This window comes from Onychomys torridus, chromosome 8, assembly GCF_903995425.1.
Source record: "Onychomys torridus chromosome 8, mOncTor1.1, whole genome shotgun sequence".
In the NCBI taxonomy this organism is placed as follows: Eukaryota; Metazoa; Chordata; class Mammalia; order Rodentia; family Cricetidae; genus Onychomys; species Onychomys torridus.
Genome location: NC_050450.1, coordinates 49,831,435 through 49,892,382, shown reverse-complemented (window position 1 = coordinate 49,892,382; position 60,948 = coordinate 49,831,435). Strand labels below are relative to the sequence as shown.

The window sequence follows — 60,948 nt, the reverse complement described above, 5'->3', positions numbered from 1 at the left end:
TTTCACAGCGGTTAGGCTAGGCTCTCCGACCACCACACCTCTCTGCTCATCCGTATCTCCATACTTGTGTCCATTCTTCCACTCCTGCACCCCCAGCCCCCACACACACCTTACACCCCTGGGCGGGCGGGCCACTCCCACAGTCTCAACCGAACTCTCGGTCACAGTGCCCCGCCCCTCAAGTCCGGCCACGCCCACACCACATCCCCCCTCCCACTCCAACGGGCCACGCCCACAGCCTCGGAGGCAGCGCCCTCTCCCCACACCTCCTGCCCTCTCTGGTCCGCGCCCCGTGACCACGCCCACGCCAGCCAGCTGCCCTCAGGCCCCGCCCCCGGCCTCGCAGTCTCGAACGCCGTTCTCGCGCTGGGGTCGCCATTTTGCTGTAAGACGCCGTGCGGAGCGCTGTGCTCTCCTCCTCCGGCAGCCGAGGCTGCGGCGGGCCGGGCTGGGGTCGGGACCAGGTAGGCGGGCGGGAGCCGCGGCGGGCGGACTGCGGCCCGGCGAGCCTGCGCGGTGCCGTGCGGGAGCCGCGGTCCTTGCTGCTCCTGGGCGAGCCCGGAGCGCCGCGTTCGGCTCGACCGACCTTAGTGGCTGGGAAAGGAATAGATTGCACTCCACTCAGACGTAGGAGGAGCGGTGTAAGAGACTCTACCCAAAAATGCCCTTTCGTTGTTGATAAGGACTCATTTTTCTTATTTTGATATTGGCGCAGTTGGGGTGTTCAGCTTTTGTGAGGGATACGAAAACACTGAACCGGGCTTTGAGGCCTGAGGAAGTGTGAGTTCTAGTGTCTTACGGTTTCTTTCCTTTTTTTTTTTTTTTTTGGCCATGCGGTGCTGGGGCCGAACGCAAGGTGCTGCAGGCTATGCAAGAGGCCTGCCTGTGAGCCAACCCTGCCCCAGTGCTTCAGAATTTAAATGCACAAATAAAAATGATGCATGCTATTGAGCCCCACTATAGGACACCCTTCTTGTCTTTATCCTTTTAACTGCACTGGTTTGTACCATTATCACCCAATATTTGCAGAGATAGGAACACTGTAGCTATTACCTACCCTGAGATTTAACATAGAGCCAGTGTTTAGTCCCTTAAATAATCTTGCGGTTTGTGGAGCAGGTGGAAAAAAATCTCGAGTTCGAGGCTGGCCAGCCTGGTCTGCATAGCGATTTCCAGGCCAGACAGGGCTAAAAAGTCTTAAGGAAAAAAAAAAAAATCTTGCAGTTCCCATTATTGACCATAAAGCTCTTTACTTGGGATAAATTCCAAAAACTGACAACATCCAAAAATAGTTCTGTGTTCTTTCTTTGGCACTTAAAATGTATCTTTTTCTGGGTAAGGTATGTTTGTAATAGACATTTCAAAATCTGGGTATTTGTGTGATTCTCTCTCTTTTTTTTTTTTCTAAGACTTATTTATCATGTATGCAGTGTTCTGTTTGCATGTATCCCTCCCTGTAAGCCAGAAGAGGGAGCCAGGTCTTGCTTGTATTCCTGTAAACCAGAAGAGGGAGCCAGGTTTTGGATGTATTCCTGTAAGCCAGAAGAGGGAGCCAGGTCTTATTACAGATGGTTGTGAGCCACCATGTGGTTGCTGGGAATTGAACTCAGGACCTCTGGAAGAACAGCCAGTATTCTTAACCTCTGAGCCACCTCTCCAGCCCCTTGTCTGATTCTCTTGATTGTGGAGTTTCATCAGGTTGCCAAGTCTTTTGTGTGTGTGTATGTGTAATGGAGAGTCATGCAACCTTTTTTTTTTTTTTTTTTGGTTTTTTGAGACAGGATTTCTCTGTGTAGCTTTGCGCCTTTCCTAGAACTCACTTGGTAGCTCAGGCTGGCCTCGAACGCACAGAGATCTGCCTGGCTCTGCCTCCCGAGTGCTGGGATTAAAGGCGTATGCCACCACCACCCAGCTATTTTTTTTTTTTAACAATTTATTTATTACATATACAGTGTTCTGCCTGCATGTATGCCTTTATGCCAGAAGAGGGCACCAGATCTCATTACAGATGGTTGTAAACCACCATGTGGTTGCTGGGAATTGAACTCAGGACCTCTGGAAGAACAGCCAGTGCTCTTAACCTCTGAGCCATCTCTCCAGCCCCCAGTGCAACCTATTATTGTATGCAAGGAACTGTATTACAAGTCAGACTGCAGCTAAGCTCAGTCCTGTAGGGGCCACTGTCCTGAGGAAGAGGCCGAAAGTTGCAGAAGCTTTTATCTAGTATGATTTTGTTTAAGTCTAGAAAGTAATGACAACCTGTCTTATTAAAACTACTTTCCCAGGTGTGGGGCTAGGTTTGAGTCCTAGCACCCCACCCACGTGGCAGCCCACAACCACCTCTAATGCCAGGCCCACAACCATCTCTAATGCCAGGCCCACAACCACCTCTAATGCCAGGCCTACAGAATCTGATCCCCTCTGCTGGCCTCCAACGCTACCAGGCTCACATTCGTGCAGACAAACATGCAGAGGAAACACCCACACACATTAAATAAGATTAAAAGTATTACTTCCCCAGGTTTAAAATAATCTTAAATCTGTTTCCTGCTTCTCCAAGTTGTCACAAAAAAAAAAAAAAAAAAAAAAGGAAACTCGGCAAACAGCATTAGCCAATGAAAGCATTCTGATGATAGATGTGCAAAGTGCCGGGCACCACAGAGGATGGAAGAGTGTTGCAGTTTCGGCTCTGCCCTACAGTTTCTTGATGGTTATTTTTATTTTGTCCTTTTTGTTTTTGGTGTTGGTTGAATCCAGGCCTGCAGCACAAAGCACCCACTTTTCACAAAGGTACACCACCAATCCAGTGTCAGCTTTTTTTCCATGCTGCAGTTGGAACCCAGGCCTGTGCATGGGCAGACGCTGTACCACGGAAGCAGATTTTCTTGGAGTGAGGGACATCACTAATAAAAGTAACTCCTGTACGCTTTTTGTCAACACATGAATTTCAGTTCTGTTTGCTAGTTAGTGTACCTGAAGTGAGGCTTTGTTCAGCATACGCTGGTTGAGCCTCTGCTGCCCAGACCTTCAGTTTTGGTGGAGAGGCTGTCTTTGTTGTGTGTGTGTGTGTGTGTGTGTTACACCCTGGATGCCTCAGAGGGGACACAACACACACTGAGGCTTCTAGTCTCTAGTATGAATGTTGAAGTCTGATGGTGATTTTGAAATAGTGAATCCATCTAAAACAAGTGATCTCCTTCAGTGTGGAGACCTGACAGATTATCTCATTCAGAGAGATGATTGGCTTCATAAAAGGTGCTAGGATTCTTCTGGAATTTCATCTATGCATAAATAATTTTTGCACATTCTAGAGAAAGTTTAGGTTAAACAACAAAGTAATTATAGCACATGGGAGGGCGGAGGGGGAACATTCTCTGTACTCTATTTCACATTGAAACTTTGTGCCAATGGGTACCTGCTAGCCCTCTGCTAGTGATCCTGAGCCTGATAAAAAAGCATATCACAGTTGGAGGCTGGTCTTGGTGCTGGTGCTGGTGGTGCATGCACACCTTTAATCCCAGCATTTGGAGGCCATGGCAGGAGGGTATTTGTGAGTCTGTGGTAAGCCTTCATAGTGAGTTCCAGGCCAGCCAGGGCTACATAGAGAGACCCTATCTCAAAAACAAAATACAGAATTTCTAACAGGGTGAGGGAGAATGGAACCAGTAACTGTCCTTAGAGGTGAAGAGCTTGTGAGTTGGGCAGTCACAGTGATTCTTCTGATGCCCTTTATTCTGCCAGCCCTCTGCTGTTCAAGGGTGGGCATACATTAGGATTTGAATGGAACCCAAGGCCTGCCTCATGGTAGGCAAGCCTTCTACCATTGAGCTTCTACCATTAAGCTACACCCCAGCTCTTATGTCAAAGTTTGACTTTAGAAGCTGTTGCTCTGGAGTCACCTTTGGAGAACAGGCTGTGTGCATTTGAACCACAAAAGGAAAGGCTTCAGGAGATGCCCTAGAGGGACACATGGCTGAGAAAGACTGGGCTGTTGTGTGAATGAAGAGTAGTATGTTTCCTTTAAAGAACCAGAGGCTACAAGGAGAGGAAGAATCGGAGTGATAGGCCTCAGAGGTGTGGGCTCCAGGCCCAGGGACTGGAGTCCTGTAGACCTAGCAGAGAGAGGCTGAAGTTCCTCTGAGAGTCCTTCCAGGTCCTCTCAGGATCTTTGTGTTGTTATTTAGGACTTCTTATTCAAAGTTGAGGTAGTGTGGAAAGGTGACCATCCCTTGCATATTACTGAATTTAGTAGATAACCAAAGCTGCCACGTGACTTTTGGGAGCCTGCTAACCCTCAGCCATCACTCCAGCCCTGCCAGTCTTAGTGTTTATTTTCTACCCCACCCTATTTTCTGAAGCTGAGCTGCATTCTCTGAAAGCCAGGATTGAAATACTTTTTACAGAAGGGACAAGAGAATTCAGGCCTTGTGGCTGTGCTCAGCATATCTAGGAACAGTTGGTAAGCAAATGAATTGGCTTGTTTATGAAAGCAGGCTTTGGGAGGACTGGGCTTGACTGGGTAGTATCCGTGGAGCAGTGGACTCAGCCACATTCCACAGTGTTCACCAGTGGACTCTTAACTAGCATTAGTTGGTGGGCTGTACAGACATTTCTGTTAGTGACTTGTAAGTTTAAGGGAACTTGCCCTGTAGCCTGTGTTGGAACCTTAGGCTTTCTCCTTTGGAATGTCTCTTAAAGGGTGCTCTGCTGCAGATGTGCTCTCCTAGCCTGCTGGTGACTGCACTGAACTACCCCGGACCAGGTGGTCCCACTGCCGCATGCGTGCGTGCCTGCGTGCATGTAGCCTGTCCCAGATGATGGCGGACTGACAGCAGCAGAGCCACACTATGGAAGTCCAGGTGGCAGTTCGGGAGAACAGAATAGGTTGCTTGACTCAAGTTGTTTGGTGAAAAGCAAATTACAGATATTCACAAGGATACTCCACCCACCCACCCCCAACAGAATTTCTCTGTGTAGCTTTGGTACCTGTCCTGGATCTCACTTTGTAGACCAGGCTGGACTCGAACTCACAGAGATTTGCCTGACTCTGCCTCCTGAGTGCTGGGATTAAAGGTGTGTGTCACCACTGCCCGGCAGGGATACTTTTTTGAACTAGAAACATTGAATGTGTTTTTCCATATGTGTATGGAGTTCATGTGTCTGAATGTGTGGAAAGTGCCTGAGGCATGTGTTTGTTGTGCTGAAATAACCCTCCCTGCTGGGGAGGAGTCCTGGAAGAGCCTTAGTTGTGATGGCTCAGGTTTTTACTAGGAAGATGTATTTCTAGGTTTTTGCATAATAAATGTTTTAATTTGAGTAATAAAAATTAAAACGCAGCTGTACCAGCACACCCCCCAAGAGCTGGCTAAGCTGAGTAAACCAGGGAAGACAGGGAGAGGAAAGATGGATATGTGGGCTTGGCTCCTCATAGCTTCCACCCAGTCTGGCACTCACTGTGAGAGGACTCTTAACCCAGAGGATGGTGACCTTTAGGCTAGGCCCTGCTCTTGTCCTGCTGTCTGTCATTTGGGGGCCACTTAACATTCCCTACAGCATTATTATCTTGTCAGCCTTGTTGTAGTTGAGAAGGAACATGACAAGGCAGATCACTTATTTATTTATTTGTCTTTTGAGGCAGTTTCTATGTCAACCCTGCTGTTCTGGAACTTGCTCTGTAGACTAGGCTGGTCTTGAATTCACAGAGATTCTCCTGCCTCTGCCTCCCAAGTGCTAAGATTAAAGGTGTGTCCTGCCATGCCCAGTGAGTCTTTTACTCATTATTGTTATTAAATTTTTATTTATGTCTGCACGTTATGCTTGCCTGGTGCTGAGGGCAGATGAGGGTGTTGGATTCCCAGAACTGGAGTTACAGACATTTGTAAGCCATTTTGTGGGTGCTAGGAATTGAACCTAGGTCCTCTGAGGAACAGCCAGTGCTCTTAAGCCCAGAACCACCTCCAGCACCAACAGGATGAATTGTAGATGTGATACAGAGCAGCCTCAGGGTGGGGGTGTGGGGATCTGGGCCATTTATTCTTTGTTTAAGGATCAGCTAGTCTATGTTCTTGCTAATGGCTCTGCCATTTTTCTGTGTTAATCCAGGAGGAATTTTGTTGGCAGAGAATAACAGGAGGTTGTCCATAATTGACTTTAAGCAGCAAACAGTAAAACACTGAGCTCTTCAGCTCCGCCTTTCTTGTAAGTTTATCATTTATTCCCAGTGGGTATGAAAAGTAATGAAGTTGTGTGGTACCATTTGCAACCTTAAACTCCAAGGGTTCTGCTTGCCCGTAGTGTATCTCCCTTAAGGTAAAAGTGGCAACTATTTTCCATTATGGTGGCAGCTAGTTTCCTTCTGCTGAAGTCATTTTTTGTTTAACTGCTCAGGTGAATTGTATATATGTACTCTTTTCTTCTAGGCTCTGAGAAGTGGAAAACCAAGAAGGTTTTGATGTTTTGTGTGGCGCCTCCTGAATTAGAAACCAAGATGAACATAACCAAAGGAGGTCTGGTGTTGTTTTCAGCAAATTCCAATTCATCGTGTATGGAGCTTTCAAGGAAAATTGCTGAGTGAGTTCCAGTTTTACCAGTCAAATCCGTATGCACTATGTGATATTTTAAATTTGATAATCAGATTATCGCTGATTATCAGGCTCAAAAGCATAGCTAACCTGCATATCATCTGAATATACTCGGGGCTACTATATGTGAGTGACCATAACTCCCAGGCATGGTAGGCACCACTGTAGATAAAGTATTGGAGTCTAGCAAACAGAGATGCGTGCAGAATATGAGAATGGTTTTTACTGATTATAGTTTAGTGTGGTTTTTAGAAACTGATTAAACACTTACCAAATCTCTGCTATACATAAAACCTTGATCTGGATGCTGTGAGTTAACCATGAGCAGGCCAGTCAAAAGCTTTCCTTTCATGTAGTTTACATTTTAGTATGGGAGACAGACAAGCAAGCTAAGACAACCAACTAGGTAATTTCAGGTGGTAACAAATGCCAGGAAGAAGGCAGTGAGGGCATACAGATGGGTAGAATAGTCTTCCTTAGCTTAGGTGCTCAGGTACCTTCTAAACCTAGGGGTGTCTAGGAATTGAGAGACCCAAGTAAAGCATCAGATGAAGGTTGAGGCGGAGCTCACCCCTTTATGCAGAGAGAACAACAGGTTCCAAGGCCTGTGTTGGTGTTGGTGCCTGTGGGGAATGTGGGCTATGGACCATGGAGCACTAGGAAGATGGCCTGTGAAGGAGGAGAGCCAGATTGCATAGGCCATGGGTGGTCATGGGGTGAGGTCAGGGGTAGGCAACAACAGATAGGCTATGATATTTACTTTATCTTATAATTAGAATAACTTACTTTTGTCAACTTAGAAGTCATCTTTAATAGTAAAGATGTTGGGTCTATTCTGTTGTCTTCTCAGCTTTTCCCCTTTCTCTTCTCTAGGCGGCTGGGGGTGGAGATGGGCAAAGTGCAGGTTTACCAGGAACCTAACAGAGGTGAGCTTCCTTGGACATATGTATTGTGGGTCTACTTGCAGAATGTTGTCTAATGGGTCATCAAGTAATCCTTGACTGCCAGACAGTTAGATTCAGTTATCTAGTTAGTTCTGACAGCAGGAAGTCAGGCAGGCAAGGTGGAGGATGTGATTTTTATTCCTTACTAATACCGTATAGAAGTAACCTTGGTACAATTCACATGTAGGGTTTAAATGCTGCTTCTTGGGTCTCATTCAGTAATTACCACATAAGTATGTAACTAGCTGGTCAGCTAGTTGGAATGTTAGTTACTTGTTGGTTGAAGTTATTTTGCTGTAGGTAACATGATTAAGTACTGTGTGCCTAATCTTTTAGTTTGTAGGTATGTGGCCATGTGCAGGATTACATGTAAACCCATGCTCATATGTGCTGTATTATCAAACCCAGGACCTTATGCATGCCTACCTACTGAGCTGTACCTCTGACCTCAACTGGTTATTTATTTTCTCTAAGGCCAAGGGTTAATGCCTTAAAGTATTGCTAGGAAATAGTTCTAAGAAATATTATTTAATCTTTGGCATTTCTTTAGAATTGTGGAAATTCTTAGTGAACTTATTCTAGCAGGGGTAATGGACAGCTTATGTGGACATGAGAATCTTACTCCTTATCCTTGGCCAGTAATAAATGGGGCAATCTCTGTACTTGACATATAGTAGGTGCTCAGTAAACACTCATTCTCTCTGTTTTCACTATAGGATTTTGTCTGGTATTTACATCTTAAAAAGCTCTCACCAGCACTGCTGCTCCTCTAAGTTTTCCTTTTTTTTTTTTGAGCTGAGGATCAAACCCAGGGCCTTGCACTTGCTAGGCAAGCGCTCTACCACTGAACTAAATCCCCAACCCTAAGTTTTCCTAAGATGGTGGCTACAGGGCAGAGCATGATTGAAGTCGGGGAGGTTCTCTTGATGAGGGAGAGCTGTGGGAGGATGGGGCTGTGGGACAAGGCAGGTGGCTTCAGTCCCCAGGCTTAGGAGTAATGGGATGGACATTCCCTGGTTTAGGGAAGGGAAACTAGCTTCGGTATTCCTTACTGTCCTAGATGCTGAAAACCTGGGTCAGGGATAGATATGAGGTCCCACAAGTAGCAGTACCAGAATTTAGATCCAAATTTCTTGGCTCTAAAGCTCATTTGTAGCATCATACCACATTCTTTTGTAAGCACACACTTTTTTTTCTAATGATTTTGTTGGTTTTGAATCAGTGCCTTACTATGTAGCCCAAGCTGGCCTTGAATTCATCATGTAGCCCAGGTTAGCTTCAAACTAGAGATCCTCTTGCCTTAGCCTCCTGAATACTGATATTTCAAGTGGGCATCACCACATCCCCCTCCCGCCCCCCATTACTGAGATGGAACACAGAGCCTTGAGCAAAGCATTCTACCACTGAGCTACATCTTCAGCTTGACAACTTTTTTTGTTTGTTTGTTTGTTTGTTTTTCTGAGACTGGGTTTCTCTGTGTATTTTTGAAGCCTTTCCTGGAACTCACTCGGTAGCCCAGGCTGGCCTCGAACTCACAGAGATCTGCCTGGCTCTGTTCCCCAGCACTCGGGAGGCAGAACCAGGCAGATCTCTGTGAGTTCGAGGCCAGCCTGGGCTACCCTACCGAGTGAGTTCCAGGAAAGGTGCAAAGCTACACAGAGAAACCCTGTCTCAAAAAAGCAAACAAACAAAACAAAACAAAAACAAACAACAAAAAAAAGGTGTGTGCACCACCACTGCCCAGCGTACTTTTTTAATGAAAGCCAATATTTCTAATGAAAACTTTCAAACATATGAGATAATTGAAAAAACAGTACTGTGACTGGCCATATTGATGTCTGCCATGTAGCTTTGATGTTTTCCTATCTGAATACATTACTTAATCCCTAGACACCTGGCCACATCGCCTACATCTAAGTTCTTGCACATAAATAGAATTCTTTTGTCACATTTCAAGATGCTAGCTATAATTATGGTTTTTGTTGTTGTTGTTGTTGCTAGTTTTGTGTGAACCCTGGCTTCAAGTGATTGGATTTTTTTCATGTTTAAAATTTTTATATTTGTTTTTGTTTGTTGTGTTCGTGAATCAGGGTCTTACTTTGTGGCCTGGGCTAGCTTCCAACTCTTGTATCCTCTTGTCTCAGCTTCCTGAGTGCTGGAATTCTAGACAAGTGCCACCATGCCCAGAAAGTGATGTGCTTTCCCTTCATATAGAGCTGGACCACACCTTGCCTTTTTCCTACCCCTGTGGAGTGTTCGGTCCTGGATTTATTCCTTGTTGCTAACAATAGGTGTTTAAGAGCAGGGCTATTCCCTGGTCCTCTTTTATTCCACAATACACTACATTTATGCTTCAGTTCTCAGTTGATGCTGGCTGGATGACTGAGTACATCATTTCTTGGCAGGGACTGTCCTCAGTGTGACATGGCAGACACTGCTTACATGTGAGGGAGAAATGTAGATTTGATTTGAAAGTATGGCTAATGGGGAAACGCTTAATGTCAGTGAGTTTTGTTGTCTGGTAGTAGTCCTGGTTTCTGTATTTATAAGGCTGGGAATTGATGCAGACTTAGCATATGTCTTAAAAATTTGAACTATACCTTTCTCTCCTTTTCCCTTTAGAAACAAGAGTCCAAATCCAAGAGTCTGTGAGAGGAAAAGATGTATTTATCATCCAGACCATCTCAAAGTAAGTGGTTTCTCAATGCCTCTTGGGTATCCCTCTTAGAGTCTGAAGACCTGGCCACACAGGGGAAGTTAGTTATAAAACTGGTGTGCTTTTGCTAGTCTTTTGTTTTATTTATTTATTTATGAGTGTCTTGCCTGCATGTTTATCTGTGCACTATATGTGTGCCAAGTACCTGCAGAGGTCAGAAGAGGGCATCAGATCCCCTGGGACTGGCGTTAAAGATGGGCGTGAGCTTCAATTTGGAAGCTTCCAGATCCAGTGGAACCTGAGCCAGAGCAGTACCACAATACTCATGAACACTAGGAGAGCCTGTGCTCTTCACCAGTGAGCCGTCTCTGCAGCCCCCTTTTGCTAGTTTTTCTAGTGAAACTGCCAACTTTTACCCTCTTCCTTGATCCCTTCTTCATTTTGTTTTAAACTCTTGCTTTATTTCCAGGCCAGCCCCAGACTCTTGTTCTCCAGAGATCCTCCTGGCTCTGCCTCCTGGGTGCTGGGATTAAAGGCGTGCGCCACCACAGCCCGACGAGTAGAGGCTCCTAATGACAGAACATATATAGTTTTTCTAGAAATCAAGAATCAAGGTGACTTGGAGGTGGTGGTGCACACCTATAATCCCAGCTCTTGGGAAGCAGAGGCAGGCAGATCTCCATGAGTTCAAAGCCAGCCTGGTCTACAAAGTGAGTTCCAGGACAGCCTACGGCAGATACACAGAGAAACCCTGTCTCAAGAAACTTAAAAAAAAAAAAAAAAAAAAAAAAGGATCAAGTTGGCACTTAGGTTCTGTGACAGGACTGTTATCAGCTCTTTGTCAGGTCCTTATTCTTCTAATCAAATCTTTCCCTCTCCATGTGCTCCATTGAGTTCTCAGTCTTAACTGGGCTGCGGAAAGCCTGCTCATCAGGATCTTCTCTCTGAGATGCCAAGAAATAGACAGACTGAGGATTTGATAGTGTCATGTTCAGCTGCTGCCACCTTGTGTTGGTTGGCTAACTTGCTGGATGGAAAATGGCAGAAGGGGCCTCAGACTAAGAGCCTCCTATTGCTGGGCAAGCACTGTCCCACTAACTTATACTGCATCCCTTGCTTCATTTAGTACAGACTAGTGTGAGCTACTAAAATCCTAAGACAGATTTGAAATGAAGGAGATTCTGCCCAGGAACTGACATCTTCCGGTCATCCATTTGCTTATCTGAGTTTGTGGTGGTAAGCTTGTTGGTTCTCCTGATTGTTGGCCTTAGGGTGACTACTTGTTGGCGTTCCTCTACTTACTATTCCCCACAGAATGCTTTTCTGACAGTATTTTAATTCATCTGGGATCAGATTTGTTCAGTTATTAACAATATTTGGTAAATATTTTCAATAATTGGGTTCCTGTTACATGTGCAAAGTGCTTTCGTGCTCAGAACAGTTAATGATCTAATGAGGAAGACACACAGAGAACATGATAAACAAGACAAGGTAATACATACCTGTAGTCCCAGCACTCAGAGGCTAAGGCAGGAAGATCGTTAGTTCTAGAGTAGCATCATATACAAGGTGTATTTGTCTTGTAGCCCATAGCTTGTGTACATCTGTGGCCCAACACATTTGTAGATGTCAGTATCCTGTCACAGTGCCAAAAGGTTGGCAATCCCTGCATACTGAGACTTTCTCTCAAAGAAAACAAAACAAAAATTAGAATTGGGGGCTGGAGAGATGGCTCAGAGGTTAAGAGCACTGCTTGCTCTTCCAAAGGTCCTGAGTTCAATTACCAGCAACCACATGGTGGCTCACAACCATCTTTAATGAGATCTGGTGCCCTCTTCTGGCCTGCAGTGATATGTACAGCCAGAACACTGTATACATAATAAATAAATAAATTATAAAAAAAAATTAAGCCGGGCAGTGGTGGCGCACACCTTTAATCCCAGCACTCGGGAGGCAGAGGCAGGCAGATCTTTGTGAGTTCGAGGCCAGCCTGGGCTACAAAGCGAGTTCCAGGACAGGCTCCAAAGCTACACAGAGAAACCCTGTCTCAAAAACAAAAACCAGAATTGGATAGATTATCATGGAGACTGTAAACTAGTAAGTGCTATGTGACATTACCATGAAATGGGGAATACTAAGACTAACTGACTGGTGGAGGAATTGTCTTGATTAAGAGCCTCTAAGTTCGCTGGGCAGTCATGGTGCACGCCTTTAATCCCAGCACTCGGATGATGGTAGTAAGAGGGTGGAGGGACAGACAGGGCAGGCCTCAGTGAAGGGGAGAGCAGGGGTGTCTAAGGAAGGCATGTGGAGCCAAGTGTCAAGGTGAAGAGTGAGAACAGATCATAGAGGGACCTGGGAGGCGCAGCCCTTAATGCTGGGCCCTGGCTGTGGGTAGAGTGGGGACCATTTCAGGACCTTGACCCTTTAAAGACAAGCTGCTCTGTTTGGAGTGTGAACTGAGGGCTGCAGGGGAGCAGCAGCAGGCCCTGCAACCCAGGGGGTAGCACTGGAGTGGTCGTGAAGAGAGGAATGCAGCCACCTTGAACTCTGTCCAGAGTAGCCTGAGGAACAGTGGCCAGTGAGGTAGTGGTGCCGGTTTTCTGGTGAGGCAGGCGTTTAGTATAGGTTAGATTTTCACAGTCAGGTGGAACTGCCTTCAGCGAGTGCATTGCCTTGGGAAGTGATCTTGGGCGAGGGATAGGTCTGGGTCCTGTTGAGCATTGTCAGAGTGAAGGGAGGAGGAGACAGACGCTGCAGGAGGTGTGGGACCAAGGAAAGGAGCACAGGAAGCAGCAGTGGTGTCTAGTTGGGGTTCCCATGGCTGTGAAGAGACACCATGACCACAGCAACTCTTCTAAAGGACAGCATTTAATTGGGGCTGGCTTACAGTTCAGAGGTTTAGTCCATTACCATCATGGCTCGGGACGCACAGTGGCACACAGGCAGACATGGTGCTGGAGAAGGAGCAGAAAGTTCTACATCTGGATCTGCAGGCAGCACAAAGAGAATGAGACCTCAAAGCCCACCCCCAGTGCCATGCTTCCTGCAACAGTGCCACACCTACTCCAGCTAGGCCACACCTCCCAATAGTGCCAGGCCCTATGAGCCTATGGGGCCATTTTCATTCAGATTGCCACAAGGAGGCAGAGAGACAGTGTCTACTGCAGGCACAGGTGAGCAGCTGCCTTAGAGGCAGCAGAAAGGCTGGGAAAGAGAAAGACTAATTAGCTGGTGGATTTAGGCAAATGTCAGAGGCTTTGATGAGAGTTGGAGAGCTGTTTGGAGACTGAAGCTTCTTTGGCTGTGCATGAGAGAGAGAGTGGAGAGTGGGATTACACTGTCTCTCTCAAGGGAGGAGGAATAAAAGATGGTGGCACTGGTGCTCTGCAGAGCATGTTGGGAGGGATTGCCCCTGGAGTGTAATTTTAGAGTGATCTAGGAAGTTCCTCTCTACTGCCCAGTAGCTGAGTGCATGTGGTATGGAAAGCTGTCTTCTGATAGTCTCTTTCAGTGAGAAAGTGGAGCTCTTCGAGAAGAGGGATTTGTCCATTTTGTGTCTAATGCTTTAAGTCTTTTATTATGGTCCTAACTACGATACTCAGTGTCTAACACTGTCCACGGGTTTCAGGGATGTGAACACCACCATCATGGAGCTCCTGATCATGGTGTATGCATGTAAGACCTCATGTGCCAAGAGCATCATCGGCGTGATCCCCTACTTTCCTTACAGCAAGCAGTGCAAGATGAGGAAAAGGGGCTCCATTGTCTCAAAGCTGCTGGCTTCCATGATGTGCAAAGCTGGTAAGAATGGCGGGTCGAGGGCCTCTGTCTGCCTGTCTGTCTGTTTGTTTGAGACAGAGTCTCTTCATATAGTCCTGGCTGTCCTGGAACTCACTATGTAGACCAGGCTGGCCTCAAACTCAGGGATTTGCCTGTCTCTACCTCTAGAGGAGGAGACGAAAGGTGTGTACCACTATGGCAGATTTACTTTTTGCCTTAGAAATTTCAAAGCATTCTCTTGAACCGAGTTCTGAACCGAGTGCAAACAGTGAAACAGCTTTTAAAGACGGGGAGTTTATGCGGGGGGACCTCTTCCCCAGGAGCTGTGCTGGCCCTGCAGTACTGCAATTGTACGTTTCTCATCCCAGCTGAGTGGCACATACAGCACCATACCCTGTCCTGGGGGAAGAGAAGGACATCACAAGACTGGTCACCTATTCCTGGTGGCATGAGCTTTAAAATTATCAGTTGTTCTCCAAGAGGCAGTATCGAATGCCTTTTAATCCCAGCACTCGGGAGGCAGAGGCAGGGGCATCTCTGTGAGTTCGAGGCCAGCCTGGTCTACAGAGTGAGCTCCAGGACAAGCACCAAAACTACACAGAGAAACCTTGTTTCGAAAAACCAAAAGAAAAAAATGAATTGTTTCTTTCTGGCACTTCTCATTAAGTGTTTTGAACCATGGGTACCTGAAGTCATGGAAAGCACACTACAGGTAAACCAGTGTCTGGTTTCATTAGAAAACCGCAGAGAGTTCTGCTTCCAGCTCCTAAGACACAGAAGTAATGCAAACAAGTTCTGTTTCATTTTTTTCCTGAATTACTTGTTTAACATTTGTGTTGGCATGGCAGTTTGAGTCGTAGTCAAGTTTAGAAAGGGAAAGGGCTGTCATGTCTGCAGCCTCTGATGGTTCTGTTTTTAATTTTGTGAGAAATCTCCACATTTGAACCTAGACTCTAGTACAGGAACCATCTTCATTTTATAAATAATTGTATTTTGTAAACCACATTTGTTGCTTTCTGTTAAACATTCTCAGGTAACAGCCTAAGTATTTTTAAAAACATTTTTATATTTTTTAAAATTAGTGTACAGGTTATTAGGTTTCATCATGCATTTTAAAGGTGTGTGTGTGTGTGCATGAGGGCAGCTTTGGCTGTTGTTCCTCGGGAGACGTTTACCTTTTTTCTGAGACAGGATTTCTCACTGGCTTGGAGCTGTCCAAGCAGGCTCTGCTGTGTTACTGTTCCTTCTTTCTCAATACTCACTTCCTTCTCCCGGTGCAAACCTTTCTAGTTTCCTAATCCATACGACATGTTGATGTGTACATCTACATCTGCCGTGTGTGTGTGTGTGTGTGTGTGTGTGTGTGTGTGTGTGTGTGTGTGTGCGCGCGCGCGCGCGCGCGCCACCTGTGAGAGAGGACATGCATATTTGTCTCTCTGAGCTGGATTACTTTGTTCAATATAATTTTCAGATCCATTTTCCCACAAATTTAATTTTTCTTTACAGCTGAATAAAATTCCATTGTGTATATGTGACAGTTACATTATCTATTCACCTTTTGGACTTCTCGGCCGATTCTGTTCTCTTATGATTGTGAATAGAGCAGCATTATATATGAATATGCAAGTATTTGTGTGGTAGAACATACCTGCCAAGAAGTGGTTCAACGGGGTAGATGATGGTTCTTTCTTTTTTTAAATATTTACCCATGTTTTAACTACATGTTACATCCGTGTACCACATGTTTGCAGTGCCCTTGGATCCATTGGATCCTCTGGAACTGGAGTTCCAGACTGCTATGTGGGTGCTGGAACTGAACCAAGTCCTTAGAAGAGCAGCCAGTGCCCTTAACACTACATCTCCACGGTGGTTTCTTGGTGGCCGAATCAGTTTGTATTCCCAGGATCAGTGAATGGTGTTTCTCTTTCCCATGTCCTTGGCAGCAATTGCTGTTACTCGTTTCCTTGGTGATTTCTATTCCAACTGGGGTCAGATTGAATCACAAAGTAGTTTTGGGGAGATCTCACTAATTAAACAAGAGTTCAAGGGATTAAAGGCATGCTTACCACACCCAGCTCAAAGTAGTTTTAATTTCTGTTCCCCTGATAGCTCAAGGTATCAAACACTAGAATATCTGTTGTCCATCTACATGACTTTTTTTTTTGGAGACAGGATTTCACTGTCTAGCCCTGGCTGTACTGGAACTCTTTCTGTAGACCAGGGTGGCCTCGAACTCAGAGATCCACCTGCCTCTGCCTCTGAGTGCTGGGATTCAAGGTGTGTGCCACCACCGCCCGACCTTCATGACTTCTTTTGAGAACTGTCTGTTCAGTTCATTAGCTTTCTGTTTGATTGGCAGCTTGGGGGCTTGTTGTCTTGGGATTTTGATTGGTTTTTGGTGTTTAATTTGTACATTTCTTTATATTCTAGATAACACCTCCCCTGTCTGACATAGATGGCAAAGATTTTCTCCTATTCTATAGGTTATCTGTTCATTACACAGTCTAAGTATTTTATGTTTGTAAAGACTTACACCGTTCTCATTGTATGTGTCGGGCCTCTGGGCCTGTGTGTTCTTGTGTGTGGGTATATATGATTATAGCAGGTACTATGACAGAAATTTGTGCACACAAAGGAATGACCCTTCCCCAAGCCGCTGCTTCTTACACTTACTATAGAATACATTTTCCAGTGTAGCTTTGCAAAGAAAGCAAAAACAAAACACAGCTTTAAAAAAAAACGTAAACTCCAGCAACTTTAGCCATGTAGAGCCTGTTATCACTGCTGTGACAGGTAGCTGACAGAAGCCACTTAAGGAAGGGACAGGCCATCACAGCATAAAAGTTAAAGTAGCCGGACCTTGATGCAAAGTGTTATACTGTGTATGCAGTCGGGAAGGAACGTGATGAGTGCTGGACTCAGCTAGCTTCCCCCTTGGGCAGCCCCAGACGCCAGCCCAGAGTATGCTGTCACCCCATTTATGTAATCAAAATAACCCTCACAGGCATGTCCGAGGCTGATCCCTCACATGTGTGTCTCCACAGCTTATCTCCCCGGTGATTGTAAATCCTCTCAAGTTGACAGTATTAACCACTGAACCCTACAAAACACTGACACAGTGTGTGTGAGGGCTCCTGGACTTGGTAGTTCATATTGGGTTTTGTCATCTGGAAACTTCTGGGAGATGCCATCTGCCGTGACAGCACTTTCAGAAACACTGCTTTGTTATGATTCCAATTTTAGCACTGCTTCTTTGTTGTTGTTATTATTATGACTATTTAAGGGCTTATTTTTATTTATGTGTATGTGCACATATGTGTAGGCTGCTAGAGACCAAAAGAGTATCTCAGCCTCTGGAACTGAAATTACAGGTGGTTGTAAGTCTCCTAATGTGTGCTGGGAACCAAACTCACATCCTCTGCAAGAATTATTTGCTGAGTCTCTCTAGCCACTACCTCTGTTTTTCAGTGGAAGTGAAAATCATGCATCTCGTGTTACTGAAATGATGAGCCGTGGAGGTGCCGTATTTCCCTGTAGGAGAGAGTTTGCTCAGTCACTGTTACAGTAGTCCCATACTGTTGACATGTTTGGCTTATGTTTGAAGGTCTGACTCACCTCATCACTATGGATTTACACCAGAAGGAAATTCAGGGCTTCTTCAACATTCCAGTGGATAATTTAAGAGCATCCCCCTTCCTCTTACAGTATATTCAAGAAGAGGTAAGCTAGATCTAATTTTTTATGTTAATATTCTGGGATGATATAGTTCTGTAGTATGTCTCATATCAGTATTGTTTTGTTTTTTTTTTTTTTTTTTTTTTTTGCACTTAGCTCTTTTGTTTTGTTTTTTGAGACAGGGTTTCTCTGTGTAGTTTTGGTGCCTGTCCTAGAACTCACTTTGGAGACCAGGCTAGCCTTGAACTCACAGAGATCCACCTGCTTCTGCCTCCTGAGTGCTAGGATTAAAGGCGTGTGCCACCACTGCCCGGCTAGCTCTTTTTTTTTTTAAATCAAATTTTTATATTTGATTACCCAGGCTGATCTTGAACTCTGGGGATTAAGTAATCCTTCTGTCTCAACCTCTTAAGTATTCACATTGTACCTGGCCATAACTTCCTAATTTTGTCAGGTTGGCACTTATGTGTAGGCCAGGTTGGGGTTACTGCACTTGTTGGCCTAACATTTGCATACAGCATTCTGGGGGAATTGGCGCTCTCCTCCCAGACTTGTTCCTCATTAGCTTCTTTCTCCCGGTTAGCCAGCTCCTGGGCTGTTGATTTGGACTAGTAGTTCTTCCTCCTAGGTTTCTTCTTGGTTCTTTCTAGGTTCTTTCTCATCAAACCTTGATCTTTCTTTATAAGATTTCCTGTTTTGCCTTCTGAAGAGACAATCAGTCTTTTTATTAGAGTCCTTTGGTTTTACTAATGACTTTGTTGGCTGTTATACTGTCTCTTGGAAGGGTATGATGGTATTTAATGAGGCAAGGAAGTACATGAGACAGTTCGGAAAGCCTTCTGGCTAAAATAGTGCTTAAATGAATACGTTTCTCTGCTTTCTTGCCTGAGAATGGTGGGTGGGTGAGTCTTTCCTCTAATGCCAATCCAGTCAGCATTTTTGTTCATTTACTGTGTACTTGCTGTTTAGCAAGGCTTTGGATGTGTTAAGATTCACGGTGTTGGAGTAAGAGAGATGGTTTAGCTGGTAAGAGCACTGGATGCTCTTCCAGAGAACCAGTTCTCAGCATCCATAAAGGTGGTTCACAACAGTACCTCCAGTTCCAAGGCATCCAGTTCTTTTCTGGCCTCTGCAGTACCAGGCATAACAGTTCATAGACATATATGTAGGGGGAAAATTGCCATGTTATTGTGAGGAAACAGCATTGGGAATGGTCTTCAGCAGAACAGTGGCACTTAATGAGTTGGTTTGTGTTTTAAGAATATAGTTAGAAAATACTACCAAGATGAAATCAGAAACAGCAAACTGATGCTCAGCTTAAAATTGATTCCATTCTGTGTATATGAATACATTTGTTTGTTTGCTGACAAATCTTACTATGTTGACCAAGCTGTTCTCAACTCACAGAGGTCATCCTGGCTCTGCCCACTGAACACTAGGATTAAAGGTGCCACCACACCTGTCTGTTGCTTTGTTTGTTTGTTTAAAGATGATCTTATCGTTTGTTTGTTTGTTTGTTTTCGAGACGGGGTTTCTCTGTAGCTTTGGAGCCTGTCCTGGACTATCTCTGTAGACCAGGCTGGCCTCGAACTCACAGAGAGCCACCTGTCTCTGCCTCCTGAGTGCTGGGATTACAGGCGTGTGCCGCCGCCGCCACCACCGCCACCACCACCACCACCACCACCACCACCACCACCCCCGGCTCATTTTTTTAAAGTATCACTCGGCTGACTGTCCTTGGCTTTCCTCAGCATGGAGTGGCTACAGTGTGTTTATCACTGTTTAAACCACAATATTTTAGAATATGACATGAGCTTGGATTCGGGCTCAGTGAATATCATCCTTGCATTGTGAAATTACATTCAATGTGGGATTCATGAGAAGACTATTTATTGAGGCAGGATCACACCATGTAGCTCTTAAACCAGCCTCCTAGGTAATTGGGACTACAGGCACATACCACCACACCTAGTTTGCTTCTGTTAATCTTTTATTTTGTTTTGTTTTAGGGTATGTGTGTGAAGTATGCAATAGTGTATATGCACATCTTGGTGTGGATGCACATGTGTGGAGGCCAGAGGTCAGTGTTCAGTGCCTTCCTCAATTCACCTTGCTTTTTGAGGGCCTCTCACTGAACACGGACTTGATTGATTAGCTAGATTGGCTGGCCAGGGTGCTTTAGAGATCTGCCTGACTCCACTCTTTATTCCCCGACTCCCAGTGCTTGGGTTATAAACACAGGCTGCCATTCCCAGCTTTTCTCTGGGTGCTGGGGTGCCAAGCTCGACTCATCATGCTTGTATAACGTTTACTGACTGAGCCACTTCTCCATTCTCTGTTAACTTTTTTTTTTTTTTTTAATTTTATTTATTTATATTTTCTTATGTATGAGTGTTCTGCATGTATACCTGCACACCAGAAGAGGGCATCAGATCTTATTGTAGATGGTTGTGAGCCACCATGTGGGTGCTGGGAATTGAACTCAGGACCTCTGGAAGAACAGCCAGTGTTCTTAACCCCTGAACCATCTCTCTAGCCCCTTCTGTTAACTTTTTAAGAGCACATGTTACTACATTACTGGGTTTTTATATATAGGTAAATTCATATTGAGAACATTTTCACCTTTGTTTCCCAAAGGGAGATTTTACTTTTAACTTTTTCTTTTTTGGTGAAACTTCTATATGACCAGATGACAATTTCAGGTCTCTTGGAATGTTCATGTTTGTTGCTTGTTGGAATAGCCTCTTTGAGACAAGGTAGTGATCCCTGGCTTCTTGTCTGCCACAGATCCCGGATTATAGGAACGCAGTCATCGTGGCCAAGTCTCCAGCCTCAGCCAAAAGGTAGGTGGGACTGCATGGTCTCTTGCCATGGCTTTAGGGTGTTCATTGACCCCCATTGTCTAAGTTAGGCTGCAGTGGTTCTCCTGACCCCTTGTTTTTCTTTCCATGGGTTAATTTAGTATTATCCTGCCGCCTCTACCTGTTAAGTAGGTATTTTACTGTCTGTCAGTCATATTTCTTAACCAAAGTCATCCCATCTGAGGAGTCCTGACCTAGTGCTTCTACTCTTAATCTCTAGATCTGTCATCAGTCCTGTTTGAGGGATTTGGTAAGATGTCTCAGAAGGGAAAGGCATTTGCTGCCAAGTCTGATACTGAACCTGAGTTCAGTCCCTGGTGCCATATGGTGTGAAGAGAGAACCAACTCCCATTGGTTGTTCTCTGACCTTCATTCACCCTCAACTCATTTTAAATAAATAAATGTTTTGTTTTGTTTTTTTCTGAGAGGGTAACAGCTCTGGCTGTCCCGGCACTCACAGAGATCCACCTGCCTCTGCCTCCCTAATGCTGAGATTAAAGGCGTGTAACACCATGCCTGGCAATAAATGTAATTTTTAAAAATCTTACTTAACCTACCTTGTTTAATGCCTCATCTTCAAAGAACTCAGTGGCTTGTAAGCAGACTTGTATCCAGCTGACGGGCCACATGTTTATGTGTGTGGAAAAGTGACATTTACAAGATAGAAGCACCCTAAGGCAGCTGGGAATCTATAGCGCAAGCTAGGTTTTGCTAAAAGTATCTAGTTTGGTGATAAACTACTGCAAACTGATTTTAGTTGAAAGGTTTTCCACATACTAACCACTGATACTTTCTAGAAAAACCCCTGCACCAGAGAGGGAAAGCACAGAATCACGCAGGGTTCAGACTCTTTAATCATTATTCTCCAAGAAGAAGAAACTAAAGTCATTTCTAGTCAAATACTGTGGTTTGCTGGATCTCTAAAGTATGAAGGACCAGGGACTCTCATTGGGATGGAAGGATGACACTTTTTTCCATGGAACTTATGCACATCCACCTATCTTTTTTGAGACAGGAACTCACTTTGTAGACAAGGCTGGCCTCAAACTCACAGAGTTCCTTCTTCCTCTGTGTAGATGAACAGTCTTATTAAATAAGAAACACAGCCAATTGCAGAGTTAAAAGCCCAAGAGATCAGAGTAATAACTAAGAGCTAAAAACCTTTTCTTACCCTCACTGCTGTTGCTGTCCTTCCCCTCAGCAAAGAGGCCTATTTCCTGTGTGTCTGTCCTTTTATTGACTTTCTGTTCTGCCTTCTCATTGGTTGTAAACCCAACCACTTGACCTCATCACTGCCTGTCTATCCAGGCCTCCAGGTCTTCTATGGTTGGTATTGAGATTAAAGGCGTGTATCTCCATGTTGGCTGTATCCTGGAACACACAGAGATCCACCTAGCTCTGCCTCCCAAGTGCCAGGATTAAAGGTGTGCACCACTGCCCAGCTTTTGTTATGGTTTGCTATTAGCTCTGACCCCCAGGCAACTTTATTTATTAACATACAAATAAAATCACATTTCAGTACAAATAAAATATCACCATACCTCTGTCTCCAAGTGCTAGGACTAAAGATATGTGCTACCACACCCAGCTCTCCACCTATTTTTTTTTTTTTAAGATTTATTTTATTTTATGTATATGAATGTTTTGTCTGCATGTGTCTGTGTCTACCACCACATGCATGTCTGATGTCCATGAAGGCCAGAAGAGGCTATCTGATCCCCTGGAACTGGGGTTGTAGCTGATTGTGAACCTCTCTGTTTGCTGGCAACTGAAGCTGGATCCTCTGCAAAGGCAGCAAGTGCCATTTATTGATGAACCATTTCTCCAGCCCTGCTCCATGATCTTTAAATCATCTCTATATAGTTCCTGATACAGTGTGATAAATAGGTCTTTTTGCTGAAACAAGGCAAGAACCAAAGTGTATCCATATTCAGTGCAGAGGCAAGCAGTTTTCTGTATGCTTGCAATTTCTGAATTTCAAAAAGTTGAATCCATAATGCACACGCTGAGAGTCTGGAAGGACTGAAGTCTTTTCACAGTTCATAGCTTTTAGAGTGCATTTACAGTTATGTACACCTGTCACCTGTCACTGCTTGGAAGACTTTATCATAGAAAAATCACCCTGTGGTCATTAAGTAATCACCCCATCCTTCTCGTACTGCCCCTGGGCACACACTCACATCTGTCTGCTTTTGTGGATTTGCAGTCACAAGTAAATGACCTATGGCATGCTTTCTTCATCCAGCACCATATCCTGGAGGTTCATCCATGTATGTTGTGTGGTGTTTATGACAGCCTAAACCCTTGTTCAGGCGGGTATGTTGTGTGGTGTTTATGACAGCCTAAACCCTTGTTCAGGCGGGTCTGCCGGGCCTCTCCAGTGGCTGCTGGGACAGTGGCTACCAGCTGAAGTGATGTCAAACAGCTTTTTAATTAATTATTGCTACTGTTATTTAGTGTTGGGAATGGAACTCATTGTCAGACATGTCAAAAAATGATCTGCCACTGAGCCACATCCTAGTCCTAATACCAAATCATAAAATGGGGGTATTTGGTAATTCTTAATAAAATATGCTCTCCTTTTTTCTGAGCTCTGACAGACAGACACATACAGATCACCTTTTATATTTAACTGTGTTGTACAGCCCTGCTCCTATGAAAGTTTTTCCTAAGAAATGTGAATTCATTTCTTGATAGGACCAAGCCAGTAGATGGCTTACTTAGTGTCCTGACCAGCGGGATCTTCAGCAGAGACCCTAGAAGGGGGAATGGTGAATGAAAGGGACAAGAGACACAAAGAATTGACAGTAAGACAGTATTCTGATCAACTGCAAAATTTTATTTTTCTCAGGTGGGTTTTATAGTAAGCAGACCAGGAAACTATCTTTGGGAAAAGATCAGGGGACTGTTGAGTTGCCAAGCAACCCAACCAAGCAACCTAACCACAAAACATTGTTACTAATGGTCACTGTAGCAGAAAGATAAGGAAATGTTGTTATTTTCTAATAACTCAAGACTTGTCCAGGCATGTCAAAAGTTTCTGGTTAGTAGCTCAATATTGAACAACAGAAACTTAACTCAGGCAGGCAATATGTCGTGGCTCTTAAAATTGTCCTTGGCAACTTAGGTGCGTTTAAGAAGTGTTAGTGTCACAGGACAGTTAAGGTGCACGTGCTATAGTAATGTCAACTTCCTACTGAAAGAGGCATTGTGTCTATAAAAATGCACCTTGACGGTGGCTGAGCGTGAGTAGGTTTCCTGGAGTGATTCCTCACATTCTGACAGCACTTCCTCAGTTGTGGAGCAGGTGAGAATGCTGCACTGGTGAGGTCTCTGCCACCCCACCCCACCCGCAGGAAACTTTTCCTGGCCTTGCTCTCCAGTGTCTGAGATGGTTCTGATGAGTCAGTAGAGTCTCTCCTCCGCCTTGCTTCTTCTAGCTATTTTGAGCTTGTCGATAAAGCCTGTTTTCAGTTGTTATTGGTGCTGGAAAAGCAAGACTAGAAGAAGTGTTGGGTCCTATGCACTTGATAAAATGGAAGACCAAGGTCCCACATAGGAGTCTGGCCCAGTGCGGGGTGGGTAGGTTGTGTGGCCAGGGACCTACCAAGGCAAGGTTCATAGGTGAGTGGAAGTGGGTGGGATTTGAAGGTAAAAGATAATGTGACTGTGCGGGTAATTTTTGTTTATTTGACATAAACTATAGACAGATGAGAAAAGGGAACCTCAGTTGAGGAATTCCCCCCATTAAATTGGCCTGTGGGGTTATCTGTGGGGCATTTTCTTGATTAATGTGAGAGAGTTTAGTCGATTGTGGGTGGTGTCTCTACTATGTGAATAGTCCTGAGTTGTATAAGCAAGTGGGCTAAGCAAGCTACAAGGAGCAAGCTAGTAAAGAGCACTCCTCTGAGGTCTCTGCTCCAGTTCCTGTCTTGGCTTCCCTCAGTGGTGGACTGTGATCAGGAAGTGTTAGCCAAATAAATCCTTTCCTCCCCAAGTTGCTTCACTCATGGACTTTATCTCCACAGAAAGCAAAGGAGGACAGTGACATACCATGGAACTGATTAGTTAGAAGAAAGCCGAAGTGGCTGTGTTAACACCTGACAAACCAGAGCAGTGAACTTCCCAGGAATAAAGAAGGGAGGCAGAGGCAGGTAGATCTCAGTAAGTTCGAGACCAGCCTGGTCTATAAAGAGAGTTCCAGGACAGCCAGGACTGTTTCACAGAGAAACCCTGTCTTGAAAAACCAAAAGAAAAGAAAAGGGGGCTGGAGAGATGGCTCTGTGGTTAAGAGCACTGGCTGTTCTTCCAGAGTTCCTGAGTTCAATTCCCAGCAACCAACCACAAGTTGGCTCACAACCATCTGTAATGAGATCTGGCTCCCTCTTCTGGCCTACCGGCATACATGCAGGCAGAACACTGTACCCATAATAAACAAAATAAATCTTTAAGAAAAGGTCACTTCGGGGTTGGGGATTTAGCTCAGTGGTAGAGCGCTTGCTAGGTCCTGGCGGTCCTCAGCCCTAGAAAATAAAAATAAAAAAAGAAAAGGTCACTCCCCCCCCCCCAATGTGTTTCTTGGAATGGTTCCCACTCATCTTGAATCAGGTGTTTCCAGTGCTGTTTCCTCCTGGAGGAGCATCCTTCGTCAGCCGTGCTTTTCTACCTGTGGGCCGACAGGATATTGAAGTAGCCAACACACAAGACTACCTTTGTACGTGGCTAAAGACTGGTGATTTTACAGCGTCCATGGAATAGGAATTGGGGCTCAGCACCAGATGCTTTTACTTGTGTTTCCTCTTCTCCTCTTCTGGAGAGGGATGAAGGAAACCTTTTGTAAGAGGCATGTTCTCGTAGGGAGGTTGTCACCATCAGAAAGGAAAAAGGCCACTTCTTCAGGAAGGTGTGGTAATTATGAACTAAGTAGCAGGGTTTCTTGTCAAAATACAGTAACTGTAAGGAGAAATCGGTATGTCCTCTGGGGTGGCTGGCAGTCTCACCCCTCCTTTGTCAGCAGTCAGTAGAACAGACAGAGCATCAGGAAGGCTGCTAAGCACCCGCTCAGCCAGGGACTCCACCTGGACATTGTGTGCGGTAAAGCAAGTCTGAGTTTAAAGTTATTTAAGCTGGAACCAGAGAGATGGCTCAGCAGTAAAGAGCACTGGCTGCTCTTCCAGAGGACCTGGTTTTTATTCACAGCACCACGTGAAAGCTCCCAACAATCCTCTGCTGGCCTTTGTGAGCACCGAGCACACATGTGTACATGCATACTTGTAGACAAAATGGGCATACATGTAAAATTAAATAAATGAAGAAGTGGCTAAGAACCGTCCCTAACTCCAGTTCCAGGAATCCAACGCCCTCTTCTGGCCTCTCAGGCACTGCATACACATAGTGTACAGACATACGTGCAGGCAGAAACAAAACGTGTTTTTGTTAATGATTAAGTCATACAAACTATCCATTCTTTTTTTTTTTTTTGGACAGGGTCTTTTTCTGTAGCCCACACTGGCCTTGAATTTAAAGCCTTCCTCCTCCTCTAGCCTCCAGGCTGAGATTATGCCCATGAGCCACCACACCCAGTGGGGTCCAGATTTTAATGGTGAATTTTGTCACACATTTATAGACATTTCCAGAAAAGTAATCAATGTTCAGTAGATGTTTTCACCTCATTTTGAGGCTTTGTCACTGATAGCTGATCCCAGTGACCATAGAGGGAAAGTTCTAAAACACTGAATTAACAGTGTACAAAAGATGAACACATCATGCTCTTGGAGCTTGTCCCAGGATCCTGAGGTTTGGTGTGGCAGCTTTTAAAGGTCTGTAAATGTCAGTCACCATGTTAAAAGAACAAAAAAAAAGAGAAGCCACATAATTATCTCAGACTTGAAGATTTGACAATCTAGCTTAAGCAAACTAAGAAAAGAAGGGAACTTTTTCATCAGAGAACGATCTGTAAAAACGTAGAGCTGACACCTCAGTGGTGAAAATTGATGGTGCCCCCAAGTTCTAGAAGAAGACAGCAGTGTCTGTTCTTGCACTTACACACATCTGGCACTGAGGTTCTGTATTGCAGAGTTAAGAACAGTGAGAATGTGTGTATGGATGCAAGGGTGACTTGATCACTTATATTAGAGATCTGATGGACTTTGGAAAAATGCTGTTAGAACTAACACAGTCACTTAGTAAACTTGTAAGATTAAAGGTCCATATGTACTGGGACACACCTTTCATCTCAGCACTTGGGAGACAGAGGCAGGAGGATCTCTCTTGAGTTTCAGAATAGCCTGGTCTACATAGTGAGACAGTGTCTCAAATCTAGCACCCATGTCAAGTGGCTCACAACCAGGTACTCAAAGAGAATAGTTCCAGGGGTCCAGCACTCTTCCAACCTCCATAGGCAACTGCACTCATGTGCATATACCCACAATATACACATCTGAATATATACACATCTGTACATATAATTAAAAGTAAAATAAAAATCCTTAATAAAAAATTTAAATGAGGGAATGGAAGTAACTCAATTTCCCAATAATAAGTAAATAGATAAGCAGCAATATAAAGGTCTCTCAGAGGTTGTGAAGTTGTGTGCTTGGAGTATGTAGTTTCTTGTGTTCTCATTGCGCCTTCATAAACTTTCAAAAATTAATGTGTAATACTTTGATGGGTGTTTAATGGACCTTGTTTCATATGATTGATTCTCAGAGAAGTCTGGCAGATAGTATTAGCAGTTGCAAAAGAGGAAACTTGAGGCTGCAAAAAGGTTCCTTAACACTAGGTTCTCATTGGCTGGTGGCAGCAGCTCATTTGTGGGCTCTACACTCAGTCTTCCTGAGTCTTAAGTGGTCATTCTCTTTTGGGTTTTTGTTTGTTTGGTTTGGGTTTTTGTTTTGTTTTGTTGTTGTTGCTGTTATTTTTCGAGACAGGGTTTCTCTATGTAGCTTTGCACCTTTTCTCACAGAGATCTGCCTGCCTCTGCCTCCCAGGTGCTGGGATTAAAGGCGTGCGCCACCACCACCTGGCTTTTCTTTTGTAATTACTCCTTTGGGAGAAACATTTTGCTTATGTCCTTTGCCCAGACATTAGCAGGCCAAGGTCCTGTGTGGTTTTTTATTTCTGTCTGCTGTTCTTTGCAGGGCACAATCTTTCGCAGAGCGTCTGCGACTGGGAATTGCAGTGATCCATGGAGAAGCACAGGATGCTGAGTCTGACTTGGTGGATGGTCGGCACTCCCCACCCATGGTCAGGAGTGTAGCTGCTATCCACCCCAGCCTAGAGATCCCAAGTAAGTGTCCACAGGGATCTTTTTGCCACTTTTCTCTGAGCTGCTTGAATTTGTGGAGGGAATATTTTAGTATAAATTCTTTTTTTAATTACTATTAGTTTTTGTTTTGTTTTGTTTTGTTTTGTGGTTTTTCGAGACAGGCTTTCTCTGTAGTTTTGGAGGTTGTCCTGGAACTCGCTTTGTAGACCAGGCTGGCCTCCAACTCACAGAGATCCACCTGCCTCTGCCTCCCAAGTGCTGGGATTACAGGCGTGCGCCACCACTGCCAGGCCCTCTTAACTCTTTGAGTTGGCAAAAACTGATAATACTCTTCCTGGTTGAATTATGGTAGCCAATAGCCTTTGATTGAGGGAGCCCAAATTTCGAGAAGACTAGGAAAAGATTCAGCTCTTCAGACTCAGGTGCGGTACATCAGGGAGCTGCACTGGTCTGTTCAGGGCATGCTGGCATAGGCAGGAGGCTTCTTTATTCACAGAACTGTTCAATCTTACTTTATATCACATGCAAAGTGCTGGCCAGGTTTATGTGTTTAGCATAGGATAGGGCCTGGCCAATTATTAGTAATTATTTCTAAGTATTTTTTCTTTCGAATGCATGTCTGCACAACTACCTGCAGCCCTCTAAATACTCAAAACTGCTTAGAACAAAAGAAAACCTAGAATGTCAGTAAATAAAGTCAGAACAAGACCTGTCTGTCTTGCTAAGTAGTCTGCTGTAATAAGATGCATTGCTCAAGGCTCAGGAGGCTGGGACATCCTCGATGAAGATGCCATCAGCTCCTCACGGATCCAGCCTTCCACAGTAGAAGTCTCTCTCAAGCTTTTGCCAGGACACTAAACCCATCACCATGACAGAACTTTAAACACCATCTCATACAGAGATGGGTGAGACTCAGAGTGTCATTCTGAAGCAGTTTTTCCTCTAGCTTTAACCTGCCCCCTTTGGCCTGTTGATTAAGTATGTGCTTCCAGAATACAAAGTGGAATAGACACAAGAATAGACAGACAAGCAGTGACAGGTCCTGGCCTGGTCCAAAGCCTCACAGCAGTACCAGTCTGTGGTCTTGGATCCTAACCCCACAGCTCATTAGGCATTATCCTAGTGGGACCCTTGCGACCATCCTTTGAGATTTAAGAGGAGAGTGCCGCTGTCCAGAGATACTATTGTGACTTATCATCTGTGCCTTCTGGAGAACAGGGGCAGTGAGGGAGCCCTGACCGGAATGGAGGAGCAAAGCCAGGAAGCCTCCAGTCCTGGTGTGTCACTGTCACAGAGTAGATGTCTGTTCGGTAGAAATTTAGGCTGTGCCTGTCATTTTTGTGTGTGCTGCTGTTGTGTGCATTCATGGCTGAGTTCCCCTATGGACATAAGGTTGCCTTTTTTTTTTTTTTTTTTTTCCTGAGACAGGGTTTCTCCGTGTAGCTTTGTGCTTTTCCTGGAACTCACTCTGTAGACCAGGCTGGCCTTGAACTCACAGAGGTCCACCTGGCTCTGCCTCCCAAGTGCTGGGATTAAAGGCATGTGCCATCACTGCCCACCTAAGGTTGCCTTTCTTTTGGCTGTATACCTAGGAGCTGCTTGCCCACCTGGTGATCCTGTTTAACTTTTGAAACACTGCCTGTTTTGCACAGCAGATGTACCGGTGCATCGCTTTTTAAAAAGACTCATTTATCTTTACGTGCATGAATATTTTGCATGTGTGTATGTATGTGTACCACATGCAGGCCTGTTAACCACAAAGGCCAGAAGAGGGCATCTGATTTCCTGGAACTGGAGTTAACAGGAGATTGTGAACTGCCATGTAGATGCTGGGAACAGAAACCATGTCTTCTGGAAAACAGCCAGTGCTGTTAACTGCAGCCACCAGTTGTACCGTTCAGAACATTCAGAATCAGAAATACAGAAGGGCTCCAATCTCTCCAAAATTAAAATTTCTTAAAAAGTTAGCCATCCTGTGGGTGTGAATGGCATTTTGCTATGGTTGTGTGTCTTTCTTTTTTTTCTGGAGCTGAGGACCTAATAATGTCAGGTAGTGTTTGTGTGGTTGTAGGCTGTTTGAGAAATGTCTATTCACATCTTTTGCCAATTTTTTAATTGGTTTATCTTTTGTTGTCAAGTTAAAGGATACCAGGCTTTCACCAGAGAGACAGTATTTACATACTATGTCATCCTGGGAGTTCTCTCTTCTGTCTTGATAGTGTCCTTTGGTATATAAAGAATTTAATGAAGTCTAATTTATATTTTCATTTGTTGTTTGGTATTTGATTTTTGTTTTGTTTGTTTTTTCGAGACAGGGTTTCTCTGTGTAGTTTCGGTGCCTGTCTTGGATGTCGCTCTGTAGACCAGGCTGGCCTTGAACTCACAAAGATCCACCTGGCTCTGCCTTCCTGTAGTGCTGGGATTAAAGGCTTGTGCCACCACTGCCTGGCTTGTTTTTGTTTTTTGAGATAAGGTTCTCTGTGTAGCCAGCCCCTGGCCGTCCTGGAACTCTCTCTGTAGACCAGGCTGTCCTCGAACTCAGAGATATACCTGCCTCTGCCTCCTGAGTGCTGGGATCAAAGGCGTGTGTCACCATGACCAGTGACATTAACTATTTAAAATCTTTTAAGTCTTTGTTCTACCTTTGAGCATAGGCACTGAGGTGTGTGTTTCATTCTGATCAGTGCTGATTCCTAAAGAAAAACCCCCAATCACGGTTGTTGGTGATGTCGGAGGAAGGATTGCCATCATTGTGGTACGTGGTTCTCTTTTATTGTTACTACCATCTCTCTGTAGACTTACTTGTAATAGTGTCCATAAGACCAGGGGAGGGGGGCCCCCCGCGGTGGGTTGGCCAGGTAAGTATCATGTCTGTCAGTATTTTGTGCTATATTTTAATTTTGGCCCCAAACAGAAAAATGGTAATAGTTTAGGAAAAAAACACAGGAGCTGGGTTGTGGTGGTGCACATCTTTAATTCCAGCACTTGGGAGGCTAAGGCAGGAGGATCTCTTGAGTTCAAGGCCAGCCTAGTCTACAGAGTGAGTTCCAGGACATCCAGAGCTACACAGAGAAACCCTGTCAAGAAAGAAGTGGGGAGGGGGCAGTATCTATGGTAGAGCTGTTTATTTCCATGTTTTAGGAAGTTGTTATTTTTATGGTTAAAGTAAGGGACCGGGTTGATTAAAGTTTTAAACACGGATGGGCAGTAAGGGTTGTGGTTCATAGGCCTTGGGTTTGGTCCCTAACCCCAAACTCACACGCATTATTCCATACATGCGTACTAAATGGTACACTGCAGAATGGCTCAGACAGCTGCAGCTCACTGCTCCCCTGAGCAGAGAGCATGGGGCCAGGGGCCAAGAGCCTTCCTAGGCTTTCCCCGGTCTCCTCTCCCACCAGAGGCTCTCATTAGCCTGAGAGACTTCCATTCGTGGCATTGCTGAATTTACAGTCTACCAAGAGTGCTGTTTCTACATGTAAACAACGTGGGCACTAGGGCTGGAGAGATTGATCAGTGATTAAAAGCATTTACTATTCCTACAGAGGACCTGGGTTTGGTTCCCAGCACCCACAGCAGCTTACAGTTGTCTGTAACTCTAGTTCTAGGGGATCCAATACACACAGGCAAAACACTCATATACATTTTAAGAAACAAAGACTTGAGTGTTTATATAAATAGTATATGTGTGCACGTGGAGACTTTTGATCCATGCTGTGGTTGATCTACCTAGTGGTGCTCTAGTCTTCACTGCTAGGTGGTGTATTACAGTACAACACAGCTAATGCGTCTGTTCTCCACGTTGGACAGTTTTCTTTTTTCCCTTATATTTATCCATGAGTGTGTGTATGTAGACATATGTGCATGTAGACCAGGCTGGCCTCCAGCTCACAGAGATCCACCTGCCTCTGCCTCCCCAGTGCTGGGATTTATTTATTTATTATGGATACAATATTCTGCCTGCATGTGTCCCTGCAGGGCACCAGATCTCATTACAAGTGGTTTTGAGCCACCATGTGGTTGCTGGGAATTGAACTCAAGACTTCTGGAAGAGCAGTCAATACTCTTAACCACTGAGCCATCTCTCCAGCCCCACATTTTCTTACTTAGTGATTGATGGATGAGGCCCAGCCCATGGTGGGTGGTGCCATCCCTGGGCTAGTGGTCCTTCGTTCTATAAGAAAGCAGGCTGAGCAGACCATGAGGAGCAAGCCAGTAAGCACTACCCCTCCATGGCCTCTGCATCAGCTTTTGCCTCCAGGTTTCTACCTTGACTCCCTCAGTGATGGACTGTGTTGTGGAATTGTAAATTGAAATAAACCCTTTCCTTCTCAAGTTGCTTTTGATCATGGTGTTTTATCACAATAGTAGAAACCCTCACTAACACACACTATCTTGCTGAACTATAGTTCAGTAATACATGCATGCTATGGCTTACACACCCACACAGTATACACACAAATACAGGAGTAAATAAACGAAGAAATGTAATACAAAAGAACTGTCAAGCAGACTGACATCCATTTCACTTTTTAAAATATTTTTTCTAAAGACAGGGTCCTGAAACTCACTCTGTAGATCAGGCTAGCTTTGAAAATTGAGATTTGATCTGCCTACCTCTGCCTCTGAGTGCTGGGATTAAAGGTATGCCAGCATGCCCGGCTTTCATTATACTATTTTTTGGTTTTACGAGACAGGGTTTCTCTGTGTAGCTTTACGCCTTTCTTGGAACTCGCTTTGGAGACCAGGCTGGCCTTGAACTCACAGAGATCCGCCTGCCTCTGCCTCCTGAGTGCTGGGGTTACAGGCGTGTGCCACCACCACCTGGCTTTCATTATACTATTTTTAATCTCCAACCTCCCCACATGATGTGGTACTCATGCACCCATGCACACACAAATAAGTAAATATAATTGAGAAGTTTTTCAAAGACATTTCTTAGCTGGGCACAGACAGTGGTATGTATGGGCTTGTATGTACTCCCAGCTACTCAGGAGACTAAGGTCCCTTGAGCCCAGGCATTCAGGACACCCTGGACAACATAATAAGATCCAGTCTCCAGACAAGCCCACCATGTCATGTTTTCCTATACAGGAAGTAAGAAAGTATAAGAAAATGCTTTAGGGAAGCCTTAGTTCCATAACTCAGAGTTGAAAGCATCCAAGAAAGCTTTCCTGTGTATTTCAAAGTCATCCCACAGGCCTCCCCACCTCCCAAAGCCTTGGGCCCGCCAGGACCAATCCTGCAAGTGGTAGGTGCTGTGCAGGTGACTTGTGTGAGAAACCTGGAAGGTCTGTGGAGGTTCAAGGCAGGAACATGCCATCTTGATGTTGAGACTAAACTGTAGGTGCCTTAGTATGTCCTGGCTGTTCCTGTCTTTTTCCTGGTTGTCCAGTCTGTCTTTGCAAGTGTTGATGTGCCCTGTGTCCTGATTTGATTTGACAGGATGACATCATTGATGACGTGGACAGCTTTCTTGCTGCAGCAGAGACCCTGAAGGAAAGAGGCGCATATAAGATCTTTGTGATGGCAACTCACGGCTTGTTATCCTCTGATGCCCCCCGGCTGATTGAAGAGTCTGCCATTGATGAGGTAGTAGGCTGGCAGTCAGGGTAGCTGCCTGAGCCCTTAGCAAGAGAGCAGAACAAGTACAAGATCGTACTTGGTAGAAGGTGCAAGCCCAGGGTAGCCTGTGACTTAAATCTCAACAGGAGGCTTGCCGTGAGTTCAGCATCAGTCAAATGCAAAATTTGTGTTTGCATTTCACTGACACTGGAGCTTTCCCATTTGAATGAGGTATGCCCTGATTCAGTTATGATTTGCCTCCCGTAAGATTCACCACTTCAGGTGAGTGAGTGGTACAGGGATGTTTAGAATCCTCCAGTTGTATGTTGTGCGCCCAGCTGGTTTAAGAAGAAACATCCCCTGTGAACCATTACTGCGATGCCCTCTTAGTTCCCCATTGCTTTATTTCTCTACGGGTGTGCCCATGTGCCCATTTCACACTGTGGTCATCTGTGACGGTCATAGTATTTTCAAGGTGTAGTAAGTCTCCATGCCTGAAAAATGCTCTAATGGGATGTGCTACATGTTGTCTCTTCAAGTTGTTTACATATTTTACAATTAATTTTTATCTACTTTGTGTGTGTGATATATGTATGTGAATGTAGGTTCTCATGTAGAGGTCAGAGGACAACTTTGAGGAGTCAGGTCTCTCCACAGTTGTGCAGGAGAGACCCAACTCCAGCTCCACCAGCAGTGAGCAGGAGTTCCAGTTTCTCCACATATCCCCAACATTTGTCAGTGCCTTTTGGGCTGTAATTGCTCTGATGGGATTGAGGTCATCAGATCTTAAAGCTTGAGCAGCTTGTACTGATAGAAGCAGGAGCTGTAGGAAGGGACGGGTCCCCCATGGGGTAAACCCCAGAAGTTGAAGGGGACAACAGGCCCCCCTACAGGGTGACCCTCAGATGAAGCCATGACACTGGCTGGCTTTGCTCTCCATTTTCCAGGTTGGCTTTGTTCTGTGCTGTTCTTTTTGTTTTGTTTGCCATACCCAGACCTTCACACACCAAGCATACACTCCACTATGAGTCATACCCCAGCCCTGAAGCTGCTTGGCGTCTGATGCACTTGTTTCTTGTGACTCACAGGTGGTGGTCACTAACACCATCCCACATGAAATCCAGAAGCTGCAGTGCCCCAAGATCAAAACCGTGGACATCAGCATGATCCTCTCGGAAGCCATCCGCCGCATCCACAATGGAGAGTCCATGTCCTACCTTTTCAGAAACATAGGCTTAGATGACTGAACATTTCTCCTGTGGCAGAGGTGCCACGGATCAAGTGGGAAGCCCAGCATGCATGCTGGGAGGGCCATGGCTGGCCAGGTACTCCTTCCCTTTCCCTACATCCTCCTGAGTGATTCCTGTGAAGGTACCAGGACCAACTTTTTATTGTCGGTTTAGGTTTTTGTGAGTTTGGGGGGGTAATTTTTATAACAGAAAGACTTCCTCTTAAATAAAATAAGTTAAAACCTGATCATTTTTAGTGTAACCATTTTAAAAGATACACTTGAGTGAGGTTTTTAAGCTCAGCCTTTTTTTAAAGTTGCTTGATCCAAGTGTTCAAAGTTACATAATATGTATGACCTGCTATCTACTATCTACAGTCAAAAAGCTACTGTTGGTTCCCGTACATGACATTTTTAGAAGTGCTTTTATAAATGGGCATATAGAGTATGTGGCTATTTATTCTCTGCAACAAAAGAAAGAATAAAACCTCATGTTTGTTTTTTAAGCCTCTGTATGTGGACAGTTTTCTGTTTCTGGAGTAGACAGCCACTGAAGACCCCAGGCACACAGCTACTCGTGTCTCCAGCGTATAGCACTGTGTGTGGTGATGCAGCCCTCGTTCTTATGGGTCCTCAGAAGCCTGGGAATCCGACACAGAGGTGCTTAGTTGAAGCAGAAGTGGGACACAAGCTTCATCCCTGTGGCTCTGCCTTCTTCAGAGTCCAGCCAGTCCTCAAACCAAGATGCAGTAACTTATGCTGAGTGAGAGGCTTTGTGGGTGGGGCTAGTCAGTGTCAAGAACCAAGGATCATCTGTCTGTCTTAAGAATTTCAAATTGAAATTTCTCTTTTTTTTTTCCCCCAAGACAGGGTTTCTGTGTGTAGCTTTGCGCCTTTCCTGGAACTCACTTTGTAGCCCAGGCTGGCCTCGAACTCACAGAGATCGCCTGCCTCTGCCTCCCGAGTGCTGGAATTAAAGGCCTGAGCCACCACCACCCGGCCAAGATTTCTCTTTTTAAGGTTTCTTTATTTTGTGTGTGTGTGTGTGTGTGTGTGTGTGTGTGTTCATGGTTAGAAAGGGCTATGGTGCTGAGGGCCATGGGATTGCCAGAAAGGAGGACATATGCAGCGTGAGCTCCTACCCACTTCCCTCAGTAAACCTCTGCAACAGGTTTGAAATTTCAGTTTCCCAGACTTGTGCTCAGCCAGAGGCACCCTAAGCAGACTGCCTTCTCCACTTGGCAGTCAGAGGCGATGTGGACTTGAATCCTAATCCCATAACAGAAAAAAAACCAAAAACTATAGGTTGGGCATGGTGGCACATGCTAGCAGTCTCAGCACTCAGGAGTTTGAGGCAGGAGTGTTGAGAGTTGAAGGCCAGCCTGGACTACATAGTGAGATCCATACCTGCCTAGGGTGGGCCGGGGGTAGGGGAGTTATAGTTTATACTGCCTGTGCCGCCTTTTGACCAATGTGTTAAAAACAATGTATTTGTGACATGAAGAACACAGGGTAGTAAGTATTGAGCAACTAAAACACCAGTTCAGCCATCGCTGTGCAGGAGTGGTCACCATTTGGCTCGCAATTTCTTCTTTGCTCCAAGACCAGTCAAGCTAGTGAGAGGGTGGGGCCCTAATGAATCTTGAGAATATATCCACGGAAGTAACTCTCCAGTTGGCTGCTTAGGCCAGGAAAGAGCATAAGGCGTGTTGACCACTCACTACCTCTATTTGCTCAGAATGACCAATCTCAATGAAGATTTCGGTGTTCTTCCAGGTTCCATGATGTTCTAGGTCCCCCACCGTAAGGTCCAGAGAGGCTGGGCTCTGTCCCTTGGGACCTGTTCTGTTCTTGGGAGTTCTCTCACATTTACTCGGCTTGCACGTCTGAATTCCTTTCTTGGTGTGAGTCAGTGAACTCAGAACCCAGTGACTCAGGTGGCTTTGGTGACCGTTGGTCATCAGTACCTTAGCTCTCCAGTCCACCACTCTTAAAGAGCCCCACTGAGACTGCTATGGGGTGTGCTGGGTGGATCTACCTCTAAGTTACACTTTCTGTCTCTAAAATTGCTTCCAAGCACCCCACCTTCTCAGCCCATGGCCAGACCCACTTGCGATGGCCTCGGCTGCAGCCTCATTCCAGGGTACGTATCTGGCAGTGGTGTCATTCTGTCCAGGCCCAGACGGTGGTGCCCTGCTCTTCCCCTCTGTCCTGACTGGGCCTTGTAGAACCCACTTGGAACTGTATAGCTGTTAGGGTGAAAGACCTGGCCCGTGAGTAGGGCATGTGTTTATTGTGACTTTACCTGCTGAGCCGCCTCTCCCGTTCTCTTAGCCCTGCTCCTTTACCGGCTCACTGCTCCATCTTCCATACTTCCTCAGCCTGGGGATCTTGGAGTGTGATTTGACTTCAAGTTTTAGCTTGTGGGTTTTCTGGTTGATTCGCTCTGTCTTTGATCTGCTGGCTCCTGGCTCCTTCCAATGCTGGGATTTCTCCTTTCATAAAAATAGGACAATGACTTCCTAGTTGATTGTTCACACATCACAGCTCCATGCCCAAGTGTGATCAGGAAAAAGCCTCTGGCCGGATTTCCCACAGCTCTTCACTTTCCTAGGCCCTGGCTAACTGCTATCACCCCTGTTTCTTACTGTGAGCAACCTGACAATTCGCTTTAGCTCTTCTCGATTTAAACCAAGTCAGCTCCAGATGGTTTCTAAATGGAACCCACTATGGAAATACCTCCCAGTTTCTGTGTGAGTTCCTAGTTTGTCCCCCTGGGCTCTAGGGCCTAGAGGGTCTTCCCACCTGCCAGCCCTTCCTATCACCCCCAGCTACCCCTGCCCACCCCCCTAATGGCAGTAAAGGATTCCTCTCTGGAGGAAGGATGAAGCAGTGGGTAAGCTTCCCTTAGGCACAAATGTGGGGCTCATGGTGGTTGGAAACTAATCAGTGGTAAATGGAACACTCCTCTTGAATGGTCCAGTAACTCTCCAGCTGGATTAAGGAAGCACAAGGCAAGTGGTTTCCTTTGTGGTTAGTCCACTGTGTGTTTAAGAATGACCAGTCCTGGGCCAGCAAGATGGCTCAGTGGGTAAAGGTGCTTGCTGCCAAAGCTGAGTTTGCTCCCGGGACCTCCACATGATGGAGAGAACTAACTTCCACAAACTGTCCTCTAACCTCTGCATGCATGCCATGGCACACATACATGCACACAATACAGATACATAAGTCAAGGTAAATTTTCTTGTAAGTGACCTCAGTCTCCATCCAGTTCCCACCATGAGATCTGTAAAATACTAATGGCTCTGAATGTTAATTATCCAACACTCAAAGTCCCCAAGATAAACACACAGATCTGCCTGCTTAACCACACATGCGGCAGGCAGAGCTGGAGTGTACCCAGCAGTCCCTCTTGGCCTCACTTTGCTTTGATCTGAATCTGAATCTTGTTGAGCAGCTGACTGCCTACCTAGCCTTTGGGTGGTAATTAATGTTTATACTTAAAAGTTCAAAAAAAAGTTGCTAACTTGTAGCATGAATCTTAAAGAGTCTTATTAATAAAAACAAACCTGAAGTCAGGTATTGGGGTTAATGTTGGAAGATCAGAGAAGCAGAACAAATCACAGCTTCCTCACCTTGCCAATTCCTCAACTGATTTTGTTTCCTCAAACTGGAAGCCTCTGAGTCCTCATCCAGAATGAATCTCAGCTGAACTGTTGCTCAAAAGCCTAAAAGCTTAACCAGGCAAAAGCTTCTAGTTTCTGGTTCTCACGCCTTAATATACCTTTCTGCTTCCTGCCATCACTTCCTGGGATTAAAGGAGTGAGTCACCATGCCTGGCTGTTTCCAGTGTGGCCTTGAACTCAGAGATACGGGTGGATCTCTGCCTCCCAAGTGATAGGATTAAAGGTGTTAGTGCCACCATTTTCAGGCCTCTATGTCTGTCTAGTGGCTGTTCTGTTCTCTGCCCCCAGATAAGTTTATTAAGGTGCACAATATTTTGGGGAACACAATATCACCACACTAACTTCTGTGATAAGTGTAATGGAAATTACTACCCTTATTGACCACCACTGTATGTGTATGTCAGACATTGTCCCAACCCATTAGCCTTATCAGCACTCCCTGTCTGAGGTACAGGGCAGCTGCCTCAGAGGGCATTAACCAAACACCCACGGTTCCTGCTTGTGTGTGAAGGTGGTATTGAGGCTGTTAGGGTCAGAGCAGGGTGGTGGTAGCCCCAGCAACTTAGGCTGTGCCCCTACCCACAACAGGACAATTAGAAAAACAGAAAGGAGGTATATTCAACATGGCCACTGGGGAAGAGGAGCCAAAAGGTCCAGTGAGGAGGCCCCCCCCGACCCTAGACCTCTTCAGGCACAGCAGTCCTGGTCCGAGTGTCTCACTGTCTCAGCTCTAGTCTTTCCTCCAGGGAGGTCTGACAAGTTGTAGATCTTTCTGGGGACAACTTGCCCAGCCCAGGCTTCAGCCTTTTCCTTCTCTCAGTGTGAGATTTCTGGGGGAAATTGCAGTTTCTTGGAGCCCATTGTTCAATAGACTGACAAGGCATGGGGTGCCTTATGGGTCGGGGGAGCCTCAGAGGCTCCCAAACAATGCAAGCTCTTGGTTGCCCACCTGGATTTGCTAGTAAGATGCTGCGGTGAAGTCACCAACCACATGGTTACAGAACATAGAAAACAAGCTAGAGCTGAGCTGGAAGCTTCCTCCCTACCAGCTAGCTTTTGTAGCAGAAGATGCCACTGAGGAGGAAGAGGTGATGGTTCTGGGGGAGGGGTGTCCGTCTCTTTGTAGAGTTCTCACTGGTAAGTTGCCCATGTTCCAGTAGATAACCTGCCACCCTCATCCCTGCAGGCAGTCCCGACTAAATTAAGTGGGACACGAGGAAGACTGGACATTGGTGGACATTTCTTGGGAAGAGAAGGGGCTTCGGGAAGAAGAGGCAGTGAACGGTAGCAGTGGAGGCGGTGATGACCATGTACCATACACACGTGACAGAGTGACTGAGAGCAGCCCTTGTGGACTCGCCTATCTAAATGCTTAGTCCCCAGTTGGTAGAACTGTTGAGGAATGATTAGGACACACACAGGACCTTGGAGAAAGTGTGTCACCTAGGGAAGGCACTGAGGTTTCAAAAGCCCATGCCAGGACCCATTAGTGCCCCCCACTGCCTGTGCCTATCGATCAGATGCAAGCTGGCAGCTACTGGTCCTGCTGTGCCTGCTGCACATGATGCCCTGCCCTGCCATGATGGCCATGGACTCTTAACATCTGGAATCATGAATCCCAAATTAAATGCTTTCTTTTATAGGTTGCCTTGATCATGTATTTTCATGGCAGTAGAAAACCAAGGCAACGTGCTGTGAGATGGTGTTTCTGTGTGCTGTGAATATGTGTTGCTACCATTGGTTAATAAAGAAGCTACTCTGGCCTATGGCAAGACAGATTATAGGCAGGCAGGAAATCCAAGAGATGGAGCAGGGCAGAGTCAGGGCAGATGCCATCCAACCACCAAAGGAACAAGATGCCAGCAGATGGGTAATGCCACAGCCAAGTGGCAAAATATAGATTAATAGAAATGGGTTAATTTAAGATGTAATAGCTAGCTAGCGATAAGCCTGAGCCATAGACCAGTTTATAAGTAGTGTAAACTTCTGTGTTTATTTGGGACTGAGCAGCTGCAGGACACAAGAAAATTTCCACTACAAACATATGAAAACAGTCAACAATAAATACATACGTAATCACTAGTAACTAAAGGAAAGTTAACAGAAGAGTGAGGACTGGTGAGGTGATGGTGGGTAAGAGCACTTGCCAGGTGTCTTAGAGTTTCTGTTGCTGTGAAGACACTGGGACTGCAGCAACGCCTTTTTTTTTTTTTTTTTTGGTTTTTTTTTTTTTTTTTTTTTTTGGTTTTTCGAGACAGGGTTTCTCTGTGTAGTTTTGCGCCTGTCCTGGACTAGCTCTGTAGACCAGGCTGGCCTCGAACTCACAGAGATCCACCTGCCTCTGCCTCCCGAGTGCTGGGATTACAGGCATGCGCCACCACTGCCCAGCTGCAGCAACTCTTATAAAGGAAAATATTTAATTGGGGGTACTCACTTACAGTTGAGAGGGTCAGTCCACTATCAACATGGTAGGAAACATGGCAGCATGCAGGCAGGCATGGCGCTGGAGAAGGAGCCCCGAGTCCTACCTACATCTTTGATCTGAGAAGTGGTCTGTCTCACTGGGAGTAGCTTCCGCATACATGAGACCTCAAAGCTCACCTCCGCAGTGACAGGCTTCCTCCAACAAGGCCACACCTAATAATGTCATTCCCTTTGGGAGCCATTTGCTTTCAAACCACCACTCCAGGCAAGCCTGATGACTTGAATTTGGTCCCTAGAACTCATGTAAAGGAGAGAACCAACTCCACAAAGTTGTCCTCTGACCCCCATATGTGTGCTGCGACATGCCCACACCCCCCATCATGTACACACATGTAATAATACATTTTTAACAACCCATCAAGATTAGCCTGTCCTCAGATATGGAGCCCACACAAATGGCCTGTGAGATGACTAGCTAACAGCCCCTCAGCCGCCATAGATGACTAGTTACTGCCAGGCTCTCTGCTACACAGCCCCTCACCTCGGCTGGACCAGTGCAGTTAATAAACACCCTCGGGCTGGGGAATCTAGCTCAGTGGTAGAGCACTTGCCTGCAAGCTCAAGGCCCTGGGTTCAGTCCTCAGCTCAAAAAGATAAAAAATCAACACCCTCCTATCTTTTCTAGCATCCTGTAAATTCACTTAGAGCATGCATGTCCTCACCAACCTGTCCTATAGTCCACACAGCACTTAGCTGAGGTTATAACATTCTTATTTGAAACATCTCCATGGAAAAAAAGATGGTTGTTTCCAGGCAATCTTCCATGGGGTCTCTCTATGTGGCCCTCACTGGCCTGGAGCTGGCTTTGTAGACAAGGCTAGCCTTGAATTCACACAGATCCTCCTGCCTCTATCTTCCAGCTCACAAGTGCTGAGATTAAGGCATGTGCCATCATGCATAAATTTGTGTTGACATTCTTGATTCTGGGCAGACCTAGCAAGCTAGGCTTAGCCACTCATTTAATTGTGCTAATTAAACAGAGAAAGAGAAAGTGTATTTAACGTGGCCACACTGGGAGGAAGAACAAAAGGATCTGTGACGCTTCCTGGCCCAAGTCCATTTCCCAGAAGCCTGACAGAGGTTTGGGTTTAAAAAGAGAATGAGAGATATACATAACTAAATGATCCTGATCAAGGTGTGGTCACGTCCATCACTGACCCATTGTCTGGGCTGTGATGAGTTGTCAGGATGGTGTGGTGTCTCTCCGCGCCTGTTTGGCATCAGGCTTCAACCTTTTCCTTTACTCAGCATGAGACTCCTTGGGAAATTCCGGGGTGCAGCATTACAACAAGATCCTTTGTTGGTACCTACACTGAAAGCTTATGATGATCCATAGCAGGCTCTGGAGGAAACCTGGGTGGGTAGACAGTTGGGTCCTTCCCGTTTAGTTACTGTGTGACCCTCAGTGGGTTCCTTAATGTCTCTCTGCCTTGAGTAATTGATGCTGTGGCTTTTAAATGTGAGACGTCCTCACAGGCTCATGTGTTAGCTGGTGGTGCCACCTTGGGAGATTGTGGAACCTTAAAGAGGTGAGGCCTGACTGGTGGGCAGAGGGTTAGGCTTAGATGACACACTGTTTGCCATCTACCACTACAGTGTGATCAGCCTTGAACTGCCATGCCAAAGCTAAAGGCACCATGCCTCCCCTACCATAAACCTAAGCCGAAGTAAGTCCTTCCTTTATGCTCCTGCTCGTCAGGTGTCTTAGTCACACGGTTCTATTGCTGTGAAGAGACACCATGGGAAAGGCAACTCACAAAGGAAAACATCTAATTGGGTGGCTTACAGTTTCAGGGGTTCAGCTCATTATCATCATGATGGGACGTGCAGGCAGACATGGTGCTGGAGCAGTAGCTGAGAGTCCTACATCTTGCAGGCAACAGGAAGTGGTCTGTGACAATGAGCAAAGCTTGAGACCTCAAAGCCCACCCCTGCAGTGACACACTTCTCAACAAGGCCACACCTACTCCAACAAAGCCACACCTCCTAATAGTGCCACTAGCTATGAGCCTATGGGGGTCAGTTGCATTCAAACTGCCACATCAGGTATTTGGTTACAGTGACATCCATCAGAGAATTGGGAACATTGAGGCAGACAGTGGCTGGTATACAGTGAGCACTCACTAAGTATTCGTGATGGTGAGCAGGATGACAGAGACCTGAGCTGGTCCCCGGGGTTTCCTGCTGAGCCCATGCAGCTTTGGAGAAGAGGCAGGGATAATGAGGGCTGGATTGTTCAGTGGGGTGCTTGAGAGGAGCTGTGAAGTGGCCGCCTGGATTTACACACCCAAAGGCTCAGCCACCAGGTCAGCAAACAGAAGGGAAGGGAAGCCAGGCAGGAAGGGCTGCCAGGAGGTTATGGCCCAGCAGATGCAGGTGCCGCACACAGGTGGGCAGTGGCATCTAGGAAGTGTCACCTGTTTGGGATTGATGAGTGAATGAAAGGGATGGGTTCATCTCCACTACCTTTCATAAAGCCCGTACAAGACTCTCCTTGGCTTCTAAGAAGTTAAAACCAGCCTGAACCGGCTCCCAGAGGGGCTCCAGCATGAGCCAGGGTTTCCCAGCTGGGCTAAGGCAAAGGCTGCAGTCTTTTTGTTTTTTTAATATTTATGTATATGAGTGCTCTGTCTGCATGTGCACCTGCATGCCATCCAATCCCATTATAGGTAATTGTGAGTCACTGTGTGGTTGCTGGGAATTGAACTCAGGACCTCTGAAAGAGTAGCCAGTGCTCTTAACCACTGAGCCATCTCTCCAGCCCCAAAGCTGCAGTCTCAAAACATGCTCAAGCCATGTTGGAGTATAAAAAGTGATAATTACCCTTTGTCTTCCCCCTTCTTGTACAAGCTTGCTTTGAGTCCTAAACATTTCAGCAGTTCAGATATATAATTTTTGTGTATAATGAGAGGATCTGTCTACCATCTACTCTGTTGTCTTCTATCACCTAATATCTGCCTATTTATTATTAATCGATCCATCTACCATTCATTACCTATCATCTACCCACCTATCATCCACCTATCTTTAGCCTATTAATTATTAACCTATCCATCTACCATCCATTATTATCTATCTATTGTCTTTCCATTTTCAGTCATCTGTCTGCCTGTCTGTCTGTCATGTAGCCATCTACCATTCACATGTTTGTCAGAATTCATACCAGACTGCTGCTCAGGCCAAGCTCACCTGCAGCAGCCTCTTTGTTCTGGAAATATCGACCCTCTCAGGAGCCTGTTTGTGACTCCCTAACAGACACCACAGGTGCTCTGATTTCAGGAGAATAACATCACCAGGGAAGTTTACAAACCTCAGGTTGCCAGGCTTTAGGACATTGGAGGGCTTCAGGCAGATCTCCCACACCTCCACTAGATGGGCACTCGCCCTCATTTTCTACATTCTTTCCTTCTTGTCCATTCTCCATACATTCCTTCTTGTCCATTCTCCATTCATTCCTTCTTGTCCATTCTACATTCATTCCTTCTTGTCCATTCTACATTCATTCCTTCTTGTCCATTCTACATTCATTCCTTCTTGTCCATTCTACATTCATTCCTTCTTGTCCATTCTCCATACATTCCTTCTTGTCCATTCTACATTCATTCCTTCTTGTCCATTCTACATACATTCCTTCTTGTCCATTCTACATTCATTCCTTCTTGTCTATTCTCCATACATTCCTTCTTGTCCATTCTCCATTCTTTCCTTCTTGTCCATTCTACATTCTTTCCTTCTTGTCCATTCTACATTCATTCCTTCTTGTCCATTCTCCATACATTCCTTCTTGTCCATTCTACATTCATTCCTTCTTGTCCATTCTACATTCATTCCTTCTTGTCTATTCTCCATACATTTCCTTCTTGTCCATTCTCCATACATTCCTTCTTGTCCATTCTCCATACATTCCTTCTTGTCCATTCTCCATACATTCCTTCTTGTCCATTCTACATTCATTCCTTCTTGTCCATTCTACATTCATTCCTTCTTGTCCATTCTACATTCATTCCTTCTTGTCCATTCTCCATACATTCCTTCTTGTCCATTCTACATTCATTCCTTCTTGTCCATTCTACATTCATTCCTTCTTGTCCATTCTACATACATCCCTTCTTGGCAATTCAATACCTCTCTCTCCCTCTCCTCTGCCACCCACAAGGGAATCAGAAACAGCCTGGCTACATGAAACCTCCCTCTTCCTCGGAGACTTGTAAGAAGGGACCCATAGTGTAGATGTAACCGTCTTGTTAAATAAGAAACACAGAGCCAATTGCAGAGTTAAAAGCCAAGAGGTCAGAGCAATAGCTGAGAGCTGAAAACCTTACCCTTCACTGCTGCTCTGTCTTTCCTCTCTGCAAGAGACCTACTTCCTGTGTCCTGTCTTTTATATAGACTTTCTGTTCTGCCTTCTCATTGGTTGTAAACCCAGCCACATGACCTCCTTGTCACTGCTGTCTGTACAGACCTCCAGATCTTCTATGGTTGGTATTGAGATTAAAGGCGTGTATCTCCATGCTGGCTGTATCCTTGAACACACAGAGATCCTGCCTAGCTCTTCCTCCCAAGTGCCAGGATTAAAGGCATGTACCGCCACCACCCAGCTTCTGCTATGGCTTGCTATTAGCTCTGACCCCCAGGCAACTTTATTTATTAACATACAAATAAAATCACATTTCAGTACAAATAAAATATCACCACACCATACTCTGAGGCCTTGTGAGTCTGAACTCTCCTCAGAGTGCCTGCCATTGGCCCATGTTAATGTGATATTAATAACACTTCTAATAAATCTCTTATCAAAAGGCTAGTCCACCTCAGTGTCCCTCTTGAACCCAAGCTATCGATTGTCTGTCTGTCTTTTATCATCTAGCTCTGCCATTTATGTTTTAGCATTTGGAGTCATTATTTTCCACTCCGTTGCACAAAGCCAGCTGCCTGGCCTTTTCCCTGGATGTGGCATCCGCAGCCTGGAGCCCCCGTTATGCCCACATCTCCTTGACTGGGAGGCTGTGGAGGGCATTTCCAGAGCTCTGCTGTTATACTTGGTCTTGCACTGGTACCTGTGTGGCTGCTCCCAGTAGGTACAGAGGGCGTCTGATAGCAGGGTAGCAGGAACAAACACTACATCCCTAGATGAACACGGCCTGGCCTTGCGCTTAGCTTACCAGCTGTTCAGAGCATATGGGAATCATTAATGCAGGGCTTCCAGCTCTTTCCAGCTCATCCACATAGAGTACTAGTCAGCCCTGTGCCATAGTCACAGGCCACATAAGAGAGAAAATGCCTTCAGATGTCTCCCCACAAACTGTTGCTGATTCCAGCTTGAGGAGGCTGACCAGAGGACCCCCTCAGTTGCCTCTTTATTTCTGATGAGGCCCTCCTGAGAAAGCCTGGTTAAGGTGGCCAAAGCCACCCAATCCCTCTCTGAGGAACCGGAAGGAAATGTCACTCTGATCTGGATTATCTAATGGAGGGGTTCCTCCCTCATCACCTCTGAAAGTGACCTATGGCGCTTAGTCTCAAGCTGCCTGTGTGCCCTCCCTCCCACATGAATAAACTCGCCTCTGCAGTGAGTCCAGAAGCCGCCCCTGGCCGACTCAGTCTGTGACTTGGCTGTGCTTTGCTGGGTGTCATGGTTACACATTTGTCTTGCTCTGGTCCCAACCCTACCTGATGACCGACTCATGAGTCTCATGAGTCCAGGAACTTTTTTTTTCCCTTCGGAGATGAGGTTTATTAGAGGGATGCCATGCCACCTTCCTTTCTGGGACAACTGCTGTTATTTTCTTATGGTTTTTATTAAGAATTTTTTATTCATTTTACATACCAATCACAGATCCCCCTCTTCCCTCCTCTTGCCCCTCCAGCCTTACCCCCCCAACCTACCCCTTACTCCCTCCTACAAGAAGGTAAGGCCTCCCATGGGGACTCAGCAGAGCCTGGTACATTCAGTAGAGGCAGGTCCAAGCCCCTCCCCCGCCTCAAGACTCTTTTTGGATGGATGCTCTATAGTTTGAAGGCGTCCCCAAATCTCGCTTACTGGAAACTGCAGTCACGTGGAGACTGAGAGGTTTTTTTTTTCCCTTTTCCTCCCCAAATTCCCATTCCCCCTTTTCCCCCTTTTGGTCCCCCAAATTTTTTCCCCTTTAAAAACACAAAAAATTTGGGTGGGTAGACAGTTGGGTCCTTCCCGTTTAGTTACTGTGTGACCCTCAGTGGGTTCCTTAATGTCTCTCTGCCTTGAGTAATTGATGCTGTGGCTTTTAATGTGAGACGTCCTCACAGGCTCATGTGTTAGCTGGTGGTGCCACCTTGGGAGATTGTGGAACCTTAAAGAGGTGAGGCCTGACTGGTGGGCAGAGGGTTAGGCTTAGATGACACACTGTTTGCCATCTACCACTACAGTGTGATCAGCCTTGAACTGCCATGCCAAAGCTAAAGGCACCATGCCTCCCCTACCATAAACCTAAGCCGAAGTAAGTCCTTCCTTTATGCTCCTGCTCGTCAGGTGTCTTAGTCACACGGTTCTATTGCTGTGAAGAGACACCATGGGAAAGGCAACTCACAAAGGAAAACATCTAATTGGGTGGCTTACAGTTTCAGGGGTTCAGCTCATTATCATCATGATGGGACGTGCAGGCAGACATGGTGCTGGAGCAGTAGCTGAGAGTCCTACATCTTGCAGGCAACAGGAAGTGGTCTGTGACAATGAGCAAAGCTTGAGACCTCAACGCCCACCCCTGCAGTGACACACTTCCTTCAACAAGGCCACACCTACTCCAACAAAGCCACACCTCCTAATAGTGCCACTCACTATGAGCCTATGGGGGTCAGTTGCATTCAAACTGCCACATCAGGTATTTGGTTACAGTGACATCCATCAGAGAATTGGGAACATTGAGGCAGACAGTGGCTGGTATACAGTGAGCACTCACTAAGTATTCGTGATGGTGAGCAGGATGACAGAGACCTGAGCTGGTCCCCGGGTTTCCTGCTGAGCCCATGCAGCTTTGGAGAAGAGGCAGGGATAATGAGGGCTGGATTGTTCAGTGGGGTGCTTGAGAGGAGCTGTGAAGTGGCCGCCTGGATTTACACACCCAAAGGCTCAGCCACCAGGTCAGCAAACAGAAGGGAAGGGAAGCCAGGCAGGAAGGGCTGCCAGGAGGTTATGGCCCAGCAGATGCAGGTGCCGCACACAGGTGGGCAGTGGCATCTAGGAAGTGTCACCTGTTTGGGATTGATGAGTGAATGAAAGGGATGGGTTCATCTCCACTACCTTTCATAAAGCCCGTACAAGACTCTCCTTGGCTTCTAAGAGTTAAAACCAGCCTGAACCGGCTCCCAGAGGGGCTCCAGCATGAGCCAGGGTTTCCCAGCTGGGCTAAGGCAAAGGCTGCAGTCTTTTTGTTTTTTAATATTTATGTATATGAGTGCTCTGTCTGCATGTGCACCTGCATGCCATCCAATCCCATTATAGGTAATTGTGAGTCACTGTGTGGGTGCTGGGACTTGAACTCAGGACCTCTGAAAGAGTAGCCAGTGCTCTTAACCACTGAGCCATCTCTCCAGCCCCAAAGCTGCAGTCTCAAAACATGCTCAAGCCATGTTGGAGTATAAAAAGTGATAATTACCCTTTGTCTTCCCCCTTCTTGTACAAGCTTGCTTTGAGTCCTAAACATTTCAGCAGTTCAGATATATAATTTTGTGTATAATGAGAGTATCTGTCTACCATCTACTCTGTTGTCTTCTATCACCTAATATCTGCCTATTTATTATTAATCGATCCATCTACCATTCATTACCTATCATCTACCCACCTATCATCCACCTATCTTTAGCCTATTAATTATTAACCTATCCATCTACCATCCATTATTATCTATCTATTGTCTTTCCATTTTCAGTCATCTGTCTGCCTGTCTGTCTGTCATGTAGCCATCTACCATTCACATGTTTGTCAGAATTCATACCAGACTGCTGCTCAGGCCAAGCTCACCTGCAGCAGCCTCTTTGTTCTGGAAATATCGACCCTCTCAGGAGCCTGTTTGTGACTCCCTAACAGACACCACAGGTGCTCTGATTTCAGGAGAATAACATCACCAGGGAAGTTTACAAACCTCAGGTTGCCAGGCTTTAGGACATTGGAGGGCTTCAGGCAGATCTCCCACACCTCCACTAGATGGGCACTCGCCCTCATTTTCTACATTCTTTCCTTCTTGTCCATTCTCCATTCATTCCTTCTTGTCCATTCTACATTCATTCCTTCTTGTCCATTCTCCATTCATTCCTTCTTGTCCATTCTACATTCATTCCTTCTTGTCCATTCTCCATTCATTCCTTCTTGTCCATTCTCCATTCATTCCTTCTTGTCCATTCTCCATTCATTCCTTCTTGTCCATTCTCCATACATTCCTTCTTGTCCATTCTCATTCATTCCTTCTTGTCCATTCTCATTCATTCCTTCTTGTCCATTCTCATTCATTCCTTCTTGTCCATTCTCCATACATTCCTTCTTGTCCATTCTACATACATTCCTTCTTGTCCATTCTCCATTCTTTCCTTCTTGTCCATTCTACATTCATTCCTTCTTGTCCATTCTACATTCATTCCTTCTTGTCCATTCTCCATACATTCCTTCTTGTCCATTCTACATTCATTCCTTCTTGTCCATTCTACATTCATTCCTTCTTGTCTATTCTCCATACATTCCTTCTTGTCCATTCTCCATACATTCCTTCTTGTCCATTCTCCATACATTCCTTCTTGTCCATTCTACATTCATTCCTTCTTGTCCATTCTCCATTCATTCCTTCTTGTCCATTCTCCATACATTCCTTCTTGTCCATTCTCCATACATTCCTTCTTGTCCATTCTACATTCATTCCTTCTTGTCCATTCTACATTCATTCCTTCTTGTCCATTCTACATACATCCCTTCTTGGCAATTCAATACCTCTCTCTCCCTCTCCTCTGCCACCCACAAGGGAATCAGAAACAGCCTGACTACATGAAACCTCCCTCTTCCTCGGAGACTTGTAAGAAGGGACCCATAATGTAGATGTAACCGTCTTGTTAAATAAGAAACACAGAGCCAATTGCAGAGTTAAAAGCCAAGAGGTCAGAGCAATAGCTGAGAGCTGAAAACCTTACCCTTCACTGCTGCTCTGTCTTTCCTCTCTGCAAGAGACCTACTTCCTGTGTCCTGTCTTTTATATAGACTTTCTGTTCTGCCTTCTCATTGGTTGTAAACCCAGCCACATGACCTCCTTGTCACTGCCTGTCTGTACAGACCTCCAGATCTTCTATGGTTGGTATTGAGATTAAAGGCGTGTATCTCCATGCTGGCTGTATCCTTGAACACACAGAGATCCTGCCTAGCTCTTCCTCCCAAGTGCCAGGATTAAAGGCATGTACCGCCACCACCCAGCTTCTGCTATGGCTTGCTATTAGCTCTGACCCCCAGGCAACTTTATTTATTAACATACAAATAAAATCACATTTCAGTACAAATAAAATATCACCACACCATACTCTGAGGCCTTGTGAGTCTGAACTCTCCTCAGAGTGCCTGCCATTGGCCCATGTTAATGTGATATTAATAACACTTCTAATAAATCTCTTATCAAAAGGCTAGTCCACCTCAGTGTCCCTCTTGAACCCAAGCTATCGATTGTCTGTCTGTCTTTTATCATCTAGCTCTGCCATTTACGTTTTAGCATTTGGAGTCATTATTTTCCACTCCGTTGCACAAAGCCAGCTGCCTGGCCTTTTCCCTGGATGTGGCATCCGCAGCCTGGAGCCCCCGTTATGCCCACATCTCCTTGACTGGGAGGCTGTGGAGGGCATTTCCAGAGCTCTGCTGTTATACTTGGTCTTGCACTGGTACCTGTGTGGCTGCTCCCAGTAGGTACAGAGGGCGTCTGATAGCAGGGTAGCAGGAACAAACACTACATCCCTAGATGAACACGGCCTGGCCTTGCGCTTAGCTTACCAGCTGTTCAGAGCATATGGGAATCATTAATGCAGGGCTTCCAGCTCTTTCCAGCTCATCCACATAGAGTACTAGTCAGCCCTGTGCCATAGTCACAGGCCACATAAGAGAGAAAATCCTTCAGATGTCTCCCCACAAAAACTGTTGCTGATTCCAGCTTGGAGGAGGCTGACCAGAGGACCCCCTCAGTTGCCTCTTTATTTCTGATGAGGCCCTCCTGAGAAAGCCTGGTTAAGGTGGCCAAAGCCACCCAATCCCTCTCTGAGGAGAACCGGAAGGAAATGTCACTCTGATCTGGATTATCTAACGGAGGGGTTCCTCCTCATCACCTCTGAAAGTGACCTATGGCGCTTAGTCTCAAGCTGCCTGTGTGCCCTCCCTCCCACATGAATAAACTCGCCTCTGCAGTGAGTCCAGAAGCCGCCCCTGGCCTGACTCAGTCTGTGACTTGGCTGTGCTTGCTGGGTGTCAATGGTTACACATTTGTCTTGCTCTGGTCCCAACCCTACCTGATGACCGACTCATGAGTCTCATGAGTCCAGGAACTTTTTTTTTCCCTTCGGAGATGAGGTTTATTAGAGGGATGCCATGCCACCTTCCTTTCTGGGACAACTGCTGTTATTTTCTTATGGTTTTTATTAAGAATTTTTTATTCATTTTACATACCAATCACAGATCCCCCTCTTCCCTCCTCTTGCCCCTCCAGCCTTACCCCCCCAACCTACCCCTTACTCCCTCCTACAAGAAGGTAAGGCCTCCCATGGGGACTCAGCAGAGCCTGGTACATTCAGTAGAGGCAGGTCCAAGCCCCTCCCCCGCCTCAAGACTCTTTTTGGATGGATGCTCTATAGTTTGAAGGCGTCCCCAAATCTCGCTTACTGGAAACTGCAGTCACGTGGAGACTGAGAGGTGATTAAGTTATAATTACCTGATCCATAGGTTGTAGCTCCAGTGGGTCTGTTTTCAAGGCTGTTATCTCTTGGAGACATGCCCCTCTGCCCTGCTTCTGGACTTGCAGGCTTCCCACCAGAAAAACGAGCCACTCTAGATGTGTGTCTTGGTCCGGTTTCCAGAACAATGGGCCACGTGAGTCTTTATAAACTACCCAGCAGGATTCAGTTGCAGTAACAGAAAATGGCCTGAGAAACATAGGTTCTTGACAAGGTGGGGGTCCTCATCTTCTTTCTTGGGCTGAGTTGACCAGAAGGGCTGAGTCCTGTGTCCCGCATGTGAATGAGGCTGGACACAGGGCAGAGGCGTCATCTCTCCCAGGCTCCTGTCCTGGAGGGCAGAGCTAGAAGGTCAGTTTTCTTTCTGTAGGACCTCTGATTGGAAGGGGATAATGTAATCTGCCAGTGCATTACTTCCTGTTGCCGAGAGGCACCAATGGCTGTTGGTTCAGCCACTCAACTTGATGAAGCAGGCTCAGGCTCAGTGTCTCAGTCAGTCAGTGTTCTATTGCTGTGAAGAGACACCATGACCACGGCAACTTTTTTTTTTCTTTTCTTGAGACAGGGTTTCTCTGTAGCTTTGCGCCTTTCCTGGAACTCACTTTGTAGACCAGGCTGGCCTCGAACTCACAGAGATCCGCCTGCCTCTGCCTCCCAAGTACTGGGATTTAAAGGCATGTGCCACCACAGAGGAGAGAGAGACTGGGCCTGGCATGGGCTTCTGAAACCTCAGAGCCACTCCCTGTGACACACCTCCTCCAACAAGGCCACACCTCTAATCCTTCTAATCCTTTCAAATAGTGCCATTCCCTAGAGTCTAGGCATTCAGATATATGAGCTCACAGGGGGCCATTCTCTTTTGTTTGTTTGGTTTTTGAGACAAGATTTCTTGGTGTAGCCCTGGCTATCTTGGAACTCACTCTGTAGACCAGGCTGGCCTCAAACTCACTGAGATCTGCCTGAATTAAAGGCATGTGCCGCCACAGCCCTACACAGGGGTCATTCTTATTGAAACCACCACACTCAGTAAATCTGGATGCCACCCAGAAGTGAGTATTTGATTCACAAACATTGCGGTCACTTGCACTGAGCCCAGCTTGCAGCCAAGTGTAGAGGGGACAGAACCATGTAATCCTGCTGAAGCCTGTGCTCGGGAGAGACTCAATTTCCTGCCTTGGTCTGGTCCTGCACAGAAGTTAACCTTTAGTCTCTGCTCAGGGTTGCCAAGTAACAAGCTAGGTGGGATTGTAGGCCAGTGTGTTCCTGGTGGTAGCCACTCACTCATTAACACCCTGGAAGGGTTCAGTTAAACTCTAACACGTCACAGAGTACGAGCCAAACTGCTGAGCGGAACATGAGGCGATGGCGACCTGCTGAGCACTAATGTCACTGGGGAAAGGGTGGCAGGTCTTAGAGTCCCCGTGAAACTGGAGCCGCCACTGCCATCATACTAAGGAAGACCCAGCTCTAAGTCTGCCCCTTGAATGATGGGGACAGACAGCTTAGCCCTCGGCTCTGTTTCCTTGGCTACATTGAGAAATCACCTACGCGACTTGGTGGCTTTGTTGATGACGTGGGAGCAGCTGCAGAATGGGAAGGGGCCCTTGGTATTGGCTCAGGCTGCAGTGATGGAGACACGTATGGTGGTGGAAGGGTCAGGCCTGTCTTGCTTGCTAGAAAGGCAGGAGGAAAAATGGCGACAGGACTTAGGCCTGGCTTGGGGCAGTCCTGGCACTGTCAGGAACCACCATCTTGAGTGCAGCTCAGCCTACTGACTCGAGGGACATGCCTGTCCCTCGGGGAGATGTCCCCAGAGGCAAGGCGGCCATCCACTGCCCCGTACTTCTCACACCAATTAAATCCAGGTGAAGCCAAACTAGTACACTGGCATTTCCTGCTGAGCCATTCCGTTCGCACTCAGAGTTTAAGAAGGCTCCTGTCCCCTGCCCTCACTTCTCCCAGATCACCCCAGTTCCTGCCCTCTGGGAGTCACCTGCCACCGGGGTGTAAAGAGGGATACATCTGCTCTCTGAATCAGTCCCTCTGCACGCAGCCACATCGTGGGCTGGAGATGCCACTTTCTCACTTGGTTTAATGATCAATTAATTCTGCTCAGAAAGCCCTTCCTGTCCTCGCGTCTCCTCAGTCCCTGGGCTCAGAGTGGTGTTTGCTGCAGGATGGCAGCCCACAACTCCACCGGAGACCTCCATGCTCCAGGAACCCAGCTGAGTATCACTGACATCATTGTCATTGCTGTGTATTTTGCCTTGAATGTGGCCGTGGGCGTGTGGGTAAGAACCTGCAGTGGCCCACTGGGCTCTCGGGGTAGAACCGGGGCCAGCACATCCCTCGGTGTCCACATGGGTCTTATTAGCTGCCTGAACACTAGAATTGTGGTGATTCCCTAGCTGTGCCCAAAGGCTGGGTGCAGAATCCAGAGGTGGGAGGGTGCTCGGGGCGGGGGGGGGGGGGGGGGGCTGGAAGCTCCTGGTTGTCTTGCCCTGCTCAGTCACTCCTGAGCACAGTTTCCCTCCTCTGATAGGACAGGTGGATGGTTGGACCCAGCCGCAGACCCGCCGCAGACCCACTGACACTGCTGGGGTAGTTTTCAGGTCCTTTCCTGTGTCCCTTCCCCACCCCCAGCCCCTGGAAGGCCAGGCTTGTGTGCAGATAAGAAGCCAAAATGATGGGTTTTAGATTTCCCTGGGGGTCCACAGAGTGCAGGTGGTGCCATCTGAGTGCCAATCTGCAAGGCACTCCTAAATGGGAGGGAGTGCAGCTAGCCAGCCGTGCCCTGCCTCACTGCGCCATGTTTAAGTCAATTCCTTGCCTCAGCCTTGGAGCCCTGAGGTTCTCCACAGGAGAATCATTACCTTTCTTTCCTTCTATAACCCCTGGCCCAAGATAAGAGCCTGGGGAGTGGGTGACTGGTCACGTTCACTCAGTATTGTAGGGTGGTGACAGTGCCTACTTCACAGGTGAGAGCTACCAACGAGGCCCGGGGAGACACCAGCCCGCTGCCACCCCTGGATCTATAGTAGTGATAGTGTCAGTAGAGCTGTAGTGGTTAGTGACAATGGGCAGTGTGGATGGTAGTAATGGTAGTGATGGCAATGGTGAGGTTTTAAAGGTGGTAATGGTGATGGAGGTACTGATAGTGGTGGTAATGGTGATGCTAATAATGGTGGTAATGGTGATGATAATAATGGTGGTAATGGTGATGCTAATAATGGTGGTAATGGTGATGATAATAATGGTGGTAATGGTGATGATAATAATGGTGGTAATGGTGATGATAATGGTGGTAATGGTGATGATAATAATGGTGGTAATGGTGATGATAATGGTGGTAATGGTGGTAATGGTGATGATAATAATGGTGGTGGTAATGGTGATGATAATGGTGGTAATGGTGATGATAATAATGGTGGTAATGGTGATGCTAATAATGGTGGTGGTAATGGTGATGCTAATAATGGTGGTGGTAATGGTGATGATAATAATGGTGGTAATGGTGATGATAATAATGGTGGTAATGGTGATGGAGGTAATGATGGTGGTGGTTGTCTTAGGGTTTCTATTGATCTGATAAAACACCATGAACAAAAGCAACTTTGGAGGAAAGGATTTATTTCATTGTATAGTTCTCAGGTCATAACCTAGTACTGAGGAAGTCAAGGCAGGGACCTGGAGGCAGGAGCTGATGCAGAGACCATGGAGGGGTGCTGCTTACTGGCTAGTTCTCCATGACTTGTTCAGTTTCCTCCTCCTCCTCCTCCTCCTCCTCCTCCTCCTTCTCCTTTTTGTTGTTTATTTGTTTTTTCGAGACAGGGTTTCTCTGTGTAGCTTTGCACCTTTCCTGGATCTTGCTCTGTAGACCAGGCTGGCCTCGAACTCACAGAGATCCACCTGGCTCTGCCTCCCAAGTGCTGGGATTAAAGGCGTGTGCCACCACTGCCTGGCTCAGGTTCCTTTCTTATAGAACCCAGGATCACCAGTCCAGGGGAGGCTTTACCCACAATGGGCGGGGCCCTCCCACATCAGCCACTACTTAAGAAAATGCTCCACAGGCTTGCCTAGAGGCCAGTCTTTTAAAGGCATTTCTCAATTAAGATTCCCTCTTCCCAGATATTCCAATTGACAAAAGCCAACCAGTGCAGTGATGTGTGATGGTGGTGGTGGTGATGGTGGTGATGGTGGTGGTGATGGTGATGATGATGGTGATGGTGGTGGTGATGATGGTGATGGTGGTGATGATGGTGATGGTGGTGGTGATGATGGTGATGATGGTGGTGGTGGTGATGCTGATGGTGATGATGGTGGTGGTGGTGGTGGTGGTGATGCTGATGGTGGTAGTAGTGTCAGCACTAATACAGTTAATTATGTCAAATACTAAATGACAAATGGCCATCAGCAGAGCCAGGTTCTCCTCTTACCCAGCTCTGCTCATTTTCTGTACTTCTCGGGTGCTGCTTTGGTTTGGCTTTACTTTTTATTTATTTTATGTGTTTGGGTGTTTTTCCTGCACGTGTGTTTGTGCACCATGTGCATGCCTGGTTGGTGCCCATGGAGGCCAGAAGAGGGTGTCAGAGCCTCTGGAGCTGGAGCTACAGATGGTTGTGACCAACCATGGGGTGCTGCTCTTCTGGAAGAGCAGTCAATGCTCTTAACCACTGAACCATTTCTCCAGACCCATGAGAGGGGTGTGTGTGTGTGTGTGTTGTGTGTTTGTGAGTGTGTGTGTGTGCGCGCGCGCGCGCGTGCGTGCACGCATGCTTGCACATGTGTGTTTTACAAGGTAATGTGTTAACAGCCCTGCACTAAGCATATCTTTGGTGCCATTTTTCCAGTTGCATGCTCTAACTCTCTGTGTCACGTTTTGCTAACTGGCCCAATATCTCAAACTTTCTTATCAGTATTCTACCTTCTATGGAGATCTGTAACCTTTGATATTACCAACGTAAACATTTGGGTGGGTGTGCCCACGTCTATATGACAGGGAGCTTAGACTCTGGCTGCTCCACTGCCCCGGATGGTCTTGGCATCTCTCCTCCCTCAGGCCTCCCTATTTCTCGAAAGACAAGGTGCCAAAATGAGGCTAATTACAGTTAAGTTGGGGGAGGAGGAAAATGAAATGGACTGAATAGGGTGGTTCCTTTCCCATTTAAAGCCTCACGCTTGGAGACTCCAGGTGGGCCACTGGGCAGGCCTTCAGAGGGCAGAGGGAAGCACTGTACCTGGGAGGGGCCTTAGAGACAAGCCCATTTAGCAGCTGGTGAGTCCCTCACCAAGGTTTTGGTGACTAGGCCAAGGTCAGCTAAGATCCAGGTCTCTGTCAGAACCACAACAGCCAGGATGTGGCTTCAGACTCTACCTTGTGGGTGACTCCAAGTTACCAGCTGTAAATGGGGAGCAGTCACGTCAAGGCCTTGCTTCAGCACCAGGCTGGTGCCTGCAGAGGCTGAGGGAAGCGGGAGGAGGCACTAATTGCTGCGCTTGGTTTGGGAGAGGCTGGGCCCGCCCTGGGTCTTGGCTTCGGAGTGGAGCTATTTGAAGTGCGTGGGCCACAGTAGGCCCAGACACAGAGCCCAGGAACGCCCTGCTTGTCTGAACAGCTTGTCCAGGCAGAGGTCACAGGGTCCTTCTGCTGCTATTGTTCAGACAGGAGCATCAGCATGCAGAAGATCTACCATGGCAGGTGTGGAAAATCACAACCAGTGCTCAGAGCCAAGAGTCCCAGTGCAGTACCATCACTGCGGGGCTCTGGAAACAGGGAAGCGAAGTGTGACATCACACGTCCCTCAATACAGGCCCTGGTGCCTCAATACCCCTGGCCCGGTGCCCATCCATCATACCCCTCATGCTACCTCACTGACATTCCCTCTCCCTCCCCTAGAACTGCACACCACACGCCGGCCATATTGGCCTCCATGCACTTCCACAAACACCAGGCAAGTTTCTGCCTCAAGCCTCTGCACTCGCTATGGTCCCCCAACAAACACTCGTCCCTGGGGATTCATGCTGCGCCTTACCTCTCTGGACTCTCAAATCTCTCCTCTCTTACCCTTGTGCCTGCAGATCTAGCCCCTTCTCTCCCTCTTTCTTCACCCCCTCAACATTTTCTGAGATTATGAATAATAATCGACTTAGAAAGTCATAGCTGAGTGTAGTGACTCATCCCTGTAATCCCAGCATCTGAAAGGCTGAGGCAGGAGGATTGCTATGAATTCAAGGCCAGCCTAGGTTACAGTAAATCAAACAGAGCGTATTCTCACCAAGCGGTGGTGGCGCACGCATTTAATCCCAGCACTCGGGAGGCAGAAGCAGGCAGATCTCTGAGCTCCAGGACAGCCTGGTCTACAGTTCCAGGACAGCCAGGGCTACCCTGTCCGGAACAAACCAAACCAAACCAAAACAACAAAAACAAAAACAAAAAGAAAGAAAGAAAAAGAAATAGAGTGTATTCTCCACCCCACTTTACTCTTCATTGATAAGCCCAGTACCATTGTGTGCCCATACTGCCCATAGGATGGAATGAGATAACAGCCAGGAATTGGCTCTTTTTTTTTTTTTTTTAACCCAGTAGGGTCTAGAGAGTCTTGGACATCACAGTCTCTGTCCTGACCCAGCTCTGCCAACCATGGACACTAGTGCCATGGGGTGGGATAGGTTTGGTCTGAGGCTTCAATGCCATTCTCTGATCTAGGGAAACATGCCACATGTGCCCATCCTGTGTTTGGGTGTGGGTGAGCAGGCCAACCCCGAATGCACTTTCCAGACAGACCCTGTACACAGACAGAGCAGCAGAATCCTAGTGAGGAAGCAACTGTAGAGGTGGAAGTAGAAAGAGGTGCTGGCCTGTAATCCCAGCACTCGGGAGGCAGAGGCAGGCAGATCTCTGTGAGTTCGAGGCCAGCCTAGTCTATAGAGCGAGTTCCAGGACAGCCTCCAAAGCTACAGAGAAACCCTGTCTCGAAAAAACAAAAACAAAACAAAAAATAAAAACAAAACAGGAACAAAAGAGGGAGGGAGGGAGGAAAAGAAACAGGGAGCCAGCCAGGGTCTGGAAGCCTAGGCCCCTGCCCAGCAGTGTTGGGCGCCCTCTTATTTTTCTTGCGGAGGTAAGCACAGGCAGGGCTGGCAAGGGGCAGGAAGGGAATGGGATGGGCATTTGGAAAGAGCCCTCAGTGGCAGGGGTGGTAAGAGGCAGAGTGTGGCAAAGCCAAGCAGGTCCTCTTCTGAGCCACCTTACCCCGACCTGAGACAGCCCTCGCAAAATGGGCAACAGAGGTGACCCCTGGAGGGCGCACAGAAATTCTGTGCTGTTCCACAGAGGAACGAACACAGAGAGAAAGAGAAGGATGGCGAGGAGCGGGCGCAGACCCCCAGCTGCCGTCACCTCCTATGACACGGCACGAAGGGCCCATTTCCTTCAGGTGGCGATGGAGGGAGGACCCTTTGGGAACACTAGTGCTTCAGCTCCGAGCGCTGAGCCCAGGGGCGCTGCCCTTTGTAGATGTACCCTCCTCATTTCTCACCCTCCTGTCCAGTGAGTTCAGGGTGAGTTGTGAGGCAGGGGGAGGGCGCTGAGCTCCACACCGAGCTCCTTGGGGAACCCCCAAAGCTTGAAGGCACAAGGTCCCACAGCAGGAAAAGATGGCCTCATCTGCTTCCTGGGACCATGGGACCTTAAGCCACGTAACTGCTGTCCCATGTCGACAGTCGTCTCTTAGGGGCCGTGAGCATTAGAGGAACCATAACAGGCATATGTGACACTCAGACATGTATCCAATATCAAGGCAGGCAAGATGGTAAAGGCTTTCTGGGACAACAGGGCTCAGAGACCCAGCTGGGCACAAGAGTTGGCAAGGAACCCCTGTAGAGAGCTTGTCGGGGTATGGCAGTGTTGCTGGGGGAGGGGGTAGAAGGGAGGCCTGTGATCTGGTGAGTGTGGGCCCAGTCAGAACCGACAGCAGCAGCAGAGGCCTGGTTTGCCTCCAGCCTGGGAGTGGCCCTCCCTTTAGGACGAGGATGCCCAGTGCTGTCCTTCTGGCACTGTCTCTGGGTTTTGCCTTGATAGTTCCTCCACTCTCTTGGCCTCCATCCCCCACCTGTGTCTTTGGGGAATTAGGTTAGACTCTGTGGCTTCCCCAGGGTCACTAACAAAGGGCAGCACAACACACAGGCAGTCTCAGGGAGGGTCCCCATCTTCTGGACCTTTAATGTTAGGCTAGTCGGTGGTGAGTGGAGAGGGCCACAGGGATGGCTGAGTGCCGCTGGGAACAAGTCCGTCTGTTCCACACCTGATGCCCTACTTAACAGAAAGGACCGTGATGGTCCAGGAGGAGGTGACCTGCTCAGAAGGTACAGGACTGGGCCACAGAGGACAGCCCCACGTCTTCACGGCGTTAGCTTCTGTTAGTATAAGGTAGATGCTTAGGCTGGGCAGCTGGGGTTCAGGCAGGCCTCACCAGCACCTGCAGCTCCTCCCTGGGTCTCTCTGGGGACTGTGGAATTCCTCCTGGATGATGACCAGAGCCCTACCCCAAACCTCTGTGCCACTGGCCTCCCAATCCCTTTTCAGCTGTGCTGGTAGAGGGCGGGGAAGGCAGGGAGGATAACCATGGATTAGGTGTGGGTCGGAATGGGGAACCTGCAAGGTGAGAAGCAGAGAGCAGACCGCCCCAGGCCCAGGAAGCTAGAGGCCTAGAGGTAGCACAGTGCTGGAAATGAACATCAGGGCAACAGCCAGGCAGGCGACTCTGGAATAGCCGGCTCTCTAGACGCACCCTTACTTCTGGTCAAGCCTCGCCTGGCAATGCCAGGTGTAGATCTCTGGAAGGGACCTGGTTTAAAGAGTCTCTTCCCTCCCTGAGCATCAGCCTCTCCAGCCACACCAAGTGGGCTCTTTCTCCTCTGACACGTAGCATTTCCACTGAAGCTGAAGGCTGAGCTCCCCCTTGTCTTTCCTATACCCCTCTGCTCCTCCTGCACACACCCAAAGCCAAGGGCCCAAATGCTTGCATCAGTAGTTAGCTGAAAACACCAGGTTAGTTTCCAGATGGGTAGACCTCTCAAATGCAGAAAGGAGCCAGCAGGGAGGTATGAGGGGGACTGGGCCTAAGAAAAAGAGGGTATAGTGCTGGTGCCGTGTGTATGTATACATGACAGGGGAGAGGTAGAGATGAGAGGCGTGGGTGGGCAGGAGCATAGCATACGGGGAAAGGCTTTGGGAGAGACACAAGGGAAGTGTGTGGGAGAGTTATTAAGAAACAGGGTC

At 46.7% G+C, this 60,948-nt stretch overlaps 1 protein-coding gene across 5 annotated transcripts; it reads left to right on the top strand.

Annotated features, from left to right (window-relative positions):
• Positions 1 to 263: 263 nt before the first annotated feature.
• Prpsap2 (phosphoribosyl pyrophosphate synthetase associated protein 2) lies at positions 264 to 35,066 on the top strand. Of its 5 annotated transcripts, none has more exons than XM_036195765.1 (12): positions 331 to 464; positions 6,103 to 6,198; positions 6,420 to 6,570; positions 7,455 to 7,507; positions 10,148 to 10,214; positions 13,813 to 13,985; positions 17,569 to 17,684; positions 20,427 to 20,482; positions 27,640 to 27,788; positions 30,452 to 30,522; positions 33,213 to 33,359; positions 34,421 to 35,066. In XM_036195765.1, exons 3-12 carry the CDS (start codon positions 6,452 to 6,454, stop codon positions 34,577 to 34,579), a joined length of 1,110 nt encoding a protein of 369 aa, XP_036051658.1. In that variant the 5' UTR covers positions 331 to 464; positions 6,103 to 6,198; positions 6,420 to 6,451; the 3' UTR covers positions 34,580 to 35,066. The 5 variants fall into 5 exon arrangements, with proteins under 5 accessions (XP_036051662.1, XP_036051658.1, XP_036051660.1 ...); XM_036195766.1 differs by having other exon boundaries at positions 365 to 385; XM_036195769.1 differs by lacking the exon at positions 6,103 to 6,198 and having other exon boundaries at positions 264 to 464; positions 34,421 to 34,808.
• Positions 35,067 to 60,948: the final 25,882 nt, after the last annotated feature.

Excerpts from the sequence above, each read along its gene's own strand:
- Prpsap2 (XM_036195765.1), top strand. The coding sequence starts at position 6,452 with ATGTTTTGTGTGGCGCCTCCTGAATTAGAAACCAAGATGAACATAACC. Across the intron at positions 7,508-10,147 it reads TTACCAGGAACCTAACAGAG|AAACAAGAGTCCAAATCCAA; the intron begins GTGAGCTTCCTT and ends TTTTCCCTTTAG. Across the intron at positions 27,789-30,451 it reads CCCCAGCCTAGAGATCCCAA|TGCTGATTCCTAAAGAAAAA; the intron begins GTAAGTGTCCAC and ends CATTCTGATCAG.